Source organism: Symsagittifera roscoffensis, chromosome 6 (genome assembly GCF_963678635.1).
Source record: "Symsagittifera roscoffensis chromosome 6, txSymRosc1.1, whole genome shotgun sequence".
NCBI classification, from domain to species: Eukaryota; Metazoa; Xenacoelomorpha; order Acoela; family Convolutidae; genus Symsagittifera; species Symsagittifera roscoffensis.
The window spans coordinates 39,740,159-39,812,247 of record NC_087067.1 but is presented as its reverse complement, the minus strand read 5'-3'; the positions used below and the strand labels follow the sequence as shown (position 1 = coordinate 39,812,247).

Genomic DNA, 72,089 nt, shown 5'->3' with positions numbered 1-72,089 from the left:
TGAATTTCAAAAACAGCTTTAATTTTAAAATTAATATCATTTGCACCTCTGAAACATTTTGAACTTTCATTTTTCAAAATAACATGCTGCAAACACGCAGCAATTCTAGTTCAAAATTAGCCAATAGGATTCATTCAATCCGTCACCTTCTATAACTCTAACACAAACCAATTAGACGAAAGATATTAAACTCCAGGCATATCTATAACTATAACTTTACAACCTCCAGGTCAAAAATAAGCAAACCACTCAAACTTGACAACTAAAATAAATACCACCATAATATCATAACCCTCCTTTATCTAGTAACGCAAAGATCAACAATATTTTCCCAACTCAGACCTCAAAAACCCCCCAAAAATAATGTTAATTTAGCCTAAAATAAAAATACGACCATATTAATTTAGCCTTAAGTACAAAAACCTCAAAAATACCCCAGATCACCTGACAAATAAAAATAAAGCAAAGAAGACCTCCCAAACACCATAAAATTTGCCCCCAACAACTTTTCACAAAACTCAACCCACTTGTCAAAAAATCAATAAATAATTCGACCACACTTGAAAATTGCCCCAAACAACAAAAAATGTTCAACCAAGAAGCCATTTCTTAAATGCTCTTCTCTCGATCAGTCAACACAATTTTCAACATTTTCATAAACTTTTTAACAATACTTAAACTTTTATTCATATTTCTCTTTGATACTTTTGAAGCTTTTATAATAATTTTAATCATTTTTTGCAATATTTTTTAAATTTTCTACTCCCTATTTGAAATATATCTCCAACTTTCCCAAGTCATTGACCATATTCACAGGTACCAAAACCCAAAATTTATTTAAATGATACGAACCATTTTTAGTAGAACAGATATTTTTTTATTTTTTGTAATTTTTATAACATTTTTATCATCCCTAATATTGACAATATGCAAATGTATAAAGAAGGAAATCATAACATTCGCCTTAGCAACAATCCTTTTAATTCTTTTTCTTGAAGAATACTACAATAAACATAAATTTTTTCACTTCAGAAAGAAATCAATCAAAAAACCCTCAAAAATTGCTAACCAACAATCACACAGTCAGTATTCACCGACAACATCCCAAGAAAACCCGACAATACCTACAACTACCCAAAACCCCCAAACATCTACACGAGTTTTTTTCCATGATAACCCATATATTTTTGAAGAACGACACGCCCGCTTATCTGAACCATTAGAACCAGTTCAGCGACAGGCACCTCTAAGTGAACCAACATATAACTTGTACCCAACACTACCACAAGAATTAAGTAGAATAAGAAATATTAGTCACAACCAAAATACAGTTGAAATAAATAGACAAATTATACATCCACGATGAAATAGAAATTTTCAAACCCCCCGAGTTAATTTTAATATACCCCAATCCCCATCACCAATTACTCCAGAAAACCCAATTAGCATATTACCGGAAACCCCTACACTTCTTTCACAACGTAGCACTTCAAGTATACCCTCAGATTACTTAGGTTCAACACCAACATCTGAACAAATACGTGAAAATCCCTTTAAACCCCCAAACCAAACATCACGACTACCATATTGGACAACACAATCATTCACACAAGGTGAACCAAATTTAATAAATGACCCAAGAGATATTTCTACGGATACAACAACATCATCATCACTACCAGAAACATTATCACTACCGTCAACACCATCAATAAGCCAAATTTCACCGACGCCTTTCCCCCTAAATTTTCCAAATAACCTCGACGCTAGATATCGAGAACAATCATCAACAAATATCCCTTTAAGATTAGATTGGAACACGTTCACAGCACCCCCAACATTATTTGGACAACACCCGGAAAGTAACCGACTCCACAACTGGGCACTCCATAGACTAGAGTATAGACAAGACATCCACGAAGACATTCGTGACCATAACATCCAAATACTCCAACAAAATAGTCTACAATTAAAATTTGAAATCATGGTTAAACTAAACAACATTGCTCAACATCCTTACCCATTAAACCCACCAAATATAACAGCTCATCCGCTACCACCACCATTTATAACAACTGAAGTAATATATAAATACGACAGATATACCAAAAAGAGAATTGGTTACATCACATTTTATAACCCGTACTCAGGATTATCATTCTCCAACTCCTTTTTCTAATAATCTCCGATCAGAACATAAATCCTTCCCCCGCACAGGACCCCAAGACTTATTAGTAACACACTACGATTGTGAAGAAAATGAACAAAAAACACTACACAAATATGCAATAAATCAAGTATCACAATGCGAAACGGAACCACAAGCTATAGAAACTACAAATGTAATAGCGACACTATATTCAAAAGCCCGACCAACAACAGTCATAGGATATAAATTTACAGCGAACTTTTCCGAAAAGAAAGTACATTGTTCACAAGTTTCAAACGGAAATAAAAACCGACTTGACCACGAATCATTCTACCAAAGTAATATAGAACGACTTCTACATCTAAGTCCCGATGATTGTAAAAACGAGCTACTCAGATTAAACATCACAAGAAATAAAAACACTGACAGAAAAATAGTACATTTTCAAGTCCTTGCCGATTCTGTACATCAAGCAGAACTTGAAAGATATCAAGGACATATAAAACTAGATGAAAAAAACCCATACAACGGCGCACACGGAAGATTAACTTATGACATACACGATAAGCACTGGATACCACACATTGGTATAAATAATCCATCGAACTGCAAAGCAGACACAAAAACTAAAGGATATCAAGAAATAATGTTTTTCGATTGGAAAATACAACTCGAAAAAAAAACAACTCACACGAGATTTATCTGACAACACGATGATCTATCAAGGAATTAGACTACCTTGTAAAAACGATCAAGGTTACTGTGATCCTACAACACGGACACAAGCAACAATTGTTTGGTTTCCCGAAGATACATGTACAACATTTCAAGAGGCAAAAATACACGCTCGAATGATAAAATTTCACGAAAAATATTTTATACAATCAATTCCATATGAACAAGTCCATCCATCACGAAAACAATGTACTGATTTTCAAAATATCCATAATATAGAAAATAAATTAACACGTTTTCAAATATATCAAGAAACAGAAATCGCAAGCAAATACAGAAACCCACTTCACAAAACACAATATTCTGAAATATTAGTTGAATACGAAAAAGGTTTCGACATGACCACTGGAAAAATAAAAATTGATCCTTATGCCACAGGTCATCTTCTACACGAAGGAACATCATATATACCAGTTAACTTTCAAAAAAGTAATGGTCAACCTGGTGGACATTTAAAGCCACATGACACTAGAAGCACACGTTTACAAGAACTATCACTAATGAATAATACTTATTATGGTAAGATCCACTATGATATCCACTTAGATATGAAGTTAGACTACACGATTAGTCGAATTTTTCAAGAAATGTCACTCTCCGAATTAGAAACACTTCACCAACTATGCGAATTAGAAAGGACACAAATCCTACAATCACTTGCACTAGCAGTGTTAAAAATACCCTACGCAGGATATTTACTATCAGGAAATAGATCAAATTTTCTAGACTACGAAGAAAACATTTTATGGTTTTATATTTGCACCAAAAAAGTATCACCACTATATGTTTTTGAAGATAAAAGATGCTATAAAAGAATCCCTATCTTTTATAAAAATAAAGTACATTTTGTTGACACACTTTCAAGACGAACATATTTTTGGGATACCGCAGTCCCATGTGGATCAGAAAATAGCCACAATGTCGTAGAATTGAACCCTGATGAAGATAAATATTATCTTCCTACCCCATACCCCACGTTAATGCAATCACTCAAAAAATTTTCACCCGAAAGCATCAGAGCTATTGCTCGTAACCCAAATATTGATTTACAATCAATTGGAATATATTCAAAATCCGATATCCAACACCACATTAGAACACAACAATTCCAGGAATTATTAACACAAATGGACACTATACAAAGACAGTCAATTGACCAAAACTTACGCAAACTTGCCGAAACCGCAGGATTTGCAGATATCTATACACAATTTTATAGCGGATATTTTAAAGACATTAAAGACTATATATATCTAAACGGTGAAAAATACAGACCACAAGATATTTCACCTATAAATATTTTTAGCTTTGTTACACTAAAAAATGAAATTCTCGATTTTCTAGGATGGCCCTATTACATCTTAGAAAAACTAACTCAAAATCCCATCGAACCAACCTCAACACTCCAATCACAATAACCCCACTTTTTGCTTTCCCGCCACCCGATTGTCCAACTATTAATATATCATCAAGCATGAATTCGGATACTAATTCAGATATTTCAGTTTTATACTCCATTTCACAACTTAATAACCCTAATATAGAAACCCCTGACAAATTTGCAGACTCCGAACCATCTCCATCCAATAATTTTCAAACCAACTCAGTTTTTTCAAAGCCCCCTTTTCAACCGATCCCACTAAATAATCCACTCCCGTCCGTTTCTACTCCCTCTTATGCTTCACGAGTAACCCCAACCTATTCTCCATTTCATTCCGACCGATCATCTAATTCTCCCGATACTCCCCAAATCTCCCAAGAACTCGATAATTTTATCACCCTACAACAACAGCTAATACACCCTAACACCCTCACTATAAATCAAAATTCATCCACAATAGAATCCTCAAACCCACCTACTCCTACACTTTCCTCAGCCTATACTGCATCGTTAGCACAATCATCCACATCCACCGAATCATCACATAGCAATCACCGAGCTTATCGCACTTTTAAAAAAAAATTCCCAAACCATCCATTCCCGACCAAACCAGGAACAGCCTGCGAGTATATTAATCATCCACACCACACCAACACGAAAGATTTTCTAGCGATCCCCTTACCTTCATTCCCACAATATACTTTAAACACACCTAACGACACTAACGACACACGTAGTTTTGTAGATGAACAGGTTTTTATGCCTACACTTCATTGGACAACATATTACCATTTTACTAATCCCCTTTGCCTGCCATTATCTAATACTCATAACGATATAGAAAATAATAAAGATATGCTGTATCGACTCACCACACCACTAACACATAGACAATTTACTTATATGGGATATAAAAATCACTAAAAACATTCACTGCACCCCGAGCTAACGAATTTACAATAGAATATTACGACCATAATATCATCCGAACTAATCAAGACCAATTTTTAGGTGACGACCGCTTCGCTAACCCACAACTAACAGAAAAATTTTTCATCAAAACATCATATGTATTCACACTCAATATTTTTGATAGTAAATATGATCACATCATTTCTGAAGCACTAACTGATATGCAAGCTTACGAAAGTTTTAAAGAAAAATTTCAATTATTTTCACTAACCTTTCACTTCCTTGCACCACATGAACGCAATTTGCACTGTTCACACGACATTATGTTACGCACTAAACAGACTCACACATATACATACTATCGCTTCATAAAAAATCATTTTGATCTACATACTCCATCAAGACAACCACACCATCGTTTTCAGTTTCTTAACTCGAAGTACACTTCACCATTTTTTCTAAATTTCACCTATTGCATCAAAGATACTAACCTCCACGGCATCCTCCGCAATTATGACCCAATAACACAAATGTATATATTTTGTCCCATCACGAAGACCTTTAATGCCGAAGAATCCAGACCCTTCCTTATCCCACATGAATTTATCCAACCTATAAAAATCCCTATATTAGAATTTATTCACAATACTAAATACAATCACAAAATATATAACCTAATTCAAAACACACCTTATGAGTTTGCAGTAGGCACCGAAGAACTAAAAACTATTAAAGCACTTCAATTGCTTTGGCCACTGCTCCAAACTAAAAACATCATTCGCATACTAGCAAAATTACTAACAAACTCAGACGTAATACGCGACATCTTTCCCCACGGCTTTTTCCCCGACGATTAACAGGTAAGTATATTTCACAATTATTCTTCACTAATAAATTTAAATTAATACTAACCGTTCTTTACTCATGTTTCTTTTAGATTTTTAGTCTTCATACCACGATCATCTGCAAAAAACAGAAAAGAAAAATAAAAAATAAACTTGTTAAAATTATTCTATACTTCTTTAATATTTACACAAGATAATCAGATAAAAATCATACCAAATGTAGTAAATTAATTTATAAATTATTCCCCCATAAAGCAGTAAATTTAAATATGATAAAAATTATAACTTTAAATTTCCCCCAAAAAAAACTAGCAGTAAAATTGAAATTCTATGTAATAAATTGATAAATTGAAAATGCAGTACTAACCTTTTGATATTTTCATTCATTCGCACAGGAATTCTATCCAAACTCGCACAGCTCGCCCACGAAGAATTGTTTAAATAATGAATTTCAGTTTCAAGTTTTCACACTCAACAACTCTAACACACGATAACAAGTTTCAAACTTTCCTTTCACCCGGTTGGAAAGGAATTATATACTAAACCAAACTAACCAACGCAGCTTACTAAACACCACAAATCATAAAATAACAGCATGACTAAGAAAAGAAAACCAACGGTACCCAAACCGGATTAACCCTGTTTAAAACTGGATAATTTATTCTTTTGAAGACTATTATAAAGTCTAAGAAAGAAATAATAAAACACAAAAAAGTCGAAAGACAAACCCATAACAAAAACAGTTTGATTTTTGAGAAAGGACACAACCAAAGAAACATAAGAAAGACCAACATAAACCCAACATAAAACGTTATCACATAACAGGACTTCTCAAAGAAACCACACAAAATCATACTCCCACTCCTGGCCTAACCCACCAGAGAGGACGTCCTGAGCATGCTCTATAGCCGGCCTAACCCACCGCGCTACATCCACGCTTTGTGACCACACTTCCATTTTTAATAAGAGGTACTCAAGGGTGAGTAACTCTTCAAAATAACCGAACTAAAACAAAATGCTTTTGTGAAAACAACTAACTAAATTCATAATTAAAAAACTGAACTAAAAAAAATTTGCAGTATATAGATCAACACACAACAACAAAGACGAACATCCAAAGACAAAATGACCCCACTACACTCGAACAAGAATGGCTAACCACAACCGATATGCCGTCCACAATCACAACTCAAAGGATTTAGAGTACGACTTGACTTCGCAGAAAAGGACTTCATTGAACTAGACCAATGACAACTTCGATGTTCAAGTATACGTACAGATCCGAGTTACAAGGCATCCCCTCCACGCACAATCTCCACGTCATTCCCAGACTTGTAATTTCAGCACCAGAGAGATTTGAATTCAATTTAGAAATTAGTTGTCTCTCCAAGAGAACTTCAGCAGCCGCAACAAACCAGTATACCTTAGATCTATTGAGCCTAGCAGAGACTAGTTAAACACCCTGAGACTAGAAAGTATGAGAGTAAGATTAGGAGCGGTATTAGACTAAGAAGTTGCATGAATCTATCCGGCCGAAAATAAGATAGCGTGACGAGCAGACGGTGTACCCTATCCGAAATTATTCTATGAGTTAACCACATCGGACACACAATCCGCCCCTAAATCCGCCCATGGCAAGATGATTGTTTGAGCACAGAATTGATTTTGTGGCAGAAAATTACAAGTTGTTAGAACGAAAAAATGATATTCTAGCTTTTATAAATTTTCTTTTTTTCTCAAAAATTTGGTATAGTCATACAACTGCCATAGAAAAGGAATCGTATGAAAAAGCTTTATGAAAAACTTTTTTTTTCGGAAATAATGACTATCAGTTTTGGTGGGTGGCGATTAACTTGTCTGGGCGTATAAGGAAGAAATAATGATCAAAGTTAGTTAGAAACTTAGAATAGATAATACAACTGTAAACAAGAATAGATCAATTTAACTCCGTAAAAAGTATGCACTGATGAAAAGCAAGCAACAATAAAGCAAAGCAAAGCAAAGCAGCATGTGGAGTTAAATTCAACTCCACGTGCAGGCGTGCGTTGCCTTGTTGCTTGCTCTGGTCAGTAAATATTTTGTTCAGACGTTCCAAGAAAACGGAATATTCATGCTTGGGCGGTTTTTTCTTCAGCCAGTTTTTGGCGGTTGAAATATTAGGTTTTAACAAAAAAAATTATGTCCCATTGAATAAGATATCAACTCTCTGAAAAAAATGTTAAAAAAAAATTTTTTACATCCGATCATTCTTTGCAATTTATTAAGAGTTTAAAAATTGCCAATTTGGCTATTCACTGGGCAAATTTAAGCGCATTTTGGAAAAAGTAACGCGAGTTATTGTTCCGACTTTCGATACGAAAGTAACGGAATTTTTGTGCTCGGGTGGGTTTTTTTTTCTTCAGACAAATTTCGACTTTTTAACTAGCCATTTTTGACGGAATTTTTTATATCTTTCAAAAGGTATTGTTGTCCTGAGCTTAAATTTGAAAAGATATTTCACCTGTGATCATTTTTCGTAAAGTTATGAGGGTTTAAAGATTTCCATTTTGGCCATTTTGACCTATTTGGGACAATGAACGCGCGATATATTTCGGGCTATTGAGTTAGAACCGATGTGGTTAACTCATAGAGTAATTTCGGATAGGGTACACCGTCTGCTCGTCACGCTATCTTATTTTCGGCCGGATAGATTCGTGCAACTTCTTAGTCTAATACCGATCCTAATCTTACTCTTATACTTTCTAGTCTCAGTGTGTTTAACTAGTCTCTGCTAGGCTCAATAGATCTAGGGTATACTGGTTTGTTGCGGCTGCTGAAGTTCTCTTGGAGAGACAACTAATTTCTAAGTTAAATTCAAATCTCTCTGGTGCTGAAATTACAAGTAATTTCAGCACTTGCAAATAAGTGGGTTGTTAGTTAGATGGATCATGATTGGTTAATATTAAATACTTTACAGCGGTAAAATATCTAAGTTATCCAATCATAAAATATAGTTTAGACCATCCGGGTTTTACAGAGTTTTTTAGAATTATCTTTCTGCAATTCAAAGGATGGATGATGAACGTTGGTATTTGGCGAACATCATATTCTTGTCCGGTTCCTCTTGTTAGAGAAGTTCCAGGACGCTGGAGTTAGGGACATCAATCGTTTTGTCGTCTTGTGACAACGACTGTGTTTCCCAATGAAATCAATCTGATTTCAAAAATGGTTTGCTATGACGGGTTTTTCTGTATTATGTAGAGAACTTGTTTTGTGTTCAACCTCGTCTGGGAATGGCGTGGAGATTGTGTGTGGAAGGGATGCCTTGTAACTCGGATCTGTACGCATACTTGAACATCGAGGTGGTCATTGGTCTAGTTCAATGAAGTTCTTTTCTGCGAAGTCAAGTCGTACTCTAAATCCTTTGAGTTGTGATTGTGGACGGCATATCAGTTGTGGTTAGCCATTCTTGTTCGAGTGTAATGGGATCATCTAGTCTTTGGATGTTCGTCTTTGTTGTTATGTATGATCTATATACTGCAAAGTATGATTTACATCCTATAAATTTATGTTAATTTAGTTTTTTAATCATGAACTTAGTTAGTCGTTTTCACAAAAGCGTTTTGTTTTAGTTCAGTTATTTGGAAGAGTTACTCACCCTTGAGTACCTCTTATTAGAAAGTGAAGTGTGGTCACAAAGCGTGGGTCTAGCGCGGTGGTTTAAGCCGGCTATAAGCATGCTCAGGACGTCCTTCTCTGGTGGGTTAGGCCAGGAGTGGGAGTATGATTGCATGCTGTTTCTTTGAGAGGTCCTGTTATGTGATAACGTTTTATGTTGTGTTTATGTTGGTCTTTCTTCTGTTTCTTTGGTTGTGTCCTTTTTTCAAAAATCAAACTGTTTTTGTTATGGGTTTGTCTTTCGACTTTTTTGTGTTTTATTATTTCTTTCTTAGACTTTATAATAGCCTTCAAAAGAATAAATTATCCAGTTTTAAACAGGGTTAATCCGGTTTGGGTACCGTTGGTTTTCTTTTCTTAGTCATGCTGTTATTTTATGATTTGTGGTGTTTAGTAAGCTGCGTTGGTTAGTTTGGTTTAGTATATAATTCCTTTCCAACCGGGTGAAAGGAAAGTTTGAAACTTGTTATCGTGTGTTAGAGTTGTTGAGTGTGAAAACTTGAAACTGAAATTCATTATTTAAACAATTCTTCGTGGGCGAGCTGTGCGAGTTTGGATAGAATTCCTGTGCGAGTGAATGAAAATATCAAAAAGTTAGTACTGCATTTTCATTTTATCTATTTATTACATAGAATTTCAGTTTTACTGCTAGTTTTGGGGGAAATTTAAAGTTATAAATTTTCATCATAATTAAATTTACTGCTTTATGGGGGAATAATTTATAAATTAATTTACTACATTTGGTATGAATTTTATCAGATTATCTTGTGTAAAATATTAATGAAGTTGAGAAGAATTTTAACAAGTTTATTTTTTATTTTTATTTTCTGTTTTTTGCAAATGATCGTGGTATGAAGACTAAAAATGTAAAAGAAACATGAGTAAAGAATGGTTAGTACTAATTTAAATTTATTAGTTAAGAATTTTTTTAAATAATATTTACCTGTTAATCGTCTGGGAAAAAGCCGTGGGGAAAGATTTTTTGTATTATATCCGAATTTGTTAGTAATTTTGCTAGTATGCGAATGATGTTTTCAGTTTGGAGCAGTGGCCAAAGCAATTGAAGTGCTTTAATGGTTTTTAGTTCTTCGGTGCCTACTGCAAAATCATAAGGTGTGTTTTGAATGAGGTTATATATTTTGTGATTGAATTTAGTATTGTCAATAAATTCTAATATTGGGATTTCTATAGGTTGGATAAATTCATGTGGGATAAGGAAGGGTGTGGATTCTTCGGCATTAAAGGTCTTCGTGATGGGACAAAAAATATACATTTGTGTTACTGGGTCATAATTGCGGAGGATGCCGTGGAGGTTAGTATCCTTGATGCAACGGGTGAAATTAAGAAAAAATGGTGAAGTGTACTTCGAGTTAAGAAACTGAAAACGATGGTGTGGTTGTCTTAATGGAGTATGTAAATCAAAATGATTTTGTATGAAGCGATAGTATGTATATGTATGAGTCTGTTTAGTGCGTAACATAATGTCGTGTGAACAGTGCAAATCGCGTTCATGTGGTGCAAGGAAGTGAAAAGTTAGTGAAAATAACTGAAATTTTTCAATAAAACTTTCGTAAGTTTGAATATCAGCTAGTGCTTCAGAAATGATGTGATCATATTTTCTATCAAAAATATTAAGTGTGAATACATATGACGTTTTGATGAAGAATTTTTCTGTTACATGTGGGTTAGCGAAGCGGTCGTCATCTAGAAATTGGTCTTGATTAGTTCGGATGATATTATAGTCGTAATATTCTATTGTAAATTCGTTAGCTCGGGGTGCAGTGAATGTTTTTAGTGATTTTTTATATCCTATATAAGTAAATTGTCTAGGTGTTAGTGTTGCGGTGAGTCGATAAATCATATCTTTATTCTTTTCTATATCGTTATGAGTATTAGATAGTGGCAGGCAAAGGGGATTAGTAAAATGGTAATATGCTGTCCAGTGAAGTGTCGGCATTAAAACATGTTCATCTACAAAACTACGTGTGTCGTTAGTGTCGTTAGGTGTGTTTAAAGTATATTGTGGGAATGAAGGTAAGGGGATCGCTAGAAAATCTTTCGTGTTGGTGTGGTCGCAGGCTGTTTCCTGGTTTGGTCGGGAATGGATGGTTCGGGAATTTTCTTTTAAAAGTGCGATAAGCTCGGTGATTGCTATGTGATGATTCGGTGGATGTGGATGATTGTGCTAACGATGCAGTATAGGCTGAGGAAAGTGTAGGAGTAGGTGGGTTTGAGGATTCTATTGTGGATGAATTTTGATTTATAGTGAGGGTGTTAGGGTGTATTAGCTGTTGTTGTAGGGTGATAAAATTATCGAGTTCCTGGGAGATTTGGGGGGTATCTGGAGAATTATTAGATGATCGGTCGGAATGAAATGGAGAATATGTTGGGGTTACTCGTGAAGCATAAGAGGGAGTAGAAACGGACGGGAGTGGATTATTTAGTGGGATCGGTTGAAAAGGGGGCTTTGAAAAAACTGAGGAGTTGGTTTGAAAATTATTGGATGGAGATGGTTCGGAGTCTGCAAATTTGTCAGGGGTTTCTATATTAGGGTTATTAAGTTGTGAAATGGAGTATAAAACTGAAATATCTGAATTAGTATCCGAATTCATGCTTGATGATATATTAATAGTTGGAAAATCGGGTGGCGGGAAAGCAAAAAGTGGGGTTATTGTGATTGGAGTGTTGAGGTTGGTTGGATGGGATTTTGAGCGGTGTAGGGATCCAAGTTGTCGGCTCATCGTGGGCTAAAAAAATGATTATTTTGAGACTGAAAAGCGGTGGTATGGGGTTGTTCTATAATTTGTTCATATGTATTATCATCTTGTGAGTGGTGTGTCATTATATGTTGTATGGGACTTTGCGATATGTTTGGTCTAAAATTTGGGTTATGTGTTATTGCTAGGTTTCGGAAATTACGTGGGACTAAGGATAATGGATGTATTTGTGGTAGGGGTGGCAACTGTGGTGCTGTAGGCGTTACTTCTATGTTATTATGTTCTTCGTTTTATGTGTTCTGTGTTGTCGCTATTTTTGTATTATACTCTTTGATTTGTGCGTCTAGAAGAATTTAGTTAATTGATGATGAAAAAATTCCAAAAAATCCTGCAAATAGTATGCGTGCTACACTTGCTTGTCTATTTACTTGTGTGTGTATAGCGCATGTGTTATAGATTCCTTTTAAAAGTGAAAAAAGAAATCCTATAAAGTTAAACATTGCGTATAGGATAGTTAGTTTTTTAAGATGTAATAGGGCCATCCTAGAAAATCGAGAATTTCATTTTTTAGTGTAACAAAGCTAAAAATATTTATAGGTGAAATATCTTGTGGTCTGTATTTTTCACCGTTTAGATATATATAGTCTTTAATGTCTTCAAAATATCCGCTATAAAATTGTGTATAGATATCAGCAAATCCTGCGGTTTCGGCAAGTTTGCGTAAGTTTTGGTCAATTGATTGTCTTTGTATAGTGTCCATTTGTGTTAATAATTCCTGGAATTGTTGTGTTCTAATGTGGTGTTGGATATCGGATTTTGAATATATTCCAATTGATTGTAAATCATTATTTGGGTTACGAGCAATAGCTCTGATGCTTTCGGGTGAAAATTTTTTGAGTGATTGCATTAACGTGGGGTATGGGGTAAGAAGATAACATTTATCTTCATCAGGGTTCAATTGTACGACATTGTGGCTATTTTCTGATCCACATGGGACTGGGGTATCCCAAAAATATGTTCGTCTTGAAAGTGTGTCAACAAAATATACCTTATTTTTATAAAAGATAGGGATTCTTTTATAGCAGCGTTTATCTTCAACAACATATAGTGGTGATACTTTTTTGGTACAAGTATAAAACCATAAAATGTTTCCTTCGTAGTCTATTTGATCTATTTCCTGATAATAAAAATCCTGCGTAGGGTATTTTTAACACTGCTAGTGCGAGTGATTGTAGGATTTGTGTCCTTTCTAATTCGCATAGTTGGTGAAGTGTTTCTAACTCGGAGAGTGACATTTCTTGAAAAATTCGACTAATCGTGTAGTCTAACTTCAAATCTAAGTAGATATCATAGTGGATATTACCAAAATAAGTATTATTCATTAGTGATAGTTCTTGTAAACGTGTGCTTCTGGTGTCATGTGGCTTTTGTTTTCCACCAGGTTGACCATTAATTTTTTGAAAGTTAACTGGTGTATATGATGTTCCTTCGTGTAGAGGGTGACCTGTGGCATAAGGGTCAATTTTTATTTTTCCAGTGGTCATGTCGAAACCTTTTTCGTATTCAACTAATATTTCAGAATATTGTGTTTTGTGAAGTGGGTTTCTGTATTTGCATGCGATTTCTGTTTCTTGATATATTTGGAAACGTGTTAATTTATTTTCTATATTATGGAGATTTTGAGAATCAGTACTTTGTTTTCGTGATGGATGGACTTGCTCATATGGAATTGATTGTATAAAATGTTTTTCGTGAAATTTTATCATTCGAGCGTGTATTTTTGCTACTTGAAATGTTGAGTATGTATCTTCGGGAAACCAAACAATTGTTGCTTGTGTCCATGTTGTAGGATCACAATAACCTTGATCGTTTTGACAAGGTAATCTAATTCCTTGATAGATCATTGTGTTGTCGGATAAATCTCGTGTGAGTTGTATTTTTTCGCGTTGTATTTTCCAATCGAAAAACATTATTTCTTGATATCCTTTAGTTTTTGTGTCTGCTTTGCAGTTTGATGGATTATTTATACCAATGTGTGGTATTCAGTGCTTATCGTGTATGTCATAAGTTAATCTTCCGTGTGCGCCGTTGTATGGGTTTTTTTCATCTAGTTTTATATGTCCTTGATATCTTTCAAGTTCTGCTTGATGTACAGAATCGGCAAAGACTTGAAAATATACTAGTTTTCTGTCGGTATTTCTATTTCTTGTGATATTTAATCTGAGTAGCTCGTTTTTACAATCATCGGGATTTAGATCTAGAAGTCGTTCTATATTACTTTGGTAGAATGATTCGTGGTCAAGTCGGTTTTTATTTCCGGTTGAAAATTGTGAACAATGTACTTTCTTTTCGGAAAATGTTGCTGTAAATTTATATCCTGCGACTGTTGCTGCTCGGGCTTTTGAATACAGTGTCGCTATTACATTTGTAGTTTCTATAGCTTGTGGTTCCGTTTCGCAATGTGATACTTGATTTATTGCATATTTGTGTAGTGTTTTTTGTTCATTTTCTTCACAATCGTAGTGTGTTACTAATAAGTCCTGGGGTCCTGTGCGGGGAGAAGGATTTGTGTTCTGATCGGAAAATGTTAGAAAAGGATTTGTTGAAGTATCAATATTTTTAGAATATACATATGTATGATAATCCTGAGTATGGGTTATAAAATGTGATGTAACCAATTGTCTTTTTGGTATATCTGTCGTATTTATATATTACTTCAGTTGTTATAAATGGCGGTGGTAGCGATTGAGCTGTTATATTGGGTCGGTTTAATGGGTAAGGATGTTGAGCAATGTTGTTAAGTTTAACCGTGATTTCAAAATTTAATTGTAGACTATTTTGTTGGAGTATTTGGATGTTATGGTCACGAATGTCTTCGTGGATGTCTTGTCTATATTGTATTCTATGGAGTGCCCAATTGTGGAGTCGGTTACTTTCTGGATGTTGTCCAAATAATGGTGGGGATGCTGTGAACGTGTTCCAATCTAATCTTAAAGGGATATTTGTTGATGATTGTTCTCGATATCTAGCGTCGAGGTTATTTGGAAAATTTAGGGGGAAAGGCGTCGGTGAAATCTGGCTTATTGATGGTGTTGATGGTAGTGATAATGTTTCTGGTAGTGATGATGATGTTGTTGTATCCATAGAAATATCTATTGGGTCATTAATTAAATTTGGTTCACCTTGTGTGAATGAGTGTGTTGTCCAATATGGTGGTCGTGATGTTTGGTTGGGGGGTTAAAGTGATTGTCACGTATTTGTTCAGATGTTTGTGTTGAACCTAAGTAATCTGAGGGCATACTTGAGGTGCTACGTTGTGAAAGAAGTGTAGGGGTTTCCGTTAGTATGCTAATTGGGTTTTCTGGAGTACATGGTGATGGGGATTGGAGTATATCAAAATGAACTCAGGGGTTTGAAAATTTCTATTTCGTCGTGGATGTATAATTTGTCTGTTTATTTCAACTGTATTTTGGTTTTGACTAATATTTCTTATTCTACTTAATTCTTGTGGTAATGTTGGGTACAAGTTATATGTTGGTTCACTTAGGGATGCCTGTCGCTGAACTGGTTCTAATGGTTCAGATAAGCCAGCGTGTCGTTCTTCAAAAGTGTATGGGTTATCTTGGAAAGAAATTCGTGTGGATGTTTGGGAGTTTTGGGTAGTTGTAGGTATTGTCGGGTTTTCTTGGGATGATGTCGGTGAAGACTGACTGTGTGATTGTTGGTTAGCAATTTTTGAAGGTTGTCTGATTGATTTTTCTTAGTGAAAAAATTTATGTTTATTGTAGTATTCTTCAAGGAAAAGAATTAAAAGGATTGTTGCTAAGGCGAATGTTATGATTGCCTTTTTTATACATTTGCATATTGTCAATATTAGGGATGATAAAAATGTTATAAAAATTACAAATAGTAAAAAAATAGCTGTTCTACTAAAAATGGCTCGTATCATTGAAATAAACTTTGGTTTATCGTACCTGTGAATATGGTCAATAATTTGGGAAAGCTGGAGATATATTTCAAATAGGAAGTAGAAAATTTTAAAAAAATTGCAAAAAATGATTAAAATTATTATAAAAGCTTCAAAAGTATCAAAGAGAAATATGAATAAAAGTTTAAGTATGGTTAAAAAGTTTATGAAAATGTTGAAAATTGTATTGACTGATCGAGAGAAGAGCATTTATGAAATGGCTTCTTGGTCGAATATTTTTTGTTGTTTGGGGCGATTTTCAAATGTGGTCGAAATATTTATTGATTTTTTGACAAGTGGGTTGAGTTTTGTGAAAAATTGTTGGGGGCGAGTTTTATGGTAATCGGGAGGTTTTCTTTGCTTTATTTTTATTTTTCAGGTGATCTGGGGTATTTTTGAGATTTTTGTACTTTAGGCTAAATTAATATGGTCGTATTTTTACTTTAGGCTAAATTATCATTTTTGGTTGGGGAGTTTTTGAGGTCTAAGTTGGGAAAATATTGTTGATCTTTGCGTTATTAGATAAGGGAGGGTTATGATATTATGGTGGTATTTATTTTAGTTGTCAAGTTTGAGTGGTTTGCTTATTTTTGACCTGGAGGTTGTAAAGTTATAGTTATAGATATGCCTGGAGTTTAATATCTTTCGTCTAATTGGTTTGTGTTATCCTGTTGGCTAATTTTGAACTAGAATTGTTGCGTGTTTGTCAGCATGTTATTTTGAAAAATGAAAGTTCAAAATGATTCAGAGGTGCAAAGATGATTAATTTTAAAATTAAAGCTGTTTTTGAAATTCAACTTTCTTTAATATTTTAGATTGTGGGATGAATGTTTTGTAGTTTTTACGTGGTTGATTTCTAAGTCGTGATGACTCTCTATGTTCTGATTTCTCGACTTGTTCTTGTGGTATAATTTTTTCTATCATTTTTTTTCCTTTCTTTTTGAGGTATTTTTTAATCTAGTTTTTTTGTATTGTTTTGGGTTGTAGTTGGTTTTTTATTTTGTTTTTCAAGGTGAATGTCGTTTTGTTCATTTATTTCATTTTCCAGATGTGGGTGATTTTGAATAACTTTTAAACCTGTGAAAGAATATAATTGAGTTAATTCGCGTAGTGCGTATTCTTTTGGGTAGTAAGGCAATAGATTGTTCCGATGTTGAAAAATTTCTTTTTGGTCTGAATCGGTGATTTTATATGTTACGTCAATGGGTTTGGCAATTATTTGGTATGGTCCTTTGCGAAGGGGTTGTAATTTTTTAGAAATTCTTTTTTGTGTATTAAAATTTGGTCTTAAGACAAATGTTCCAATTTTTAAATCTGAGGCTGGTGTAAAGCGTGAATTAATTTGTTCGTTAATGTTTTGCCTTTGTAACAATTTTTTTTGTTATTCTTTGGTAAATTTCATTGTGTTTTTTATCTCTATTTAGAATCCATTCGGTGTGTGTACTGGAGGCTAATTTAAGGATTTGTGGGTGATGAAAATGATCTTCATCATGCGTGTGTAAAGGTAGGTTATAACAAACTGAGTCTTTATTTGGTTGGCAATGACCTTAAGCATTTTTATGAGAGTTTGCTGTAAGCATAATTGGTTTACGTGGCTTTTGATTAAAAACCATTTCGTATGGTGACATTCCTAGAGTTGTCGTAATTTGTGAATTATATGCTAAGGGAAACAATTTTACATTTGCTGACCATTCTGTGTATCTTGTATCATTTCCGTTTGTGATACATCTAAGATATTCTTGTAGTGAACGGCTCATACCTTCGACTAAACCGTTTGTCCAAGGTGCATGAGATGTACGCGGTTTGTGTTTGATGTTATATAAGTGACATAGTGTGATGATTTCATTATTTTTGAATTCTGTTCCGTTGTCTGTAACTAAGATTTCGGGTAATCCGAATTTAGCTATCCAGTGTTCATAAAGTGTTGTGTAAGCGTAATAAGCGTTACAATGTGGTACTGGGTTAAGTGCTACATAATGTGTAAATGCGTCAACAATTACCATAATGTAGGAGTTTCCTTCAGAGGATGGTGAAATTGGTCCTTTTGTATCGAGTGAAATACGATGGTTAAAATATAAACTTTGTTCTTTAAAATCTTGTTTTTGTGCTATTTGTTTTTGATTTGGATAAGGTTTATTTAGCTGACATACTATACAATCATTGCATAGTACTTTTATCCAAATTGGTGCATTTGGGAAATAAAAATTTGTGTAAAATTTGAATATGTTTTCTCTGATCCAGAGTGTCTTTTAGTGTTTTGTGTGAGTGAAAAGTTAAAAGCTATTAGAATCATACTTAAAGGGAGACAGGGAACTGTAGAATTATTTAATTGATATTCTAGAAGGTCTGTGTTTTCATTAATTGTTGTATTATTAAATTTTCGGAAATATCGGAGGAGTGTTTTATTTCCTAAAATTGTGGTATCTGCCTTTACGGGCATAGTTTTGTAATTGTGCCATGATTTTAGTTGTCTAATTACTGGGTCAAGATTTTGATATTGTTTCAAGATTTCAATTGTAATTTTATCTGTCGGAGAGAGAAAAATATTTTCAATTTCTAATTTAGATAGGGGAATTGTGTCAAGTGGGTCATGGAGGTCAAAGACTTGATTTATTGTGTATTTTGAATCATTTGTTTGTGACCCTGATAAATTTATTTTATCAGTTAAATTTTCTTTTTCAATTAAAGGAAAAACGTCTTTTTTATGCGAGTGGTGTTTTATTCTTTTTTGTTGGGTGTTATTTTTTATCCATTGTGAGTATGGAATTGGTTTGAAAGATGATGTTCCTAGTGGATCAACTTCGTAGTGATTATTTTGGCAATCTAAGTAAAGTGGGAAATGTTGTAGGTTATTTATTTGTGATTGTTCAATGTCAGTTTTGACTGCATATTTGCATTCTAGTCGGGGTGAAGTTTCGTCTTTTGCAAGATAAAATTTTATATGTTTGGGTATTTCAACTGTAGTTTTTCGTGTAAGTAATTCAGGTGGTGTATTTCGACTTAATGTATCTGGTAATGCAAGATTCTTTCCTGCTGTCCAAACTATATGTAAGTTTGGAAATTTCATTAGAATTAATTGAAATCTATAAACTCGGTGATTGGGATTTGACTTTTGGGTAAAATGAAAAAATGATTGGTTTATGATCTGTGAATAGAACTGTTGGATGTTTTGATCCAAGTATCAGAAATTCATATTCTGTAAGTGTATAAATTATAGCTGTACATTCTCTCATTAGAGTTGAGAGTCGTAGCTCTGCTTGAGTGAATAATCGGGAATTTGCTGATATAAGGTTCATTTTATTTGCACCACTATGTGATTGTAGTAATGCTGCGCCGATGCCAAAATTTGAAGCATCGCACATTGCATAGAATGGTTGATTTGGATCTGGAATTGTGTTTGAAATTTGTTCAGTTAAAAGTTTTTTAATTTCTTCAAATCGTGTTTGATGTTCAGTGGTCTATTCAAAATTATTTTGTTGTCTGACGATATTATAGAACGGTCTTAAATATAATTGCATTTTATAAACGTACTTGCTTAAGAAATTTAACATTCCAAGGAATTCTTGGATTTTCTTTTTGTTTGTTGGTGGTTGAAGTTTTTGAATAGCATCAATGCGTGATTTTAATGGAGTGATTGTGTTTCTTTCTATATTATGTCCTAAAAATTTGACTCGTGTTAAAAAGAAGTGTGATTTATCGGGGGCGGCCCTCAGATTTTTGTTCTGAAGTATTTTATGATAGTGTTCTAAAACTGTAAACATTTCTTCTTTTGTCTGTGATTGCATAAAAACATCGTCTAAATAGGTGATTGCGTTTTTCTTGAGTATTAGTGGTCTAAAAATTTTGCTCATAAAAGCTGAAAATGCTGCTGGTCCTATGAAAATTCCATAGAATAGGCGGTTGAATTCATATTGTTGATTTCCAATAACAAATTGTGTTAAACGTCGTGATTGTTCATCTAGTGGCATTTGATTGTATGCACTGTTCATATCTGCGGTTGTAAAGTATTTTCCGTTTATTTTTGATAAAATAACTTGTATTGGTTCAATAGGCCAATTGCATTTTGATTCGTCTATTAGTGAATTGAGATATCTAGCGTCTAAAACTATTTTTAATGATTCTCCTTTTGCTAGAATTATAACAGGGTTAAGAAATGTGTTACCTTTTGGTTGTTCTTCTTTGTTTACTGGTGGGATAATTTTGTATTGTTCTAAAATATCTAGTAATCTAATTACTTTATCGTGTAAATGAATTGGTGCTTTACTTGCTCTTTGTTTTTTGAAAACTGCGTCAGGTTTTAACGGGAGATGTAGTGATGAACTGATTTTCCCAACATCAAATTTTGATGTTGCGTAGACTGTTGAATATTTTAACAGTTGTTTTGCTAGTTTGTCAAATTCGATTTGTGTGATTTGCGAGTGTTCAAAGTTAAACATTGTTAAAAATTGTTGTTGTTCTTTTGTGTAATTTGTTATATTGAATTTTGGTTTAAAATATGGTGTTTTTGTGAAATAATCTGTGTTTCTCTTTTCATTGCTTATTATGTTATTTATGGATAATTCTTCGTTAAGAATTGTGGATTGGCAAATATCTAATAATTGGAGTATATTATTTACGCGGTATGCTATTTCATGTATGGGTGAAATTGTAGCGTTTGTTTTGCAATATCCTAAAAGTCTTAAGGGTAATGTTACTTGATACGTTGTATTGTTATACACTTGTAGCAAAATGATGTCGGAATTCGTGTTTTTCAAATATTTTATAGATGAAATCGTGATTTTGATAAACTTGTGAATAGGTTTAAATTTAAAGTCTGACATAAAAAATTGTTGTTTATTTTGACTTTTATCATACTGGTGAACTTGTTTTAGTGAAAAGTTATTTATATTTCTTGATAGTGGTTTCAGATGTTTCCGTTGTTGGTTATAAATTGGATAAAATTTTGAGAAGAATGGTGGTTGTTTATTTAATCTTTGAAAAAATGTTAGAGCTTTATTTTTTGTTTTTGTGTAATTATCTTTGATCAGTATTTTACTATTCAAGATGTTGATTGTTGGTATATATTTTGATATAAATGGTATGCCAATGATATTGTGTTTAATATCAGTAATATGAAATATTTGTTTAAATGGTTTGCTTAGAGTTTTATTTTGCTCCATTGTTCTTGTGGGGAGAAGGAATAATTGGATTTTTCCATAATTTACTAATGTTGATCCTTGTGCTGTTGCTAGTTTAATAGAGGTTGCAAGAGGCGTTAATTTTGGATGTAATATTTTGATTTCATTCCATGTGGGAATATTCATTATGTTTGATTCTGCTCCTGAATCAATTAAAAAATCAATTTCAAGATCTGGTGGTTGAAATTCTTTGTTTCTTGGACTTTCTAAGAAAAACTGTATTGTCCAAATTTTTTCTCTGGGTTGTTCTTTTTGTATATTTTGATAAATATGATTTGTGTTTAAACATTTTGTTTTGTCTTTTCCATCGGGTTTATTTACCGTGTTAATTTCGTTTATTTTTTGTGCAGTTTGTGTAGTATTGATGGGTTCAATATAATAATTTTGAAGGAGCTCCAATTGATTTTCATATATATGTGATGTAAAGGGTTGTTCATAAATGATAGGTTCGTTTTCGACTGTATCATATTTACGGAGATGGTATTTTCTGTATCACTTTCTGTATCTGATGATCCACAGTTTATTTGATTTAGTTGTAGTTCGTTACTTCCTGTTGTGTCATCAATACCTGGGGGGTCTGATGTTGTTTCTTCATTTGACTGTACTTGATTAATATGTCTTTGATGTTTTGGTGTACTACTTCTGTATCGATGTTTAGAATTATTATAATGGTTATTATTCCTATGTGGTGACTGGGAATAATTTCTATATTGATTATTTCTTGAATTTCGATTTTGTGAATTATTCCGTGATGTGTTTTGATAATTGTCATTTGATCTGTGATAGTTTGATCTATTATATGAGTTATTTCTTGATCGATTGTTCGGGTAATTCTGATTTCGATTGTTCGAATAACTTCTATTTCTATTATGTGAATAGTTTCTATTTCTGTTGTATGATGAGTTTCGTGATTGATTGTTTGGATAATTTTTATTTCTTGGGTTTGATTGGGAATTGGATCTAGAAACAAATTGTGTTGTATTTGAATTTGATCTCGTATAGTTATTTGGACTATTTGATCGATTATAATGATTTTGTGAAGAATTCTGTGTATTTCTTCGTTCTGGTGATCTTCCTCTATAACTTGAGTTTAATGGTGATTGATTCCTTGTGTAATTAGTATTGTTCGGAAGTGTTTTTCCTGAACTGTTGTTGCTGTATACATTTTTGTTTGGTAGATTTTGATCTTTCTTCATATATTGATAGAATGATTTATTTGGTTCTTTATACTTTTGAGGTTTGTTCTGGTTATCTTGTTGTTTTTGTCTACATTCAGAAATACTATGTCCGTATCGTCGGCAATAATTACACAATTTTTTGAAAGATGGTTTGCCTTTAAAATTTGGGTGTTTTTCATAAATATTTAGTATTTCAGTGATTTTTTCAAATAGGTCTGTATCTGATTCCTGTATGTTATTGATATGTGTAGTGTTTGTTTCGATTCGATTAACATATTGTAGTTTTAGATTTTCTGTTTCTTCAAGTTTCATTGTGATTTCCGCTTGCTCTAGTTTGTCTACTAGTTTTCGAAAATCTAAATCGGGTTCTCGAATTGAGGAAGGATGAGATGCTCTCTTTTTTATTGCTATTTTTCTTAATTGAGGTGTTAAGGTCATCATTAAAATTTCTGACATTTTTGTGTTTTTATAGTCATGTGTATTTAATGAAAATGCTTTTCGAACTAGTGTTTCAATACCTACTGCTAATTGTTTGATGGTTTCATTTGGTAATGTGCGAATTTCATTACATAAAACTCTTTGGTGTTGTTTATTTCTTTCGGAGTCAAACATTTTTGAAAATTCTTGTGTAAATCTTTTCCAGTCTGATTTCATTTCTATAGGTAATACTGAAAACCATTTTTGAGATGCGCCATCTAAGGTTGTTTGTATCAATGCTGTGCGTCTATGTATCCAATTTTGATGTAATGGCGTATTAATTGGTTCAGGTCCTATATTTAAAATTAAATTTGCTGTTACTGCATTCAAATAATCTTCTACAGAATATTCAAGATCTGTTCCTGTAAATACCATCAGTGGTTTATTTGATGTTATTGATGATCCACCCATGAGGTATGGATTCATTGTCATCTGTAGTGATTCTGCGGCATTTGGCATTTGCGAAAAATTTGAAAGTTGATTTTTTGTTATTTCTTGTTGCTGAAGGTAATATGGAAGTGGTATTTCATTTTGCATTTGAGTTGGTTGATACGAGTGCATAGTCATTGGGTTTTGTGGTTGAATTGGTTGAAAAGATTGTGTATTAGTTGGATTAGGCATATGTATTGGTTGCTGATTTCTTGTATCTGTTGGGTTTGGAGAAAAAATTCTATTATATGTATGAGGTCGTCGCGATCCTTGTGTGCGATATTCTTGGGTATATTATGCAAAAATGTCTGGCTGTAAATAATCATCATCAGATGATAAATAATCCGTATGATGAAGTGCTTGCTTTTTATTTTTATTTTGTTGAAAGAATGGGTAATTTTCACTATCATCCTGTGGAGGATGTGAATTAGTTCGAAAATTTACTGAGTTGGTTGTTGTCATTGGGTTATCCCAATAGTGAGCACATACATGATTATTATTAGTTTTTCGTGGGGGGTAGTTTGTTTTTGACGAATGAGCATAATTATAATTGTGTTCTACAAAAGTGTTTCTTGTGAACGTTTTTCGTGGTTTTGATGGTACTGTCATGGGTCTATATGTTTGATAATCCATATGTGAATATTTTGGAGCAACCGAAGGTTTAACGGTTGATTGTAAGGTTACTTGTGCCAGTGAAGTATTTGTATTTCTTGGTTTTGTTAAATTTGGATGTATTGGTGAAATACTTTGTTGTGTAATTGTTGTTGTTTGGACAATTTCTTCATTTATGAAGTGTGATGGTGTTTGAATATCTTGTTGTGTAAGATTTCTAGTTCCATTAAGGTTTTCATTGTGTATGACGGTCGAATTTAAACTGTTATTTTGTGTATCAGGTAAAAATGTATTGTAGTTTAATCGTGTTGCATCAATGGTTATTGGTACTACTTTTACATAATCTCTGTGGTAAGATATTGTACTTTTTGCTTGACTTGAGATAGATTGTGGGATATTTATAAATGTAGGATGAGACCATTCAGGGTCCCAAACGTAGTCTGATTGTTCTGTAATGGCAGTATCATCATTTGGATTTCGAGGTCTGAAATTTTTTCTTGCTTGTGAAATTAAGTCTGAATTATGTGTGAAATAATCTTTTATAAACCATGCCAAAATTTTTGTAAGTCATGTTTTGTGTGTTGTGAAACATCGCCTTTAGTGAAATTTTCTTTGATTATATGTAAAAAAGTTGAAAATAATGTGATTTCATGTCGTACTTTTGTATGTTTGGATGTTTCAGTTGGTGAGATACTTTGAAATTCTGTTTTTTCTAATATAGAAATATAGGTATATATTATTGCAAAAACTTCGTTAGTGAATATAGAGTTTGCTCTTTGTGAATTATGATATTGTATGCTTTTGATATATTCTAGGAATACTTTTGAAAATTCTAATTCAAGATCATCTGTTTGAATTACATATTTACGATGATTCGTATTTGGTGTGCTGAATTCTATGGTGTAGATTCCATATTGTTGTGTTAAGTTACATATATCTTTCAAATAATGTTCAATAATTTGTCTTTTGATTTTTACATCTGGGAATTCTGCTTTGCATGGACTGATTCCGGGTTCAAACAAATTTACGAGTAAATTCTTGCAAAAATCATGTTGCCCTCTATTATCGGGTGCATCTATGAGGAAGGGGTAAACATCTTCGTCATCTGGACTATCGTCACTTTGAGTGTGGCTCATTTTTTTGTTTGATGACTGTTAATATATAACTATCGATGTGTCTACTTGGTTGATTCCAATTATACAAGTGTACTGGTTTGTGTTTGTATTGCTTTTTTATTCTTCTTTTTCCTCTTTTTGATGATTTTGAAGTTGTTTCTGAATCGGAAAATTAGAATTGATTGTGAATGGGGCAATTTTTATCAATTGATTTTTTTTAATTTGTAGAGTTCATCTAAATTGCTGGCTTCTGATTCTGAAAATGCGTTTCTATTTTTTGAAAATCTTTTTCGTGTGATTTCTCTTTGTTTGTTTATAATTTTTCTTTTTATTGTTTGTCGTTTTGTTCTAATGTATCCAACTGCTTGTGTATGAGGTGTGATGACAAGATCGTATTTTTTGTTATCTATCTCACAGTTGTGTAAAACGATTGTTTGTTTATTTCCTAGAATTTTGAATGAGATAAGGTTTAGGATGAGGGATGCAAAGAGTTGTTAGGTATTTCTATTTTCATAGACTGTTAGTCCTTACGATTTTTTGGTTAGCTTAACCTGGGTCTTTTTATTTAGGGTTGGGGAGAAAAGTATGTCGATTCCAAGGAATGATTTTTTACTTTCTCGTGGCTAGTCTAAGCTAAGGTGTTAACTTACTTAATCTTACTTAGGGGTAGTGATTGTGTTCAAGGGTTGGAGAATAGTTAATCGATCCACAAGGTTCAGGTATAATTAGAACGCAAGTAGTTTGTTGATACTATTTTAAGCTTACTAAGTCTAAAATCTATCCTGGGTCTGGTAAGAGGAGGGTTCAAGTGAAGGATGAATAACCGAAGTTTTTCACTGTTTATCCTAATTTGAATGGTTAGTTTTATTTAAAAATTTCTATTAGTCTTGGGTCTTTTGGAAGGGTTGGATAGTGAATTGACGTTTGAGGTCGTTAGACACTTGTTAAGTGGGTGGGGGAGAACAAAATTGTCCTTTTTGATCCAAGGATAGGCCTTGATGATCAGGTTTTAAATTTAGTGAAATAGAAAATTTATTGAGATCCAAGGATAAGCCTTGATGATCTAATTTTAAAATTAAGTGAATTTAAGTTTAATTTGGTTTAAATTTATTTAAGAAAAAGATTTAGTTTTTTAAAGATATTAGTGAGTTTATGAATGCTGTTATGTTTAGGTGATGAAGCTGGGACAACAGATGATTTTATGATTACTAATAATTTATTGTCATGCTACTAATTTTTAATTTCATTTTTAATAAATATTTTTCAAACATGTTTTATATAAGACTGCAGAAATTAAGAAAACGATCTGAGATCTTTTTATCAATCGTTATTTTATATTAATAATTTTGTTTAGCGCCTGAAATGATCATGAAGATTGACTTCAAAATTTTATGTTTGCAGATGAAAAACTAAATTCATTGCTAATAAGATTCTAAAAATAAAAGTTTGTGTTAGCTTGCCGTACAATCATAAATCTCTTTGGTAAGTTTCTACTTTGCGGTATGTCGTCTCTTATTCGAGGTCTTCTTCCAATTCCGGGTAGTTCTATTATTGTTCGGAATATCGGCTCTGATCTATTGAGTCGTAGAGACATTTCGATTAAATTATTATCGTATAACAATTTGAAAATGTTTTGTCTAAATTCTAATCTATTTTTGGTTAATTCTAAGCTATTAAGGTCTTATTCGAGACTTATGGTCGCACCAGATGAGTTAGGACCGATGTGGTTAACTCATAGAGTAATTTCGGATAGGGTACACCGTCTGCTCGTCACGCTATCTTATTTTCGGCCGGATAGATCTGTGCAACTTCTTAGTCTAATACCGATCCTAATCTTACTCTTATACTTTCTAGTCTCAGGGTGTTTAACTAGTCTCTGCTAGGCTCAATAGATCTAGGGTATACTGGTTTGTTGCGGCTGCTGAAGTTCTCTTGGAAAGACAACTAATTTCTAAGTTAAATTCAAATCTCTCTGGTGCTGAAATTACAAGTAATTTCAGCACTTACAAATAAGTGGGTTGTTAGTTAGATGGATCATGATTGGTTAATATTAAATACTTTACAGTGGTAAAATATCTAATTTATCCAATCAGAAAATATAGTTTAGATCAGGTTCCACTATTAACGCGTAAGCAGAGATTTAATCCGTCTTATAAATCGTTCCAAATTGGATGAACGAAGCTCATTTTCATAATTGATTTGTTACAAGCAACGAAATCTATCTTTTTGTACTTTATATGGCGTGTGGGGGATGATTTTCATAAAAAAATTCTAATTTTAGAAGAAAAAAAATTTCATTTTATTTTATTTCATTTAATTTTTTTTAAGTATTATTGCTGCTCAATAAATCTTAAAAGGCAGTCGGAACATTCAGGCTTCGCCCTGACACGAGCAGTCTTGTTTATGCTTGCTGGCGACTTCTCCCGCACAACAAAATTGTTCCAAATTGAATTGAAACATTCATGACCTATAATTTTCTCGAGGGGTTGATCAGCTGAAAATGGATGTCATAAAATAATACCAAAAGGGGGTCCTTTGGTTGGTGACGGTCAAATACCTGAGGGAAGGCAGCGTCCGCCCCTGCACTTGATTCAAATGCCGCTTTTTTCCTTTGTAAAAAACAGTTTATAGGAAAATACTTGAAGTTGCCTGGATAATAATCTAGCTAAACTGTTTTTAGTGGCCCTTTGCAACTACTGCATCTGAAAAGTTGGCCCACGCGGGAAAATAATAATTTTTGATTTAAGGGCTGTAGTCACATCCAGCGACCCGTGATCCAATTCATTTTTTCAAAAAAAAAATCTTTGAATTTATGTTTAATATTAAATTATATCCTTTCAATTTTTTTTCAGTACAGTAGGCAATCTCTTCAGGAACATTTATGCCTCCGACGACTATCGAAGCGGCTTTAAATACTGCAAGCTTCAAAAAACAATTCTTAAAATAAGGGAGTTCATTAAAGTGATTTAGAAACAGCAATCATCGAATTTTTTCACAATGCACTCGAAACAAAGTGCATTCAACCAACAATTTCAACGGAGGGTAGGGAAATTAGCTGCTCCGCAGCAATTTGCAGAAATTTTGATGAACTTGAAGCTATTCATGGTTTTCCATTTTTTTTCATCAATTATTAAGTTATAAAGTCATTTTACAAAATTAGTGTCATATGGGGATGTTAGTTTAATGCCGTGCTATTTTTTTTCACGCAGCCATCGCCTCCCCCCCTTCGCCGAACATAACAGACAATGAGCTTGAAGTAGGGCACAAAATCTAAAACCCGATAGCACCGAATAAGGAGGGACTAAAAAAAGTTAAGTTCATAATTTTATACGAAAGCGTATTTAATGAAAAATCGAAACAAAAGACTTTTATACGACTTCTTTTCAGTAGATCTTTGTTTTTCCGTTTACTGAAGGAAACCAGGTCAAACACGCGTCTCTTATTACTCCAAGTTCTACTTTCTAAGACTTGTTTGTGTATTCTAATGTTTCTCTTCAATCATATTCCGAAAGAAATCACTGGAATTTTGCAAAAAAAAGTGCATGCGCATCGCAGCTGTATTGTAGCTGAAAATACTTTTGCATCTTGTGAAACTACAAACTAAACCTTATCAATCCAAATAAAGTTATTTTGCAGGAGCTTGCAAGAACCTTGCTAAATCATTCAAACAAGGATGATTCTCCATGAAGGATCCGGCAAAACTTTGCAAAATTACCCACTTTCAAAATAGCAGTCTAGTAGGGCCTTTTTTGCGGATTTGGCCTTTTTTTCGGATTTTAATAAAACAAATTTTTGTCATTCTGCTTGTTTTTTCAACCATGTTCAGGTTTGAAAAAAATTATTCACGGTATCTGAGTTTTATCAATCAAATGAGAACCTTACAACATGTCGAAAATTCTGGAAGAAATTCAATCGTAAAGATTGATTTTGGCCAATTTGGGACAATTCACGCGCGATATATTTCGCGCTATTAACGCGTACGCGGAGAGTTAATCCGTCTTAGAAATTGTTCCAAATTGGTTAAAAGAAGCTTTTTTGCCATAATTGGTTTGTTACATGGAGCGAAATCTATCCTTTTGTACTTTATATGGCGTGTGGGGGGATATTTTTTATTTAAAAATTTCACATTTAAGAAAAAAAAATTTCTTTTGTTTTATTTCATTGAATTTTTAAATGTTATTACTGCTCCATAAACCTTAAAAGGCAGTCGGAACATTCAGGGCTTCGCCCTGATACGAGCAGTCTTGTTGTTTTTCTGATTAATCAAAATTTTATCTGGAGGGACACGTCAACACCAAATACTGCCGATATTGGGACAGTGGAAACGCCGGAACATTTTTTTCATGAAACAGCGTTTCGCAAAATTAAAATTGGGGTTTGAGTAAAATGGAAATCGCATTAAACAAAAATTTTTACTACAGCAGAAAGCGTTGTATAACAATTTGTTTAATTACATTTATATTATTTAAGTTCCAGTTTTTGTTTTCATCTTTGTTTGTGCAATTCGTTCCGACAATTGAAAATTAATTTGAACGTTGTGTTTGGGTGTGTTTTATAAATAATAATCATCATAATAATCATAATAATCATAATAATCATAATAATAATCATAATTATAATAAAAAAAATCATTATAAAAACAAGACTGCTCGTATCAGGGCGAAGCCCTGAATGTTCCGATTGCCTTATAAGGTTTATTGAGCAGCAGTAATTCATAAAAAAAATTAAATTAAATAAAATATAATGAAAATTTTTTTTCTAAAATTTGAATTTTTTAAATGAAAATCATCCCCCCACACGCCATATAAAGTACAAAAAGATAGACTTCATTCCTTGTAACAAATCAATTATGGCAAATAAGCTTCGTTCAACCAATTTGAGCACAAATATTCCGTTACTTTCGTATCGAAATTCGGAACAATTATAATCATGATAAGATTGAATCAAACCCGAATTTAGTTAAGTGCGATCAAAATATCATAGGAAAGTTACAATTGCTGACAAAATTAGGTTCTAAGAATATTACAAGATAATAAAGGGAGTTTTTATAAGGAAGTTGCATGTTTCTTTTTAAATTTTTGCATGTTTTAAAAAAATTTATAACCAATTTAAATGATCTCCACTGTTGCAGAGTAACATTACGTAAGACCAAAACAGTTCGTTGCGCCACATGAGTTTACTAAAAAACCCACTTACTCTTTAGAGTCAGTTTTCTGCTGAGAATTAGAAATTTTGTCGATAAATAGCTGAATCTCGCTGAAGAAACCTATCCGCAGCTATGATTGTGCCATGATTCGTCAAAATTGATTATTCAATGTCTCCAAACTATTTTCGAACCGCTAACTACGTATCACTAGAAAATTCGTCGAAAAAAAAATCATTTTTTTTCAGGACCTCGAGTTTAAAATGCATACATTACATTACAATCACTGTCTACAAAAGTTTTACACGCTAAGAACTACAAAAACGAAAACTTTCCAGAATTGACTTTTATTTGTTATTACGGTATAGAAATACATTCAAAATATTGTTTTTTGGCGATTTTTTTTTGAGTTTTGGGAACAATTTGGGTGCTATTTTGTTTTTTTTATGTGAAAATAGAGAAATTTTGTGTGATGGTCAGTCAACCTTAACAAAATACAGCCAACAGACTGTTAACTATTTCAGGAAAGCCAAAAAACACTCTCAAATTTTATCAAAAAATTAAATCCTTGTTGAGCTTTCACCGTAAACCTCTCCTTTCTTAAAAATTAAACCGAATTCAATGAAATGCAATCGTAACATTTATAATAAGCTGGAAAATTTGTCTTTTAAATCTTTTTTTAAAAGTAATTTAACCTTTAATTTAAAATCAACCCTAATTTTAAAAAGTCCAATATCAACTTTCAGCTCTACGCTTTTGGAAATTTCTGCTTTCAAATAGCGCAAAATCTTGTTTTTTAGGGAATCCCGCACCGGAGTTCCATGGATAATAATCGATTATATTGAATTTTCGTGGTCTGTCTCAATAAATTTCGATAATAATCGATTATAATCGATTAAAAATGGATTATAATGATACTATTTTTCTAAGCAACATAATCCCAATATAATCGATTATAATCGATTATAATGGATTATAATCGATTATTTTTGAAAGAGAATATAATTTGTTTTTAAAGCAAAATAATCCATTTTTAATCGATTATAATCCATTATAATTGATTATAATGGCAAATTTCTTCTTTCAAATTTTCAGGGAAACTGTTACCAATGTCAGGTGCTTAGTATGGAATAAATTAAATTCAATATATATTTTCCTAATTTTTTTTTCACAATTTTTTTTTTGAAATTTTCGAAAAAAAAGTTTTGAAATTGTGCGACCTCAAATTGACTTTAAAACGCAATTAGACCTAAACATGACAAAATATGACTAATTATTATATTTATATTATTTCAACATGCCCTGGAACGTTTAAATTACCCATTACCCAGACCTGGAACGGTTATATTAAACCCAGAACTTTACCCTGGGACGTTAATCAAAAAATTGTTACTAGAATTTTTTGGTCGGGGCTGGCAGCTATTATGGTAAATGGTGTTCGCAAACAAAGAAGACTTGTTATAATCATAAGATTTGAATTCTACTTTACTGGGGGGATTGAATTATGCATCCTGTAAAACTTTTAAAAAGTCTTTTTTGTTTGTTGAAACCATTTACCATTTTTTCTGCCCATCCCGACCAAGATGTTTTCAGCTGCATACCAAATTGTAGAGCGGAATTTTCTAAATCTAATGGGATATGAAAAAATTTTTGAAACGGAAAATTCCGCTAGATTCCGGAGATTCAAATTATTTTTTTTAAAAATTTTTTTTCACTATGAAATTGCAAAGAATGACATTCCCTCACCCTCCGCCACCCCACCTGCGATCATTTGCTTGGCTCACAATGACCGGTTATGATATGATTAAATGCAGTAGCGGATTTAAGGGGGGGGGGGGTTAAACGGACGCCAAGCAGTACACCCCCCCCCCCCCTCAGGGATTCGACCCCCAGCCGACCCTTTGGCCTCAATTTATACTATGCGCTGTTTATATTTATACGCTGTTTTTGGTCTTTTTTAACGAGCTCAGAAAATCAATTTGGTCAACCTATAAAAAGGTCGAGTCGGAGAGGTCGTGAGCTCAGTGGGTGTCGGGTAAGAGAGGCAGTGACCTCAGTGGCTGTCGGGTAAGAGAGGCAGTGACCTCAGTGGGGCTCGGGTAAGAGAGGCAGTGACCTCAGTGGGCGTCGGTTACGTCATTCTGTATAGTGTTTTTCAAAGTTCAGGTATTTCCAATTTCAGATATTGGTTGAAATTTGATATCCAGAAAAACAAAAAGGAGCCAAACAGTTTCCGAAGAAGTAGTTGAAAGTACATTTGAAAGGTTGAAAGAGTTGAAAGTACATTTGAAGGTGAGTTTGCTAATTTTCAATTAGAATTATGGAAAATTATTTTTGTCTCTAATTTAAATTTTCTTCAGGAAAACAACAATTCGAGTTGGAATTAGATATTAACACGGTCCACGAGGTCCAATAAAATTTTCGTCAATGTAAGTTTCCTTTAAATTTGTCCAGCTTCAAATGTGTCCGGTTTCTGCTTAACTACTCTACCCCCACCCTTTCTTGAAAAAAGGGGCGGGGGGGTGGTGGTTAAGTAGATCCTTTTTGTTCTTAACCTGTCTTATAACAAGCTGATTAGAGGGGTGAAGATTCTTTGGTAGATAACATTGGGGGGGGGGGGGGTATGGGTTGGGTGGAGCAAAATTTTATATTTGAAGTTACTGTTCACTTTGTCCGATAGTCTGCTGTTGCAGATCTGGCAGTGGAAGCGATAGTTTTGATAAATGCATCGAACTGTGGCGACACTAATATACCTTGGTAGAGAGTGTTCCGCATTTGCGTTGAGGGATGAAAAATTACGTCGAATACACTGCAAATAATCTCGCTTCTAGCCCCATTTTTGTTTAATTTTGTTATTTAATGTTTATGATTGGTGTGGCTTCTTTTAACTCTTTCAAATTCCGGGTCTTTCCCATAAAACCCCCCGCCTAGTAACAAAAAAATTATAGCCCCCTAAGCCCGTCATCGATATAAATCAGCTGAATATCATAATTGACATGTTTCAATTGAAACAAATTTCAGTATATATTGTAGTACAAATCAGGGCTCTTTTTCCTTCCCCCCCCCACCTCACTCAATCATGAATTTTATGGTCTAACGATTGGTTTTACAAGGTTAATTATGAAGACCAAATATGTTTCTCATAACCTAGTTAGTCTGCATGTCAAATTTCATGACAAACTAGGTTATGAGAAACATATTTGGTCTTCATAGTTAACCTTGTAAAACCACTCGTTAGACCATAAAATTCATGTTTAAGAGAGGTGGGGGGGGGGGGGGGGGGAGGAGGTTTGGGGAAGGAAAAAGAGCCAAAAATGGGGAGGAGCTTTGTATTCGGGCGTGTTTCATTTTTTTTGCTTTGTTTTCCATGCTAAATCAGGTACCAAAAATAATGATAGGACTGGGTTGAGTGATATTTCATATTAAAGCCGTTTCAGTAATGATTCGAATCACATTTTAAAAATTCCAAAAAAATTGTTAAGTGTTGAGAAAAACCGGCTAGAAATCCATTCTAATAGAACCAATGTTTGATACAATTCATTCATTTCAAGGCACCTACCTCTTTGATTGATACAATCTAACCGAAGTCTCAAAGTTTGGTACAATCCATTCCCTAATAGATAAGCTTTTGAAACTTGGGTCGGTTCATTCATCTATGCGTACACTTTCGAAGTTTGGTACAATCCATTCTAATAGAACCAATGTTTGATACAATTCATTCATTTCAAGGCAGCTACCTCTTTGATTGATACAATCTAACCGAAGTCTCAAAGTTTGGTACAATCCATTCCTTAATAGATAAGCTTTTGAAACTTGGGTCGGTTCATTCATCTATTCGTACACTTTCGAAGTTTGGTACAATCCATTCTGATAGAATCAATGTTTGATACAATTCATTAGTTTCAAGGCACCTACCTCTTTGATTGATACAATCTAACCGAAGTCTCAAAGTTTACCACAATCCATTCTGATAGAACCAATGTTTGATACAATTCATTCATTTCAAGGCACCTACCGTTTTGATTGATACAATCTAACCGAGGTCTCAAAGTTTGGTACAATCCATTCCTGAATAGATATGTTTTTGAAATTTGGGAATGTTCATTTATCTTTACGTACAACTTTGAAGTTTGGTACAATCCATTCTAATAGAACCAATGTTTGATACAATTCATTCATTTCAAGGCACCTACCTCTTTGATTGATACAATCTAACCGAAGTCTCAAAGTTTGGTACAATCCATTCCTTAATAGATAAGCTTTTGAAACTTGGGTCGGTTCATTCATCTATGTGTACACTTTCGAAGCTTGGTACATTCCATTCTAATAGAACTAATGTTTGATACAATTCATTCATTTCAAGGCACCTACCTCTTTGATTAATACAATCTAACCGAAGTCTCAAAGTTTGGTACAATCCATTCCTTAATAGATAAGCTTTTGAAACTTGGGCTGGTTCATTCATCTATGCGTACACTTTCGAAGTTTGGTACAATCCATTCTAATAGAACCAATGTTTGATACAATTCATTCATTTCAAGGCAGCTACCTCTTTGATTGATACAATCTAACCGAAGTCTCCAAGTTTGGTACAATCCATTCCTTAATAGATAAGCTTTTGAAACTTGGGTCGGTTCATTCATCTATACGTACACTTTCGAAGTTTGGTACAATCCATTCTGATAGAACCAATGTTTGATACAATTCATTCATTTCAAGGCACCTACCTCTTTGATTGATACAATCTAACCGAAGTCTCAAAGTTTGGTACAATCCATTCCTGAATAGATGTGTTTTCGGAATTTGGGTATGTTCTTTTATCTTTACGTACAACTTTGAAGTTTGGTACAATCTATTCTAATAGAACCAATGTTTGATACAAATCATCCATTTCAAGGCAGCTGCGTGACTTTAAATACAATCCAATTATTAGACCCAGTTTTTACTACAATCCATACCTTAATAGGTGATTTTTTTTAAATAAAGAGTCAATTCCCATTAAACCACAAATCATTCATTTATAGGTCCTTGTTTAATGTTTGCTACAATCTGCTCAACTAAAGGTATCTTTAGGAAATTTTGCACAATCCATTATCATATATTTTTTTGATTTTGTCTGCAACTCAGGCAAGGCCGGGGAAAGTAAGGAAATGCAGTAGCAAGGGAAGGCCGGAAAGAGCAAGAGAAAGCAAGGCAGGGGAGAACTAGGCGAGGTTTGTTAGGTTGAGGCAAGGCAGAAGGTAAGGCAAGGTAGGTTATGGCAAGACATGAGGGCAAGTCAAGGCAGGGTGGTGTAAGGCAAGGCAGTTGGCGTAAAGCAAGGCAGTTGGTGTAAGGCAAGGCAGGACAGGGCCAGGCAAAGCAATTGAAGTCAAGACACTGAGGGCAGGGACAGGCATGGCAAGGCAAGTCAAGGCGAAGCATTGTAGAGCATGGCAAGGTAGGTGAGCGCAGTGCAAGGCAGGAGGGTGCAAGGGTAAAGCTTGCAGGAGAGGGCGAGGAAAGGCTACGCAAGTGACGGAAGGTAAAACCCAGGAGGGCAAGGCGTTATTTTCAGGTCAGTTGGGGAAAATCAGGTCAGTTGGGGGAAAAACAGGTCAGTTAAGAGAAAATCACGCCAGTTGAGAGAAGACCAGGCCAGGTGAGGGCATGGAAAACTAAGGCAAGCGAGGGGAGGGCAAGGTAAACGAGACAGGTTAAGACAAGGCAGCGGAGGTCAAGCATTAGCTAGGGCGATGCAAGGCATTGCAAGCAAGGTAGGGCAAGGCAAAAGGATAAGGTGAGGCAAAGCATGAGGGCAAAACAGGGTAGTACAAAGTAAGGAAGAGTAAGAGAAGGCACGAAGGAGCAAGGAAAGGCAAGGTAGGGGTAAGCTTGACACGGCAAGGAAAGCAAGGCCTGGGAAAGACTAGCCGAGGCAGGGGAGCGCGAAGCAATGCAGGTGAGGGCAGTGCAGGGAAGGTCAGGAGTAAAGGCATGGTAGCGCGAACTGAAACTGAGATCTTGAGTTAAGTACATCGCATTGACCCGTAAATACAGTTCAATACAAGCTAAACAGTCATCAGTAGTTTGATACGAACAGAAGTGAATTACCAGTACTATTACAAGTAATCTGCCAGTTTATATTTTGCTGCTTTTTAATAGATGTCAAGTACTCGTCACGGAAACCGGGTAGTGAACAACCAAATCAGGGAGCTTGAAATGGCTGTAAAACAGCATCTCCAAAATACTTGGATACTTGTGTATTACTTTGCAGACAGAAGACCTGGGCCGATACATGCCCTTGCTGACCAAATACAGGATCATATTGATATTCGTCAAACCTACCAGGTTTCAATTCATAGAGCTTCGATTTTTGTTCTTTTTTCTCAGGTTTGCTTTCATTTTTTTTTATAGACGGGTAGAACAATCTGTATTCAGTATGGTAAGGATATGTTCTCAGCGAGAATAGACGCGATCGGTCCAAAGCCATACATTGACGAATGTTTGAAGAAAAGTTCCATTATATGCCGCAATGCAGACGATAACGAACATCCTGTGATAGAATTTGATCCGCCAAATGCTGCACCAGCAGTGACCATGTCACCTTTGGCCTTCTCTCAGCCGCCTCCAAATGTGTACACCGTATTACATCCGTCTCCTCAACTGCAAAGATCCTCGAGTGTTCAAGCTTCAGCTGTTGAAATATCTCCGTTCATGCCGACCTTCAGTGATATTCAAACCCAAATGGTAGGACTACCACAAACTCTTTTGGAACCACCGGTAATCATAGTTTTTGGCTCTGATTATGAATAAACCAACTGTTTTCTCCATTTTTTCAAATTTCCTAGGCTTCAAACTTCAATCCCACAAGTCAGTTTGACAGTTTCATTCCTCAGGAGATAAATCAGGCTAGTGAGGACACAAATGCTAGGACTGTCAATCCAGCTTCAAAAAGGAGGAGAAATTTGTTCCATCCGACAGATATAAACGTGGATTCGGATCAAAATCATCAAAGTGGTCACCATTTGACTACTCCAATGCATTTGAATACCAGTTCACCCACAACTGTCACGATTGAACTTTCATCGGTTTTTTTTTGTGTTTTTTTATCCTAAAAACCCTGATTACTTAAAGATCATTTATTATAGGAGTTTAAGGACTTTGTTAACTCGAGTCTGGATCGGTTTGATGGCATTGCTCAAAAGTTTGATAGGGGAACTTCGATGCTCACTGAGGGAGTAGGCGCCATGATCAAGACGCATGTTGATCAAACAGTCCGTATAGAGAAATCCTTGAAATCCCTTGTAAGTTTCATTTCTTTTAAGACAATTGTGGGTTTTCTGTTGTTGCATAGCTTTTGTTATTTTTGCGAGGTGGTAAGAAGCGAGGCAGCGTCTGGGAAACCTGTTGCAACAACCAGTGCAGCTGAAAAAGTTGAATGGCAGGGTATCAACCTGGTGGAAATATCTGCGTCTTCTGTAGTTTCGAAATTTTGTTCAGGTCGTGCGATCGAACCAGACAATGTGGCTACCCGTAAACCAACTGAAAAAACTTGCACTTTTGGAAAATAAAACTGAGAAATGGCTGGCATTCGTGCCAAAGTTCATTGATCATAAGTAAAAAAATTAAGTTGTTGATATTTATTTTTTGCGAGTCCCCCCATTTGCTATGCTTGAATTTGGAGAACTATTTGTAAAATATTTTAGCAGCTTCCCTCTATTTGTATCTCACCAGTCGCGATCCAGAAGATCTTCAGTTGTGATATGACTTATACTGTTTCGATAAAAGTTGCTAGGCTAGTTGTCTGAAATTTTGAAAGTTGATTTTAATTCTGGTTTCATTAGATAAGTTTTTTAGATGAAAAAAATCTTATTCATTGGAGATTCTAATTTGAGGAGATCAATCTCCTATATTGATAACCCTGCTATCAATAAATTCAAGTTAGTATACAGTCCTCAGTTTTGCTCGATTTTTGTAAAAAAAATGTAGCATGATTTCTTGACTGATTATTTTTCTATCATTGTTACAGCCGGGAAATTGATGCAGAAGGTGGGCGCACTACCATGAAGCTGCGCTTCTTGGTCGAAAAGGCAAACAGTTTTGACTGTGTCGTAGTTATAGTCGGCAACAACGATTTGAACAGCAAAACTGATCAGCAAATAATTCATAATTTGAAACAATTTGAAGGGGCGTTGAAGCATCACATTAAACTTAAAATTTGCGGCTTCCTACCGAGGCGTGATCACCCATGGGAGTATAATGCAGAAAAAAGATTATGGGAAAATCCCGTAACCAGGATCAACAACAAACTACGTTCGGCTTTCCCAAAAAGTTATGCATCGCCGGGAAAGTTCAAATTTGAAGATTTTAAAACTGATGATAAATGCCACCTAAATGATCTGGGCCAAAAGCACATGGCGCACTTTGTTTATAAGTGGTGCAAGCTGTTAATGCGCTGATTGTACATAATTCATCGGTTCTCGTTTCCGTTTTTGGAATTGATTCTGTGCTCCATTTTTTTCTTCAACTTTTTACTAGAAAACATTCAGAAGGCTATTTTTCTCTTCAATTGTTTGGTACAAGCCATTCAGAAGACAACAGTTAGAATAATGTGATTTAATCTATTATGAATTCAAATGCGGGATTCACTATCTCGCATTGTTTAAGCATAGTATTTTTCAAGGTATCAGTTTTGCATGTTTAACAAAAGAGTTTTCCAAGTATAAGCTATATCATAATTTGCAATGGTTAAGTTTTCAACAATTTTTCAGTTTGATTTTAGTGTTCATTTAAACCAGTCAACAGAAATTTGGGATGTTCTCAGGTCTTCCCCAGGTTTTGCGATTTTGGCCTTCATTTATGAATAACCAGGTTTTTAAAACAATTAAAAAACTTAAATTTGAATAACTTCACAAAAAATGAGTTTCTCAACCCTGTAGTTCTATGCTGCCGGGGTCACTCTTAAGGGTTGCGAATTTTGACTCGAAACCTCACTCTCAAATCCTTGTAATTTTTGAGATATGACGTTTCTGATAATTTTTTCGAGAAACTTCACAAAACTTAGATTTAAAAAACTGAAAGTTTTGAAATCTCAATTATGTACTTGTAAGCTGTGAGGGTACTCTTAGTATCTGGAAATCTTTCCTCTAAATGTGACTGCCCAAAGCCTTGTAGTTTTCGAAATATGACGTGTTTTATGAGTTCTTTTTAGTTTTTCAGAAAACTTAAAATTTAGAGTTCAAAAGATTTGAAACTCTGTAATTTTTAAATGGTTTGTAAATTCTGATGTTTTTTAAGGTACTCTCAAAGTTTCATTTTCGAACTTTGCGTTCTCGAATGCTTTCACTTTCCGAGATGGGATGTTTGTGATGTCTTTTTTTCAAATGTTCAGAAAACCTATATATAAAAACTTTCTGAATAATAGAAGTTTCTTTCTCTTTAGTGATGCTCTGTCAGGGCACTTCTAAGAGTTGCGAGTTTTCCTTTCAAAGTTTTTCTTGCTTAAACTTTTGCAAAATTTGGAATTCCTAACCCTGATTTTGGGCGCTATCGGAGTACAATCAAAGTATGTAAATATCGTTTCCAATATTTGCAGTTTTTATTAGTTCTCACAAATCCGAAGCACCGGAGGTGCGATACACGCTAGTTTAATATAATGTTAATACAATTTATCATAGTCCAAATAACAAAAGTCTTTTTTCCAAGATCAAATTTCTTTGCAAGTGACCTAAATGAAAGAGTTGCCAATAAAGTAGTTGCAATGCTATATTTTGCTGATATATTTTGTTTTGTACTTCTATTGAAATCTTTCTGTTCGTCTTTGACGTGATTTGTGTAATTTGCCTGCTGCTTGAAGTTTTAGTTATAACTATCTAACTCCTAATCAAACTAAATGTTGAAGTTAGAAACTGGTGTTTCGAGACGACAGATACCTTAATTTTGCGATCAAGTACTCTCCGTTGGTCTGTTGGCTCTGGACATCTCGTGTTAGCTGTATTTGCAATCTGGAACCCATTGCACTAGCCTAAGTAATTTAGTTTGTCTGTGTTTGTCATTATTTGTGTTTGTGTTCCCAATGTGTCTCTTTATAAGCCCCTGTATCCCTATGTTTCCCTATGTGTGTCTGTAAAGGTGCCCCTGTGTGTGTCTGTATGTGTGCCGCTGTGTGTCTCTCTGTGCCCCCATGTGTGTCTGTGTGTGTGCCCCTATGTTTGTCTGTACATGTGACCCTATGTGTGTCGGCATGTGTGCCCCTACGTGTCGGCATGTGTACCCCCACGTGTCTTTGTCCGCCCTTACGTGTGTCTGTACATGTGCCATTATGTGCGTCTGTATGTGTGCCTCTATGGATGTCTGTATGTGGCCCCCATGTGTGTCTGTATGTGTGCCCCTACCTGTGTCTGTTTATGTGCATCTAAATGTGTGTAAAATGTGCCCCTATGTGTGTCTGTACATGTGCTCCTATGTGTGTCTGTATGTGTGTCCCTATGGATGTCTGAAAATGTGCCCCTACGTGTGTCTGTCTGGGTGCCCCTACGTGTATCTATATATGTGTTCCTACGCGTGTCTGTATGTGTGTCTGTATGTTGCCCACAGGTGTTTCTGTATGTGTGCCCCTACGTGTGTCTGTCTGGGTGCCCCTATGTGTATCTATATATGTGTTCCTACGCGTGTCTGTATGTGTGTCTGTATGTTGCCCACAGGTGTTTCTGAATGTGTGCTACTACGTGTGTCTGTGTGGGTGCCCCTACCTGTATCTGTATGTGCCCCTACGTGTGTCTGTACGTGTGCCCCTATGTGTGTCTGTGTGTGTTCCCCTATGTGTATGTATGCGGTCCCCATGTGTGTCTGTATGTGGCCTCGTGTGTGTCGTTATGTGTACCCCTATATGTGTCTGCATGTGCACCCCTACCTTCGTCTGTATGTGTGCCCCAATGTGTGTCTGTTCATGTGCCCATATGTGTCTGTTTGTGTGCCCCTATGAAGTCTGAATGTGTACCCCTATGTGTGTCTTCATGTGTGCCCCTACGTGTTTCTGTACATGTGCCCTTATGTGTGTCTGAATTTGTGCCCCTATGGATGTCTGTATGTGGCCCCATGTGTTTCTTATTGTGCCCCTACCTCTGTCTGGTTGTGTACCCCTAAGTGTGTCTTTATGTGTGCCCCTACGTGTGTCTGTACATGTGCCCTTATGTGTGTCTGAATGTGTGCCCCTATGAATGTCTGTTTGTGGCCCCATGTGTGTATGTCTGCCACTACCTGTGTCTGTATGTGTACTCCTAAGTGTGTCTGTATGTGTGCCCTTTGTGTGCGTTTGTGTGCCCCTATGGATGTCTAAATGTATGTCTCTACGTGTCTGTTTGTGTGCCCTACCTGTATCTGTATGTGTACCCCTAAGTGTGTCTGTATGTGTGCCCCTATGTGTGTTTGTGTGCCCCTATGAATGTCTGAATGTGTTTCTCTACGTATGTCTGTTTGTGTGCCCCTATGGATATCTGAATTTGTGACCCTACGTGTGTCTGTATTTGTGCCTCCACGTGTGTCTGTATCTGTGACCCTGTATGTGTCAGTACATGTGCCCCAATGTGTGTGTCTGTACATGTGCCCCTGTGTGTGTCTGCATGTGTGCCCCTGTGTGTGTCTGCATGGGTGCCCCTGTGTGTCTGTATGGGTGCCCCTACGTGTATCTGTATATGTGCCTCTACCTTTGTCTGTATGTGTGCCCGTGTGTGTGTCTGTATGTGTGCCCCTACGTGTGTCTGCATGTGTGTCTCTACTTGTGCTCCTATGGATGTCTGAATGTGTGCTCCTATGTGTGTTTGTTTGTGTGCCCCTATTGATGCCTGAATGTACGTGTGTCTGTATATGTGCCGCTACGTGTGTCTATATCTGTGACCCTATGTGTGTATGTATTTGACCACCATATGTGTCAATGCATGTGCCCCTATGTTTGTCTATACCCCTATGTGCGTCTGCATGTGCCCCTGTGTGTCTATCGGTGCCCCTATGTGTATCTGTATATGTGCCTCTACGTTTGTCCGTATGTGTGCCCCTATGCGTCTGTATGTGTGCCCCTACGTGTGTCTGTATGTGTGCCCCTACGTGTGTCTGTATGTGTACCCCTACCTGTGTCTGTATGTGTGCCCCTATGTGTGTCTGTACATGTGCCCATATGCGTGTCTGTTTGTGTGTTACTATGCGTGTCTTTATATATGCCCCTACGTGTGTCTGTATGTGTACCCCTATGTGTGTCTTTGTGTGCCCTAAGGATGTCTCTGTGTGCCCCTTTGTGTGTTACTACTTGTGCCTCTATGGATGGCGGGATGTGTGCCCCTATGTGTGTGTTTGTGTGCCCCTATGGATGTCTGATTGTGTGTCCCTACGTGTGTCTGTTTGTGTGCACCTATGGATGTCTGAATGTGTGCTACTACGTGTCTGTTTATATGCCCCTACGTGTGTCTGTATCTGTGAACCTATGTGTGTATGTAAGTGGCCCCCATACGTGTCAGTACATGTGCCCCTATGTGTGTCTGTACATGTACCCCTGTGTGTGACTGCATGTGTGCCCCCGTGTATCTGTATATGTGCCTCTACGTGTGCCCATATGTAAGTCTGTATGTGTGCCTCTACGTGTGTCTGTATGTGTGCGCCTATGTGTGTCTGTATGTGTACCCCTACCTGTGTCTGTAGGTGTGCCCATATGTTTGTCTGTACTTGTGCCCATGTGTGTGTCTGTTTGTAAGCCCCTGGATGTCTGAATGTGTACCCCTATGTGTGTCTGTACATTTACCTCTCTGTGTGTGTGCATGTGTGCCCCTACGTGTGTCTCTACTTTTGCCCCTTGGGATGTCTGATTGTGTGCCCCTATGTATGTCTGTTTGTGTACCCCTATGTGTATCTCTGTGTGCCCCGTACGTGTGTCTGCATGTGTGCCCATACGTGTGTCTCTACTTGTGCTCCCATGGATGTCTGAATAAGTGCCCCTATGTGTGTCTATTTGTGTGTCCCTATGGATGCCTGAATGTGTGACCCTACGTGTGTCTGTTTATGTGCCCCTACATGTGTCTGTATCTGTAAACCTATGTGTGTTTCTATTTGGCCACCATATGTGTCAGTACATGTGCCCCATTGTGTGTCTGTACATGTACCCCTGTGTGTGACTGCATGTGTGCCCCTGTGTATCTGTATATGTGCCTCTACGTGTGCCCATATGTAAGTCTGTATGTGTACCTCTACGTGTGTCTGTATGTGTGCGCCTATGTGTCTGTATGTGTACCCCTACCTGTGTCTGTAGGTGTGCCCATATGTGTGTCTGTACTTGTGCCCATATGCGTGTCTGTTTGTAAGCCCCTGGATGTCTGAATGTGTGCCCCTATGCGTGTCTGTATATGTGTCCCCATGTGTGTCTGTACACGTGCCCTTATGTGTGTCTGTATGTGTGCCCATATGCATGTCTGTTTGTGTGCCCCTATGGATGTCTGAATGTGTGCCTCTATGTGTGCCTGTATATATGCCCCTACGTGTGTCTGTATGTGTTTCCCTATATGTGTCTTTATGTGTGCCCCTAAGGATGTTTGTATGTGTGCCCCTACGTGTGTCTGCTTGTGCCCCTAAGGATGTCAGAATGTGTGCCTCTATGTGTGTCTGTTTGTGTACCCCTATCGATGCCTGATTGTGTGCCCCTACATGTGTCTGTCCATGTGCCCCTACGTGTGTCTGTCTCTTTGACCCTATGTGTGTAAGTATTTGGCCATCATATATGTCAGTACATGTGCCCCTATGTGTGTTTGTACATATGCCCCTGTGTGTGTCTGTATGGGTGCCCCTACGTGTATCTGTATATGTGCCTCTTCGTGTGTCAGTATGTGTGCCCCTATGTGTGTCTGTATGTGTGCCCCTACGTGTGTCTATATGTGAACCCCTACCTGTGTCTGTATAAGTGCCCCTATGTTTGTCTGTAGATGTGCCCATATGCGTGTCTGTTTGTGTGCCCCTATGGATGTCTGAATGTGTGCCCCTATGCCTGTCTGTATATGTGCCCCTACGTACGTCTGTATTTGTACCCCTATGTGTGTCTTTTTGTGTGCCCCTACGTGTGTCTGTACATGTGCCCTTATGTGTGTCTGTATGTGTACCCCTATCGATGCCTGATTGTGTGCCCCTACATGTGTCTGTCCATGTGCCCCTACGTGTGTCTGTCTCTTTGACCCTATGTGTGTATGTATTTGGCCATCATATATGTCAGTACATGTGCCCCTATGTGTGTTTGTACATATGCCCCTGTGTGTGTCTGTATGGGTGCCCCTACGTGTATCTGTATATGTGCCTCTACCTGTGTCTATATGTGTACCCCTAAGTGTGTCTGTATGCGCCCATATCTGTGTCTGTATGTGTGCCTCTTTGTGTGTCACTACTTGTGCCCCTAAAGATAACTGAATATGTGCCCCTATGTGTCTGTTTGTGTGCCCCTATGGATGTCTGAATGTGAGTCCCTACGTTTATCTGTATATGTGCACTTGCGTGTGTGTAGTTTTGCCCCTATGGATGTCTGAATGTGTGCCCCTATATGTGTCTATTTGTGTGCCCCTATGGATGTATGAATGTGTGCCCCTGCGTCTGTCTGTATATGTGCCCCTACGTGTGTGTGTATCTGTGCCCCCATGTGTGTATGTATGTGGCCCCCATGTGTGTCGGTACATGTGCCCCTATGTGTGTCTGTACATGTTCCGCTGTTGGTCTGTATGGGTGCCCCTACGTGTATCTGTATATGTGCCTCTACGTGTGTCTGTATGTGTGCCCCTACGTGTGTTTACGTCTGCTCTACGTGTCTGTATGTGTACCCTACGTGTGTCTGTATATGTGCCCCTACGTGTGTCTGTACCTGTGCCTCTATGTGTGTATGTATATGGCCCCCACGTGTGTCAGTACCGGTGCCTCACTGTGGGTCTGTACATGTGCCGCTGTGTATCTGTATATGTGCCTCTACGTGTGTCTGTATGTGGCCCCCATGTGTGTCTGTATGTGGCCCCCATGTGTGTCTGTATGTGTGGCCCTACCTGTGTCTGTATGTGTGTCCCTATGGATGTCTGAATGTGTGCCCCTATGTGTGTTTGTTCGTGTGCCGCTGTCTGTGTCTGTATGTCTGCCTCTTATGTGTGTCTGTATGTGTGCCCCCATGTGTGTCTCTACATGTGCCCGTATGTGTGTCGGTACTTGTGCCCCTGTGTGTGTCTGTATGTGTGCCCCTCAGTGTGTCTGTATGAGGCCAACATGTGTGCCCCTACGAGTGTTTGTGTGTCTGCCCCTAGATGTGAATGCATGTGGCCCCCATGAGTGTCAGTACATGTGCCCCTATGTTTATCTGCTTATGTTCCTCTACGTTACGTGTGTCTGTATGTGTGCCCTATGTGTGTCTGTATGTAGTCCCCACGTGTGTCTGTATGTGGCCCCCATGTGTGTCTGTATGTGTGGCACTACATGTGTCTGATTTGTACGCCTCAATGTGTCTCTATGTGTGCCCCTATGGATGTCTGTATGGGTGCCCCTACTTGTATCTGTATATGTTCCTCTACGTGTGTCTGTATGTGTGCCCTATGTTTGTCTGTATGTAGACCCCATAGGTGTCTGTCTGTATGTGTGGCACTACATGTGTCTGATTTGTAACCCTCAATGTGGCTGTATGTATGCCCCTATGGATGTCTGAATGTGTGCCCCTATGTGTGTCGGTACATATGCCCCTGTTTGTGTCTGTATGTGTGCCCCACAGTGTGTCTCTACATGTGCCAGTATGTGTGTCTGTATGTGTGCCCCTATGTGTGTCTGTATATGGACACCATGTGTGTCTGTATGTGTGCCCCTGCGTGCGTCTGTATGTCTGCCCCTGTGTGTGTCTGTTTGTGTGCCCCTGTGTGTGTCTGTATGTGTGCCCCTATGTGTGTCTGTATATGGACACCATGTGTGTCTGTATGTGTGCCCCTGCGTGCGTCTGTATGTCTGCCCCTATGTGTGTCTGTTTGTGTGCCCCTGTGTGTGTCTGTTTGTGCGCCCCTACGTGTGTCTGTATGTGTGCCCCTGCGTGTGTCTGTATGTCTGCCCCTGTGTGTGTCTGTTTGTGTGCCCCTGTGTGTCTGTGTATGTGTGCCCCTATGTGTGTCTGTATATGGACACCATGTGTGTCTGTATGTGTGCCCCTGCGTGCGTCTGTATGTCTGCCCCTATGTGTGTCTGTTTGTGTGCCCCTGTGTGTGTCTGTTTGTGCGCCCCTACGTGTGTCTGTATGTGTGCCCCTGCGTGCGTCTGTATGTCTGCCCCTATGTGTCAGTTTTTTCTTTTTCCCTGATTGTTTAATCATTCGCAGGTTGGAACAGAGTTGCCCTCACTGGATCTCCTACCCGATGCCCGCTGAGGTCACTGGTTCTCCTTCCCGATGCCCGCTGAGGTCACTGGTTCTTCTATCCGATGCCCGCTGAGGACACTGGTACTCCTACCCGATGCACGCTGAGGTCACTGGTTCTCCTGCCCGCTGAGGTCACTGGCTCTCCTATCCGATGCCCGCTGAGGTCACTGGTTCTCCTACCCGATGCCCGCTGAGGTAACTGGGCCTCCTACCTGATGCCCGCTGAGGTCACTGGTTCTCCTACCCCATGCCCGCTGAGGTCACTGGTTCTCCTACCTGATGCCCGCTGAGGTCACTGGTTCTCCTACCCCATGACCGCTGAGGTCACTGGTTCTCCTACCCGATGCCCGCTGAGGTCACTGGTTCTCCTACCCCATGCCCGCTGAGGAAATAAGACAAATAAGTTAAAACAAATATGGTTTTTCAACCGTACAATTAGTTGAAGCGTGCATATTTCTTAATTAAAAAGCCCCCCCCCCCCACCTCACTCAAACATAGATTTTTTGAGTGTCTAATGAGTGTTTTACAAGGTTAAATATAAGACCAAATATGCTTATTATGGCCTAATTAGTCTGCATGTCAATTTTTACGAAAATCGGACAAAAAGAACAGTAATTTCAAATATAAAAATCTGCAAGTGGGGGAAAAAGGAAAAAGAGCCAATATAAATACTGTAGTGATTACACTTTTTATGAAGTTTCTGAATCATTATTTTTCGCGCAATTTTTGAAATGAATATTTTATACACAAACTAGTTTTATAATTAAAACATGCGAAATGCATGCGGGACCTGCCTATCATCGTTGCTTTTTCGAGGGACCACTCTATCATAGTAAGACTCTGATTCATGTATAATTCAGAGTTTGTTGCATAGATAAAGCTGCGATTTTTCATAGTTATTTCAGCAATGATTCCGTCGAAGATTCGCAGGTTGGAACAGAGTTGCCCTCACTGGATCTCCTACCCGATGCCCGCAGAGGTCACTGGGCCTCCTACCCGATGCCCGCAGAGGTCACTGGGCCTCCTACCCGATGCCCGCAGAGGTCACTGGGCCTCGTACCCGATGCCTGCAGAGGTCACTGGGCCTCCTACCCGATGCCCGCAGAGGTCACTGGTTCTGGAGAAGTTTAGGAGAACATGAATATGAACAAATGGGAGAACATTAAGATGAACACATTTAACCTGTTTTTCTGATTCGTTTTAAATGTATGATTCTATGTCTTAAATGATTCTTTGCTTTAACTGCATGATTTTAGAAAAATTTTGGAATTTTACATTTTTAAACTTGCTTTTTCTTCCAGACATAGAAAGAACTAAAAATAGAATAGCCTTAATTAACGAATTAAAATGGATTATAATGGATTTTCTTGACAAAATAATCGATTATATTGAAGAAAAAAATGGATTATAATGGATTATAATGGATTTTTATTTTTCAAAAAAATCGATTATAATGACCACATAATCGATTACGTGGTCTAAATTTGCCACAATAATGGATTATAATGGATTATAATGGATTATAATGACAACATTTCAGACAACATTTTTCCAATATAATCGATTATTATCCATGGAACTCCGGTGCGGGATCGTTTTGAAATAAAACATTCTAATGAAAATTTATTTCAGAAACTCTTAATTCGAGGAAACGCATTGAATCAATTGGGATGATAGCAAAGCATGACACACCAGCTAAAATAAATAAGTCAAATATGAATACTACGAATAAAGTTATACAAAACTTTAAAAAAAACAGATGTATCAAAAATTTAGTATTTCGATTTGCCGACAAAGAAATATTTTTCAATGAAATTTGTTCAACACTATTGTATAGAAAATAAAAATTATGCCGACAAAACCTAATTAGACAATCATGCAGCGAAAAACGAGTTTCAGCACCTTCAGCCAAAGTTTTGGCTCATAGAGAAACACAGAACGACGGCAAATGCTTTTGCTTAGTTTGTTCAATATATTTTTTGAAGGATGATTAATCAAAATAATCTTGAATTCGCTAGTACAATAAAGATGTTCCTATAGTCTAGTTTTTCAAAAATTGAAAAAATAAATACATCTGCAATTTTCGATTTTAACTTTAAAATAAATTGAAAATGAACTCTGGAAATCAACTATCAGTACCATAATCGTGACCAATCAATACAGAATTTTTTCGATTGAAAACTAAAGCAAGAGCAGTTTAGCAATAGTTTTTTTTTAAATCCTGAATAGGAAACAAAGCTTTTCTAATCAGGGCTTCGCTGAAATGAATTTTGGAAATAACTGAAAAGAGTTTAGATGAAAAACTGGTCTGTAACATTACGCACCCTTTGCTTAGCACCCTTTGCAAAGCGTGAACATCAACATGGCAGATTATAACAAGTCAAACAAAATGAAAACCATTAGGTCGAAACGATATTCGAAAAAATCAGACTAACAAAAAACTGCACAATAACACAAGTAAAAAAAAATATATATAATAGGCATTGAAATAATTTGGCTGCATAAAATAAAATCCTTCTCTGTTCAAGTCATTCGATCTCTTTAGGTCTAAATTCAGGAGGGCTCTCCCGTTGTTTACATGGTGATCATAAAAAAAAATTTTATGCACAAAAAAGTCATTTTATCTGATTAAAATCGATTCTAATTTGTTTTACTTTGCCAATTTTGACTTCTGAGTTTCCATCTGAGCAGCGTTTTTGCTTTCTTTTCGTAGATGGGAAAATTTGAGGCTTATGTGAAAAATTGAAAAAAAAAGTTTTCAAATCAATTCAATTATATACTTCATTTCTTCAAAATTTCATTGTAAGTTTGTTGATGATGCTTTTTTTTCTATGCCACCGAAATATGAGTTTGCTTTGGTTTGATGATTATTTTGGCAAAGGTTGTTTTAATTTGATGCGTCAATTTTTCAGCTGATTTGAAGGGATCTCTATAAAAGTTTAGTCTCGTGGTAAAACTTTGTGTTCAGATGAACCAAAAGGTGACGAGACATCTCACTTCAAAAGATTTTTGTTAGTGACCGAAAAATTAATTAGAACCCATAAAATATATTTTAATTATACTTTTGGTTTCACAAAATAAGAGATTATGTCTGGGTATAGTTAATTATAATTTAAAAAGTTTTTCTGTAAAAACTACAATCAATTTTAATGTTTTAATGGAGTGTAAGAGATTATAAGTTTTTTGAATAGTCATTTAAAATTCCTTTGAACAATTTTTTTGGTTGTTATAACCAAATATAATTGTCATAAGACTGACGTAACGAGCCGTTGTAATCGATTACTTAAGCCTAAATTTGGATGCGGGTTGTTATTTGTTATTTGGTCTGACAACAATTGGGAGTTTTTGATTGGATATAAATATGAGAGTCGATTTTAACCAAAAAAAAACAAAGAAATGAAAAACTTCGTGTTTGAAAACAAATAATCAGAACACAATAAATCTAAAGCTTGGATTTCTGATTGCCAAAATCTAGGTAAGACAGAACAAAAATGGCGAACGTAGTCGCATAAACAGAGTTATTTTTCTTAAAAAATTGCAGGCTTGGACCCAAATGAAAATCCAATTGCTTTTCTTAAAATAGTAGAGGCAGAGAACATTTTTTCCCTGAGCCCTCAAACAGTTGACCCAGTTGGCAATCAAAACGCATCCTGTTTTAGACGAAGAGCATTATTTGGTTCAATAAAAAGAGATCCAGCTGTTCATCCAGCAGCAGGTTAAACTTGGAACGATATAATTGATCAGTTTATAAATAGATTCACTGATGATAAGAACTAATTTAGGAGACAACTAGAAACAGAAAACATGAAAAAACAACCTGCTGAAATTTTCAAAAGTTATAAACATTGATTAAGCACTGCAGTAGACCAGCGATGGTCAAATCCACCTTTCAATGCTGATGAAAGAACAACAAGCAAAATGGCAATCTTTGTGCAAAGCTTAAGACTGACGAGATTAAAACAAAAAAGACAGCCAAAAAATCATGTACCTACCAAAGACTTAAATTTTGCACTAAGCAGTGAATTTTTTGAAGAACAGCAAGTAGTGTCGATAAAAAGTTGGAACCAGAAGAATTAAAGATCGACTTGGAAAAAAAATTAGGGCTAAGAAAGGATCATAACAGAAACGCAGCTTTTAATCTGAATGAGTCTCCAACAAACAAAACAATCCAAAGTTTTGCATATGGTGTTTCGTGTCAGGCCATAAAAAAGACCTTTGTTCAAATGTAAAGATCACATGGAGCACAGTAATGCATCTTCTCAATTAAGAGAAAATGCAAAATAAAATTATCATATCTGTTGCATTAGGTCAAGAGAAGACAGAAACTTTGTTACTAGAAATCCCCAGCAAGAGGTCAGGCATATGTTAAGATACAATGAAGGATCTCAATACGTGACAGGCGACCATTAGCCAGATTTTCAACCAAAAAAAAACGACTATCATTCTAAATAGCCGACCATTCTGTATAGCCTACCAGCTCCTCAATACTAGTGATAATGACATTCAAGGAGACTGTAGCAATGAGTAAAGTGATTATTTTAATTTGAAACAGATCAGCCTCCATCTGAACCAAAGATACATGTGTATTTTATTTTATATTAACATCTCGTTGGGGAAAAAAATTACCGGTCTGCAAACCCAACTCTTAATAGACACTGGAACAATTATAGTTTTGTCAGTTTTGAACATGGTTATACGAAACAGCCTCTACAGCTCAATAACACTAGATCAATACTTGATGTCAACTTGATGTCAACGGAGAAAAATTTAAACTTATAGACTATGCATTTTTTGACGCTAATTTTGGTAGTAACAGTGATTCTTCGGTGAAACCTAAAACACTATAATGATGTTCTAACAGTATTGGTACTAACAGTATAATAATGTTCAAAACCATCGAGAGCAGGTTTGCAGCCAAGGACGGATGCAACCTAAATAAATTATGATTTGATTTCATTGCCCAGAAGATAAAAACATTAAATTTTAAATGTTCAATGTTTGTCCTGGGAACAGTAAGTCCTCGGAACAATAAGGCCGTTAAACGTATACCGTTTATTCTAGAGATGATAAAAAGACAATCCTTGTCGTGCTCAAAAATTGCAGAAAACTGAAAAATTAAAATTAAAGTTTCAATAGGTCAAACATTTGAAATTACAGAAGAAAAATTACACGGACTAATGAGAACCGAAGCGACAGGTTAAGTTAACTACGTTATGATCAGGATGAAACTGAGCAGTAGTCTTAAAATTTTTTCAAGAGTGTTTTTCATTTTTATTCGATGCGACTAAGCAATATTTTTTCGCCTGCTTTTCGTGGTTTCTTTTTCGAAGCAATTACGAGAAGCCTGAAAAATTTAAAGAAATTTTTTTTCACTTAAAAAAAATAAATCACTTGATGTACTAAAAAGAATGACGGTTCTATCTAACGCTCTATAGGATATGCTAAAAAAATGCGTGGAAAACATGTTGAACCTACTTTGAACTGGAAACTCTCAGTTGAACTACTAAAAATCCCAATCAGAATAAGAAGAAGCTTGCAGGGTTCCACTACAAGTTTGACCATCGAGAGCAGTACAAGCAGAGCCAAATCTATCAATTTTCAGGACGTTTGCAGTTTGGGTTTGATGATGATGATGAGTACTACCAAAATGAAGACAGCGAAAAACTTTTGAATGAAATCGTCTTTTTTATTAATGACAAAAAGAATGAACAAAAAAATCTAGAGAAAAAAAAGAAAAAAAACTGAATAAACGATTGAATCCAAATTTTTCTTTTCTTTTTTCTTACAGTTTGATCTCATTTCTAAAAAATATGTCTTTCATAATATATAACCAAAAACTATCATGATTTATAAACAAAATTTGATAACGTATCAAACAACTGTCGATTCAATAAAATGGATGAGTTGTAGTATTGCAAATACTACACGGAACAAAAGTACTATATGGTTTTAATTATTTACTTAAAATTATAGTGGACTCCATTCCATTTTAAATTCAAAAACTTTTTAAAAACCTAAAAGTAAGGTTTGCTTTTTTCAATCATTTGTTCAAGATGGGATTATTTTAAAATTCTCATTTTTTTTACAAACAGTTTTTGTCTGATATCAAAGAACAGACAAAAAGTAATAAACACCGGGTGTTTCTGCTTGCCAACAATGAAAACAAAAAAAGAACACCAGCAAAACAACAAGAGAACGAATAAAAGCTATTTTTTTTTCAAAAAAAACACAAAAACTAGATTACTGCAAACTTCGCAAAGATTGGAAGTTAACAAAGATCTCCGGTGAAACAAAGCATATGAAGAATAGAATTTGACAAAGAATTTTGAAGAACTCTTCTTTTAAGAATAAACCTATTTGAAATTGTCCTTTTTTCCCCGTTGTCAATTTCACTTACTCAGTCGAGCTACTGAAAAACATTTTTCCTTAATTTTTTTTCTAAATAAATTTCTTAAGATAACATCTTAGAACTTTTAACCAGTTCCGGAAATTGAAAGCAGCATCACGGATCTAGAAGAAACGATGACCCAAAAGTCTAAGACTTAAGAATGGATCAATAAATCAGCAGCCTAGACGCCGACCACAGTCAAATGAACTAGATTTTGACCTCATCCCTATTGGAACGTAAGACAGTTCTTCATTACTTTTCGACATCATTTATATTTAATTTTCCCTTGTACAAATCCACAGTTTTTTCTAACTAATTTTTTAACTATATGTTTTTTCAGGAAATTTGACGATCTAAGGTGAGATTAAATAAGTTGCTAGGTTGCTAAAAAAATTCATAGGCAAGGTTACTTAGATATCAGCCAGCACTGCGCGGTTAGTAAAGAATATTGATAGTGTTTTAATTAAATTTGGTTTGCACCGTATATAACGTCGAAAATTTTATGTTGAAGGCTGTAACCTTGAATTTAAACTTAAGTCAATTTATAACATGAGCTCAACGTTACTCGTTTACAAGGATAAAAAACAAGAACAATTCTCTATAAAAACATATATGTTTTTTGGCAGAATTTTTTTCATGAAAGCAGTATAAATTTTCAAAGGTACAGTCTAAATTTGCAATACAGTCTACTTGCAAAGGCCTTGTTTCGACATAAGCTTCTCTCTTCTTAACAACAAGAAGATGATTACATTATTTGCAGTTTTTCGAAGTTGTTCGTTTTTCAGAGATCATTCGAAGCTTACATAATGAGAAAACTTCTTAAAGAGTTGGAGAGTTCTGAATGTGAACATTGATTTAAAATTTTGAAAATCCGCTGATTGGTGAGCCTTAAAGCAAAAAAAAACTAAAAGCTGTCTTCGTACCAATTTCACTGAAGCTTTAAACAGTAATACAGAACGAGTTAAAGTATGGAAAGATCATGGTCAAATTTCCTGTTTTCTTGCAATGGGTTTGCTATACACAGGGCAGCTTTTATCTTGATTTACTTTCAAGTTTCGATGGATCATGAATAGAAGATGATTACAACAATTATTTGGAACGTTTCATGTCTTCATTATCTGTACGAAATGATTTATTACGGTGTTTTGAACACCTGCTGAATTTTGATCATTTAAGAAAAAACAAGGAGCGCAGTTTGTGATCCTCTGAGCAAAAACCAGTTACATTTTTGGTCGTACTTTAACTCGTTTGCTGTTGCACTGTTTCCCGTTTCCCATTTGTTAAAAAAACGCACTGGTTTCTTCGACCACAATATCTTAGAGCAATTAAAATTCTGAAACAACCTTGATTGAGAAAAAAAAAGATCGCGGCAAGAAGGAATTTAACTACTATATAATCTGCGTGCGTGAATGAGGTCGATTGCATTTTGTATTTTTCTTGATCTAATTTTTTCTGGATTCGTTTAATCTTTTGTTAGGTTTGTCTTTAATTCAAACAATCACTTAAAAGTAATGCAATCTTTTCCGGCCTTCACAAACGTTTGAAATGCTTTAGAACTTTATAAAACACAGACAAATTTTTCTCGACACTGATACAGCTTTGAGCTTCAGTCCGATAGAGTTTGTGATGAACAGAGACATTTTACTTAAGACAATTAAAATGAAGCATAAAAGTTTTTTTTGGGATACCTAAAACTGGGCAAAAAAAAATCTGCTTTAGTTTGTTCCCACTTGTTTTAGGAGTTTTGTGGTCGAGATAACTGATGCAAAATTTATAAATTGCAATAAAAGATTTGTTTAAAAAAGGCTGCGTTTAAAGGCTTAATTTTTGTCCTACCGAAAGTGTCTTCTTTCAAAGAGCTTTAAAAGCAATTCTCTGAATTGCTCTCTCTCTCTAGCTTTTTCCAAACCTACTGAATGAATTGTGTAATCATTGGTCATAAGTATAAGTTATGAAGAATGTGAATCATAGCGTTAATGATCTTTAAAATCAAATTCTGCTAAATTCTCGCAACAACGTCTGCAATCTTGCAAAATTTTACTTGTTATTAAAAAAAGTTGAGCTTTACAAGTTGCATTCCGTTTGCAAGAAGTTAGAAAATTTTTACTTTTCACTGATCGTTTTTTTACTTGCCGTTTATTTTTTGCTGTTTGCGCGTATTTAATTCTTGGATTTATGATTACGTAGAATTATTTAGCAAAACTTTCTACCGGACGTTGCTGAAATATGTATTCTCTGTGTAATGAGTGGCCTATGTAATCAAGACTTTGATGAGCATTTTTAAAAAAAACCTAAACATTTGAATTGGACTGCTAGTTTTAAAGAAGGATTGTGCAATAAAGTATTTTTTATCCCAAGTTAATCGGATTATATTTGAGCAATTGAGAAAAAACTTTCGAAACAGCCCTTATTCTAATTATTTGATGGACACTCATAAACTTGAATCAGTTGATTTTATGCAAAGGAAAAGAAAAGCAACATTTTGCCATTATTTGCAAGAATCATGCAAGTTTGCATTGCAATCGGCATGTAAGAAGATTTTAAAACCCTGCAATGAGCTTTTGCTGGAATCTCGCAAGTTTTTTTCCCATGTGCAGTCTGGAAGTCTCCTGGTCCTAAAAAATCTGAGATATTTGTATAATTTTGCAAAAATTCTACGAGATTTAATTTACAAATACAAAAAATAGAGAATGCTATCAGTATTTGATAACAGAAAAGACTTCATTGACGGATCTTGTGAAGCGTTTGCGCGTGATTTAAGCAACCCAAACTCCTCTTCCTACCCAACATCCTCCCTATGAAAATCCTCCTTATGAATATCCTCCCTATGAATAGAAGCTGATTACAACAATTATTTGGACCATTTCATGACCTCATTATCTGTATGAATTGATATCTTGTGGTGTTTTGAGTACCTGCTGAGCTTTGATCTTTTAACAAACAACAAAGAGCGCAGTTTGTGATCCTCTTAACTAAAAATCAATTATATTTTTCGTCGTACCCTAACTCGTTTGTTATTGCACTGTTTGATGTTTCCCACTCGTTAAAAAACAGCACTGATTTTTCGACCACAGAATCCTACAGCAACTAAAACTCCAAAAAAAACAAGATTCGGAAAGAAAGGGTGGTGACAAGAAAAATTTAATTACTATATAATCTGCGTGCGCGAATGATGTCGATTGCATTTTGCATTTCTTTTGATTCAATTTTTTCTGGATTTGCCTAATTTTTTGTTAGGTTTGTCTTTATTTTCAGCAATCACTTGAGAGTCATGCAGGTTTCCGGCCTTTAAACTTTTATACCTCTTCATGGATATAAACTATGAAAAATGTTCATTGAATTTTAAAAACAAATCTTGCTGCCTTCTCGCAAAAATTTCTGCGAATGAATAAGAGGATCCTGTACTTTTCTTGCAAAATATTTTTTGTTCCGACCATTGAAAATGGAGAGGAATTTGTATTCGGTTGTGTTTTAGTTTTTTCTTTTTTTTCCACGCAGAATCAGGTACAAGAAGTATTGATCGGAATAATTCGATGGGTATATGAAATTAAAGCCGTTTCAGTCGTAATTTGAATCACATTAACAAAATTCTAAAAGTTTCCTCAGTGTCGAGAATAATTGGTTTGAATTTTTTTGGTCTCATTTCGAACTGATATGGTGTGAGCGTGTATGTTTACAATAGCTTATCTAAGCTATTTTTAAGCCGTGAAAACTTAGTTGTAATCAGTTACAAGTAGTTTTTGGACACTTTTAGCGCCATCTTCTAAGCAAAGGTTGAAAAATTCTTCAAAAAAAATTGAATTTTTTTTTCAAATTTTTTTAAGTTTTTTCTTTAATTTTTTTCGTATTTCTAGTCAATTTTCTTCGAAAACTGTTTCCCGAATGGTTTTTTTTTATGACTGTCCAATTTGCCAAAAATTTTTTTTTACTGGACACTTTTTAATCACACCATGGGGAAAAATGACACTAATTTAAAGAAAAAATTGTTTTTGTATTTTTTCTGAGCCTGTCGTTGGAACATTTTGTGCTACTTGCAACCGGTTTTCCTTGTGGTTATTATAATTAGTTGTTTTTACAGGTTGCATACCTTTTGCAAGAAGTAAGGAAAACTTTGCTTTTCAATGTTGTTTTTTTGCGGTTTGTTTTTTTTTTGCTGTTAGCGTGTAGTTAATTCTTGGATTTATGACTACGAAAAAGTATTCAGCAAAATGTTCCACCGGACGTTGCTGAAACATGTTTCCTTCATGTAATGAGTGGCATAAGTAATCAAGATTTTGATAAACATTTTAAAGAAGAAACCAAAACTTTCGGATTGGACTTCTAGTTTTAAAGAAATGATTGTGCAAAAAATAATTTTTTTTATCCCGAGTTAATCGGATTATATTTGAGCATTTGAGATAAAAAATAACATAGCAATCTAGATGATCAACGTTCATGCATTTTAATCAGCTGATTTTAGGCAGAGTTTATGGAAAAGCAAAGTTTTGCAAATGTGTCCCAAAAATCATCCAAGATTTGCATTGAAATCGGCATATAGGAAGCATTCAAAATTCTTATTTTTTACTTGAATCAAATTTTTTGAATTTTTCTTTAATTTTTTTTTTCGTATTGAGGAAGCATTCAAAATCTTGCAACAACTTTTTACTTGACTCTCGCAAGTTTTTGTATTCCCATGTGCAGTTCGGAAGTCTCCTAGTCTTAAATATTCTTGCGGTAATTCTATAGTTTGGCAAAAGTTTAATTAGACATACTTTCCCATTATTACAGTGAAATGGGATTCCAATCAGAACTCTAGCAGTATTTTATCATCAAAAAAACAGTTTTCGTTGACAGATCTTGCGAAGCAACCGCGGATGGATTGAACACAACAATCCAAATTCCTCCACCTACCCACCCCCCCCCCTCACACAGACACAGACACACACACACACACCCTCCCCCACCCCCCACATAAAAGATAACCGAATAACCCCTCAACATATTTTTTAAATTAAAATTATGATCAAAAATAAAAAGTCATCAATTTACAAATACTTTTCTAGCAATCAAATTTTGTTAAAACACTGCGAATTTTAGAAGTTACACGTCCTAAAATTCAAAATGTGAATGGTCAAACAAAGTCTCTGCAACTCCAAACTGGCTCATAATAAGTTATGTTTTAAATTTGTTATATCATTTACTATAAAAGTTTTTAGAAATAGTTCTCGTCACAAAAAATTAGAAAATCCTCAGTTAACCAACACAAAAAAGACAACAAAACTTTCAAAAACATTTCACAAATCCGCCCCTGGAAAAAATTCTAGATCCGTGTTGTTTTTTTTTCAGTTTTTTTTTATACAGAAAAACTTACACTTAAATTATACATAAATACACTCATTGAACCTGTTGAAATAGGTCGGCTTAGCGCTTCATTCATTTTCATAATAAGCTAGGTTGGATCCCGAAATGAATTGGTTTGGAGGAATATCATGTTGTTTGGGGGTCAATGACCTCTTCCGGGTGGCACTGGTCCCGCCTTGTTTCTGTATCCTTCTTTCCCAACCACTCGTTTTACGTTTGCGAGGGCTGTTGGTGGGGGTACTAAAACATGTGATTAATCTTATTGTTTTTATTCGCTACCCCGATTTCAGGCACTCAACTTATGATTTGACGTTAAAAGTCGATAGCGCGCATTATCGGCTGAAAATCCGCGGCCGAGAAGTTTTTCTGAGACGATCGCCATTCAAAACAACTACTCAGCTTTGGCGAGAGCTAAAACATAGGTCAAGCACAGGCTAAATTTACAAAAAAAAACTGACCGAGAGAAAGGAGAAGCATTACGAACACAGTCGAAACTTAAGTAGGGAGCATTTGAAACCTACTAAGAGCACTACCTAACTTCAATCCTCTGCTTTAATCATTACGAGGCCAAACTGTGCACTGGATAGTTTGGCACTAGATTTCTGGATTCCATAGACAAACCTTTAAACTTGTTCCAAAATGTCTGTGGATTTCACATTCAACAATTCCGTGGCTTCCGCGTACAAATACCTGTAACGTAAATTTTGTCGGTACATTTGTTGTGCCGCGGATTCCGCAACAAGCGAATATAGCTAGTTGTTCTGGCTTCCGCAACTGTAAGTGGATTCCACAAAATATAAGTGGAATCCGCAAATGTACGTGTAATCTGCAAGTTTTGTAAGCGGATTCCGCATATGTAAGCGGATTCCGCAAACTGTAAGTGGATTCAGATTTTTGTTTATTAATGAACTTGCATATGAACAATTAAAAGCTAGAGCAGGAATTCTTATCTATAGCAATGCCGAAATTAAAGGCAAAGACTTAATCATTGTCAGCGGAATCCACGAACAAATCGCAAAACATTTGTTAACTAAATCGGTGGATGTCACCTTTTAGTATTTTGGAAACACAACACCGAAAAATTTCAATATTTGGAGTCATTGGGTTGAGAGTGTATGGAAATACAACACACAGCATACTGCCAAAATAGGTCAGTATTTGGGATTGCGTCAATCCCAAATACTGATTTTGGAAGCTTAACGCCGAATAAATTCAATATTTGTAGTCATTAGCTTGAGAGTGTTTGGAAACACAACGCTCAGCATATCACCGAAATAGGTCAGTATTTGGGATTGCATCACCATTTGGGATAAAGGTTCAAACAGAAGTAGGTCAGGATTTGGAATCAAAAGGTCAGTATTTGGGATGGCATCAGTATTTGTGATCGAGGTTCAGATTGAAGTATGTCAGAATTCAGAATTTGGGATCGGAGCTCAAAAGGTCAGTATTTGGGCCGAAGTTAGTTTGACAAAAAATGAGACCAAACGTTTGGTATTTCAACTGGTAGTTGATCAATGTAGTAATTGAGATTGATTTTTCCGGTGACCAGTAATTAAAAGATATAATTTGATTTACTATAATACACATACACATTTATGTAAACGGAATCCGCAAACAAAATGCGGATTCCATTTACAGTTTGCGGATTCCATTTCCAATTTGCGGATTCCGCTTAAAGTTGCGGAATCCGCAACAGCTCAGTTTATTTATACAAATGTCTTATTATTTGTTTGTGGATTCCACAAACTGTTCTGGATTTCGCAAGTACGGTTGCGGATTCCGCAGAATCGCCTATTTTTTGAGCGATTTTGAGCAGTACAATGATTTACGTATTTGTTTGTGGAGTCCAAAACAGCATAGAAGATCAAAGAAAAGTAGCAATGTTGCGGATTCCGCGACAAATCTGATTTTGGCCTGTTGCGGATTCCGCTTACAATGCACAGAACGCATAGTTTAGCCTCGTAATGATAAAAATTATTGTTTCGACTTTCGCAACGAAATTAACGGAATTGAATTTTTGTTTCTGCAGACTAAACTCGAATTTTTAACTGGCCATTTTTGACGGCTTTTTTATTACTTTCAAAAGGTATTGTTGCCTTGAGCTTAAACTTGAAAAGATATTTCCCTGTGATCATTTTTAGTAAGTTTATGTGGGTTCGAGGGCTTCCATTCTGGTCAATTCGGGACCATTAGCGCGTGATATTTTTCGCGCTATTCACGCGTGAGCGAATATTTATTCCGTTCTAGAAACCGTTCCAAGCTGGTTGAAGGGAGCTCATTTGCCGTAAATGATTTGTTACTAGGAGCGAAATCTATCACTTCGTACTTTATATAGTGCGTGGCGGGATGATTTCACAAAAAATCTCAAATTAAAAAAAAATTGTTTCATTCTATTACAATTATTTTTTGTACCGACTTTCAAAAAAAAACTGAGTAATTATGCAGTCGGATCAATCAGGGCTGTGCCCTGATATGAGCAGTCTTATTGTTCCGACTTTCGTAGAAAACGGAATATTTATGCTCGGTGTGGTTTTATTTTTTTTTCAGTCAATTTTCGCCGATCGAAACCATAGCTTACAGGGAAAAATTTTTATACCCCAATGAAGAGATCGACTTCCTGACTCAAATGTAAAAAGTTATTTCACCTCCGATTATTTTTGTAAAACATTGGGGGTTTGAGATTTGCCAAATTAATAGGGCCATTTTCTGGACTAAATTATGCGCATATTGAAGAGTTTATTCATGATGCTGAGAACGTAACGCGAATTGTTTTTGCGTGTCGAATTATCCCGCACACCAAACTGAAATTGTTCAAATTAGATAACTGAGGCAAGCTAATTGATCGACTCAAAACTTCGCACTTCGATTTTGTCCAAAACTTATAGGTTTTCATAATTTCTTTTCGCAAAAACTATTCGATTTGAATCAAAGGACAGTTGGAACCTTCGGGGCTTTGCCCTGATTTACGAGCAGTTTTGTTGTATGTTATTACTGTTTCCATTTCAAACTGTTTTACTTTCAACAAATTTGAGGAGAAAACCTTGTCTTACGTTAGAGAGAACTAGGCAAAACACAGTCGAAACCTAAGTAGGAAGCATTTGAAACCTATTCAGAGCACTACCTTATTTCAATCCTCTGTTTTAATAAAAATTATTGTTTTGACTTTCGCAATTAAGTTAACGGAATATGTGCACGGGTTTAACTTTTGTTTCTGCAGATGGGGGAACTTCTAACTTTTAAATAGCCATTTTTGACAGAATTTTTTATTACATTCAAAAGGTATTAATGTCTTGAGCTTAAACTTGAAAAGATATTTCACCTGTGATAATTTTTTGTAAATTTATGGGGGTTTGAGGACTGCCATTCTGGTCAATTCGGGACTATTAGCGCGTGATATATTTCGCGCTACTAACGCGTAAGCGAAGATTTATTCCGTCCTAGAAACCGTTCCAAATTGGTTAAAGGAAGCTTATTTGCCGTAATTGGTTTGTTACTAGGAGCGAAATCTATCACTTCGTACTTAATATGGCGCGTGGTCAGATGATTTCGCAAAAAAATCTCAAACTAAAAAGAAAATTGTTTCATACTATTACAATTATTTTTTGTTCCGACTTTCGAAGAAAACGGAATTTTTATGGTCGGTGTGGTTTTTTTATTATAAATAATAGGTTTTGACAAAAACTTTTTATACCCCCTTGAGGATTTTGACTCCTTGAGTTCAAATGTAAAAAGATAGTTTGCCTCCGATTTTTTTTTTGAAAACTTTTGGGGTTTGAAAATTGCCAGATTGGCCATGTTCTGGACTACATTATGCGCGCTTTGAAGAGTTTATTCATATTGCTGATAGCTAACGCGACTTATTTGTGCGTGGCAGTTTATCCCGAAAAACATAATCGTTCCAAATTGGATTGAGGCTAGCTAATCAGATCGGTCGTTTTAATTTCGTACGACTCAAAATTTCACACTTTGATCTTGTCCAAAAATTATAGGTTTTCATGTTTTCGTATCACAAAAACTGTTCGATTTGAATTAAGGGATAGTCGGAACATTCAGGGCTTTCTTTTTCTCTCACATTAATTCTCTCTCTTGAATAGGTTCCAAAGAACTAAATTAAAAAAAAATCCAATTCTTTGGATTCTTCAACACCTCTCAGAAAGCTTAATGTAAAACCAGTGAAATTCAAAGTAGCTGTGTAGATACCAAATTTACCTTTTATTTTAACTTTTGATAAACCAACGGCTTTTTCCTTGCAATTTGAATGTATGTTGAACTAAGTCGAAGTTTTTTACTCTCCTCTTTTTTCAATTATGTTGAATCAAAATCGTGGATTTTTTACCACTATCTTTAACTAGTTTTTCTTTCCATGCCACAAATTTTAAAGCATGCCACAATTTTTAAAATATTTTTTAATAGGCACATAATGAAGATCCGTGGACATAAAACTCTCGAGACTTTGCAGACTTTATAATCAGACTTTGAAGACTTTATGTTCAGATTTTGCAGGCCAATGTTCGGAATAAGTAGACTTATATTCAGACTTTGCAGATTTATGTTTAGACTTTGCAGACTTTGTTCGCGTTGCGACTACAAATTTTTGGTCCCAACGCGGATCAATTCCAACAAGTCTGAACAAAAGACCACGACCTCGTCTCGGATGACTATCGATATTCTCAGTGTGCCTTCTTCCCAATAAACTTTTTTTGCTTAATTCATTTTTCGAATAATTTGTCATTTTTAAATCGTCTAGAGCCTTCCTTTTATCCTCAATCTTGGTGAGTGTTTATAACTGCTTTTCGTTATCATTGGTGAAAGATGTAAAAATCGTTGCGCTTTGAAAGGTATATATATGTTAAAACTTGGTCGAAAGTTAAACGCGAACAAAACTGCGTCGCAGTTAATTTCGAAAGTATAAAGACCCAACTGAGAAGAAATATTCAACTTTTTAAGTCGGCTTGAGAATAAAATTCGAGCCAGGTTTTTTGAACTCCTAATCCAAAAAATGGCGCTTTCTCAGAGAAAGCCGGGGACTCTAAGCTTTCCGCAAAATCCTGAGAAAATCTCCCAAAATTTAAGGACTCATTTTCTTCGACTTTTTTTTAAATATACCGCCTCCTAGGGTTCATGACATAATTGAATAAATTTTCAGACAATTGTTTTGTTTGGTGAAGTTAAGCGAATTTCTCGGGGGAAAAACATATGGTAAGTTTAGCTTTATCATGTTTCTACCTGTTGGACTGACCAACTTGTGGCGTGAAATCTCTTCTGGGCTGCGGTAGTATATAGCTCGGACCCGTGATGATTGCAGGGATGACAGGGACTTGTTGTCCCTCTACAGGAAATCTGGCTTGAGTACCCATTGACTCCATCTCTAACGGGTCCAAATCTACCGGCAACGCAACTGTGAAGATTCCAGAGGTCTGAAACAATCTAGCTACTAGTCACCAATATTTTTGCTAAAAGTTCTTTTTGTTCTGCACAAAAATAACCCGATTTGAAGAGTTTGTCCTTTTAAAGAGATTGGACTGGTAAAACCCGAGCTGAAGAGTTTGTGTTATTGAGACCAAAAGTGGGTTTGCTTAGATTTCGATCTCAATCAAACTTAGTTCTGGGAAAACCATTAGATTTTTAGTTTTCAACCTAACACGGCATCGTTTTAACTTTGAATTCAGCTCAACCGGAAAGCAATAATTGTTCAGACGGCATTTTAGTGGAAGGGGCATTATTGTAAGTTTGTAGTCTGATGATCACGTGCTATATCATCTGCTACTCAACCTTGCGCGAAAATCCAACCGAGCCGTTTAAGGTATCTCTTCGATTTGAGACACTTAGCATTGTGGTAAGGCGTTCACTCTAAGAGCGTCTGTTCGTGGAATCGATCCCCTGCCATGGCAATGATAGTGTGTGAGGACGAGCTCTCACTTGACCTCTAGCTTCTGGTCTACCACAGCCTGCCCGATTATGGCTGCAATAGTGGTACCACGTGAAAGCTCTAGACGCAAAAAAACGGCCTTGAGTCGCAAAAAAGAGCTTCAGGCAACAAATTAACTCAGTCTGGAATGTGGGAAAATAAGAGAAACTGACTATGCTTAAACAGGCGCGATAGCCTTTCATAGATCATCTGCGAATCGCAAAACCACAATATGAATTCTTGTTAGCAAAAGCTAGTTTTAGTGAACATATCGGCTCTTTTCCTGTTTCTGAGTTCCCCCGTGGTTTTTTCTCAAAATCATTTTATGAACACTCAGATGAAAATTGAATTCTGATAATCTAAACTGTGAAAAAAACATGTCAGCCTGAACAAGTGAACAATAAATTTATACATTATTTCCGAACACTTTTCAAACATTTTTATGTTGTTATCTTACGAGGGGGCGTTTAACTAGAAAAGAGCCAGCAGATAAATTACAAATGCATTCACTGACGTTTACTTTTAGCAGCGCTAGCAAAACTTACTGTTCCAGTGACGAGGATATAAAATATATGAAGAGTCTCCAAAAGAAATCATCAAACCTTTCACAAACGAGTGTCTCAAATTCTATGAGCTTCACGCATGACTTTATAAATTCAATGTTTTGTTTATTTCCATCGTTCAATTTCTGAGATCCGGCTTTCGATTCATCGGCAACCCAACAGGACATTCCTACTAATAAAAGAATTTTTTTTCATGCACACGCTGGCAAAAACAACATGAAAAGCGTTTTAATTTGTGACAAGCACAGATACTAATTAAACTAAAATGGCTAAAAAGTTCAATTTAATTTCGATATCAGTCAAGTAAAAAGACAATTGGAAATACCTTAGTCCATTTGTTCAAAAACTCACCATGCTGGGCCGTCAATAAACTTGAAAAAATCAATCTGAGTTCAATGCTCAGTGTATTGTATTTGACATAAAATATTTCAATCAACAAAATGGAACAAAATTATTTGCGTACCTTCACATGATGAAACTCCGCAAATTGCCCATCAGAGCATCAATGGCTCAATACAATCTTAGTTATTGTTTCGATTTCGTAACGAAAATAACGGAAGTTTTTTGTGCTCGGGGTGAATTTTTTTCTTCAGACAAGTTTTGACTTTTTAACTAGCCATTTTTTCGCACTATTAACACTTAACACGTAAGCGGATATGTAATCCCTCATATAAATCGTTCCAATTGGTTGAAACAGGCTATTTGTCGTAAATTTTACGTTACTAGGGGCAAAATCTATCTTTTTGTACTTTCATATGGCGTGTGGGGTGATGATTTAAATAAACTCGAAAATTTTGGATTTCTTCCTTTTTTCCGAAAAATGCATAATTTTTTAAAAAGCAAACACTGCATCATGTACATTAAAAGACAGTCAGAACATTCGGGGCTTTGTCCTGATACGAGCAGTCTTGTTGTTTCGACTTTTGGAACGAAAGTAACGGAATCTTTGTGCTCGGAGTGGTTTTTCTTTCTTCAGACAAATTTCGACTTTTTAACTAGCCTTTTTTGACGGAAAACTTTTATATCTTTTTGAAATTTCTGTTGTTTTGAGCTTAAACTTGAAAAGATATTCATTTTTATAAAGTTAAGGGAGTTCAAAGATTGGCATTTTGGCCAAGTTGGGACAATTAACGCACGATATATATCGCGCTATTAACGCGTAAGCGGAGATTTATTCCATTGTAGAAATCGTTCCAATCGTTGCCAGAATTAATTTGTTTCTTGGAGCAAAATTTATCACTTTGTGTTTTATATGGCATATGGGAGATAGATTTCACAAAAAATCTAAAATTTTAAAATAGAAGTTTTTAATTTTATTTTTATCACCTTTGATTTTTTTTTCTTTTTATCATTACTCCATAGGCCTCAAAACGCAGTCGAAACATTCAGCGCTTCACCCTATGACGAGCTTTTTTGTTTATCTTGTTTGCTAAACACATAGATGTCATGCTGAGCAAATTTCAGCTTAGTCACTATTTGAAAATACACTAACAATTTAGCTCCGCAAAAATTCCATTGAAAAGCAGCGATTGAAGGAAGCTTCTGATATCAATTAGTCTTATAAATTCATATTTGTTGACCCTGAATGCAAACAATTTTGATAAATGAAAGCCGAAGACCCATTAATTGATAGTTTTCAAAACATCAGTTTAATGATTTACAAACTAACAGGAAGTAATTTAAAACTTTAATCGCTGCATTCAATGGTTCTTGTAATACTTACCACTTCTTTCCCCGTGTTAAATCTAAATGCGAGAAGGAAAAATTTTGGGCATTATTTTTGATACAGAAAAAAAATGATTCTGTTACTTACTTGAACAATCAACTTGCAATTGAACAAAACTGCTTGTATCACGTCAACATTTGTTTGTAACTACTGTTTCTTTTTTCAGGTCTCAGGTAAATTTATAGGGCAAACTTTTATCATGATATCAAACAGAGTTTTCCCTAATTTTTTTCCAACGTCCAACATTAACAAAAAGTGATATTTTTGGATATAATTTCGCTCAACTTGGGTTAAAGTCCGGGGTTGCTTTTCATAGAGTAATTTCGTAGGACAGGGTACACAGTATTTTCGTATCTAATTTCGCTATCTAATTTTAGGTCGGATAATTCGTGCAACTTCTTAGTCTTATACCGATCCTAATCTTACTCTTGTATTTCCTAGTCTCAATAGATCTAGTATATTGGTATTCTTGCGAGGTTAGAGGAGAGGAAGAGCAACTGCTTTCTAAATTGAATTTAATCTTCTCTGGCTGAAACAATAAACAGTTTTAGCTTTACAAAAGATCGTAAGTTTTAGTAATGGATGATGATTAATTAGTTCAAAGTGTTTTACAGTGATAGTTATCAAGAATATAATTGGAATATAATATAAATACTTGGAATATAATATAATTGGAATATAATATAATTGGAATATAATATATTATCAAGAATATAATATAAAATACTGGTTTTGAACTGGTTCCAAACTTGTAGCATTTAGGTAGAAGTATTTTTTGGCTAAAGTATTTGCTGCAACTGATTGACGTCAACAAACAAATCGAGAATTTGCAATACCTCATGATCTTAAACAAGCGAAGTTGACTAGTATCATTTTGGAAGGTTTAAAATGGTTGTTTTTAATGCCGAAATTGCTCTGATTCATAAAAACTGCCCAAGGCAAAAACCCCCAGGATGATTCATAAAAACTCCCTAGGCAAACTCCTAGGATGATTCTTAAAATTTCTCTCGGATTTTAATCGATTGAATCGATTTATCATGAATTTATTTGATTAATTTTAGTGCCGAATAAATCAATTTAAAAATTAAAAGATTTAAAGATTGTTACAGATTTTGAACTAAAGCTTGTTTTCAAGAAAAGTTTCTGTCGAAGTAACTATGAGCATCAGGTAATTTGAAAAGATTTATTGAAGTTTGGGTATAAAAAGAAGAGAAAAATAGTTAATTTTTTCTTTTTTTGGTTGTTTCATCTTTTTTAGGCAAAAACTTTTATTCAGCTTTGAAGGGCAGGTCGGAACATTCATTGTTTTGCCATGATATACAAGCAGCCTTCTTTCAGCATGGTATTGAAAATAGATTTGCTAATTTTGCTCTAAATTATTTTTTTCTTCCGGTTGATTCTGAATAAAACGCAGCAAAGTTGTCTATTTGTTATGGAATGAAAATCATGGAATATTAGTTTTGGAAAAAGCAACTTATTTTTGTTTTTCGTCTTTTTGTTTTTTATAGCAAGAGTTGCATTCCATTTTGAAGAAGCAAGCAAGATTTTGCATTCAGCATATTATACTCTCTGCTTACATTTTTGCTTGAGTGTTCTTCCCTAAAAAAGAAAGGATTTTAAAACTGGAATCTTTAAACAGGCAAGTAATTAAATCGGGAAACAGGCAGTCTAACCTTTGGAGTTCTGTATGGGTTGATAGTGGGAAGTGTCAACTGGTATGTAGCAGTCCAGAACTGAGCCACGTTGTACAGAGCAGACGTCTTGGCCGCCATGTTACTCAAAAGCCACCAGAATCGTCCTGAACATAGGAAAAAACGAAAAGTGTTTTTTTTTAAATTAGTTCACATGGGAAAATACTGGTATGAGTCATAGATGCTTATGAAACTTCCAAGAATTTTAAGTAAAGAATACTTTGAAACAGGGGCGGATCTAGGATTTTCTCGAGGGGGGGGGGCGGATTTTCAAAAAAAATTCGAAAATTTTGACGACCTTATTTTTTTTAGGTCGACCAAATAGATTTTTTGAGCTCTCCCAAAGCACTGATTTGCCCCTATTTTGGCAAAATTTTCTGCGCCGCATGCAAATTTTTGGAAAAACAGTCAAAAAGCCGTTTTTGGGCACTTTTTGAAAAATTTTGACAAAAAAATCGCGTTTTTTTTTGGCGCGCGCTCCCCCTCAAAGTTAGTATATATTGGCGCCGAAGGCGCCTTTAGAAAAATTTTAGGGTCGGTCGGCCAAAAATGGATTTCTGAAAAAGTATCAAAGGGGGGACCCTTTGGGTCGGCAGGGGGTCGAATCCCTGAGGAGGAAAGAGGCGTCCGCCCCCCCCGCCCCCCCCTAAATCCGCCCCTGCTAATAAATATAACCGGTATAATATATATATAACCAACGTAAAATCATCTGAATTAAATTACAATTAGAAGCTCTTGCAATTGTATCGAGTAGACAAGACAGCCGGAAGAGCAATACACAAAAGGGGCAAGCAACAGAGAGCAATACAGGATTTTAGCCACCAAATCAACCCTTTCGGGATTGTAGAAAGTAGTGAATCTCGGTCGCCCCGCTGAGTTCACTGCCAAAGGGACAGCTTGCGAAGGAATCCCCTAATTCTACATTTCCGGCGAATAATTTTTCATTGAAAATTAAAAGAAAATTAGAAGCAAGTAAACGTTTTTCTTCTGTATGTCACTAGCGTGTGCGCAGAAAACTTTGTCGACTTTTGATATTCTGACAAAACCTTGAATGAACGAAATTGGTTTGGTTACAAATTAAGATAAAAATGTCAATTTTGTGTATTTTTGGAAAGCTTTGCCAGACAATTGCTTTTTCGGCGTTGGCGCCCTTATTTAAAAATTTAGGAGTGTATTCAGCCAAAGAAATGTTTAGCCAAAGGAATGTGCGGCGGGGTCACTATGATGAATTATGTTCTGCTGATAAAACTGGGTTCCAAATAGGGATTTGTTCGCAGTCGCATCATCATCGTGATCAACAACAACATCAATTTTACACCAACTTCGTGAAATCGACAGTGACTTTCTTTTTTTTAGCCTAATTATTTGCGAATTGCCCCCGAGTGATGCTGATGGCTTAGTGGTTTCCACCGAAAGTATAAAAATTTATTACTTTTTCCGGTTCCATGTGAAAGGTTTTTTGAGGCTTTCATCCATCAAAAATTTTAAACATTTAATTGATGGTCAGGCGCGGATCTGGGAATTTCTCGAGGGGGGGGGGGGGGTGTTTCCAAAAAAAATTGAAAATTTCGTCGACTTTTTTCAGAGTCGACCAAACTGATTTTCTGAGCTCTCCCAAACCACTATTAAGCTCGTTTTTAGGCACTTTTGGGAAAATTTCGACCAAAAAATAGCGTTTTTTCGGCGCGCACTCCCCCCTCAAAGTTAATATACATTGGCATCTTTAGAAACATTTTAAGGTCAGTCAGCCAAAAATGGATATCTCAAAATAGTACAAAAGGGGGGACCCTTTGGAACGGCAGGGGGTCGAATTCCTGAAGGAAAAAGGTTTCCCCCACCCCCTAAATCTTCTACTGTTGATGGTTGAGATCTGGACGAAGCTTGATGCAGGAAACTTCAAATATAAACTTTTTTAATTTATGGCAAAATTGTCAAAAAAACTGACAGAAACAAACAATTTTGTCCTGGTCGAGGTGGGGGTTCAAGTGCGCTGACTGTGCCAGCACTTTGGTATCTAACTGTACACAAAAAGAGTGTGCTGTCTACCTGGGTCGACGGAGGTGACGAGGTGAAGCATGCCACAGATGGTGTAGGGAGTCCAGGCCAACACGAACCCGAGCGAGGAGAAAAAACAGAACAGATTCACTTTGCGAGTCCTGAAATCAGACGAGGATCTAAAACTTATACAAGCAGGGTGGATCATTGTACCATAAATATTTCCAAAATTTATAATCGAATTAGAATTAGTATTACCGAATTGTTTAGTGGACTTTCCATAAACGCTAAAATGGGAACTTCTCAAAGAAAATAAAAACAATCTTCTCCGAAAACTATTTTGGAGTAAACAATCTCCCCATGGATAGAATATTGACAAAAGTTACTCATTCGAAAATCAAAAAGCTCTTTAAAATGTCTCATGTTATCCCAGGACCACCGTAATAAGTCATAAGCTAAGTTCCTTTCTGATTTCAGTATTTGAGATGAGAGAATTTGAAAATAGGTAAGAAAACACTTCTGTTTGCAGTCTGCGAATTATGCCCGGGCTTTTTAAATCGAGGACAATATCATTCTGAGGCCAGAAGTTCAAAGTTTGGTCAGATTAGGATTCCATTTTCGTGGGCAATGTTTGCACATGATCGCAAACTTTGTGCTGAAAACAGTGATAGTCTGAAAATTGGTCGCAATTTGTAGATATGAAACCCCGAGTTCGCTCCGGGAGACCCAAACGTTATGCCAGCCTTCACTTTATCGGCTGTTATCGTTCAGCCCCCCCCCCCCCCCGTGGTACTAACAATTTGTAATTTCTTCCAATATCAATATTTAAAACAACAATTACGCATATACGAATATTGAATATTGTACGGTGTAACAAATAACTTATGTCATAAAGTGTTCTAACCTGCGACGCATCTCGCTGGAAACAGCGGTGGTGCTTCGGGTAGTGTTGTGGCGTCTGATTACCCACACGTAGCACGCCATGATCACAGAACCCGGAAGTAGGTAGCCGAAGAAACACACCCCCGCGATACATATAAATCCTGCAAAGGGACTTCTTAGTATAAACATGATTGGTGAAGTTCGTTATCAAATCGGAATATAGACTTTTTTCGTTATCAAACTGGAAGCGTTATCAAATCGTTGTCAAATCGGAATCAAATAGCGTTATCAAATCGTTATCAAATCGTCATCAAATCAGAATCGTTATCAAATTATTATCAAATCGGAAGCATTATCAAATCATTATCAAATCGGAATCAAAAACAAATCATTATCAAATCGGTTATCAAATCCCAGGATTGACCGCCATAGACAAAATATGATAGTCATACAGTTCCATACAATTTCTCTGTGAAAAAATGCTAGTCATACAGTTCCATACAATTTCTCTGTGAAAAAATGCTAGTCATACAGTTCCCATACTATGGGAACTGTATGAATAGCATTGTTTTAAAACAAAAAATAATAGAAGAAAGTTTTTCAAAAGATAAACGAATTGATACAGTTCGATAATCATTGATACAGTTCGATAATTGATACATCTTTGAAACTGATAATCATCAAAAAAATTTTAAAAAAACTCAATTTTCGTTCAAACTCAATT

General features: G+C 35.7%; 1 protein-coding gene and 1 long non-coding RNA gene across 2 annotated transcripts; one reads left to right on the top strand and one right to left on the bottom strand.

Moving 5' to 3' along the window:
* The first annotated feature begins 32,680 nt into the window (after window positions 1–32,680).
* LOC134848270 (uncharacterized) lies at window positions 32,681–48,102 on the top strand. The gene is made up of 3 exons (XR_010162915.1): window positions 32,681–32,786; window positions 32,855–32,923; window positions 46,834–48,102. It is a non-coding gene; the product is annotated as an uncharacterized LOC134848270 (long non-coding RNA).
* Window positions 48,103–58,659: 10,557 nt separating this feature from the next.
* On the bottom strand, window positions 58,660–71,469 carry LOC134848498 (uncharacterized). Its single transcript, XM_063865971.1, has 5 exons — window positions 71,388–71,469; window positions 70,535–70,644; window positions 68,471–68,595; window positions 63,827–64,017; window positions 58,660–58,840 (listed from the first exon to the last, which is right to left on the bottom strand). Exons 1-5 carry the CDS (start codon window positions 71,465–71,467, stop codon window positions 58,669–58,671), a joined length of 678 nt encoding a protein of 225 aa, XP_063722041.1. The 5' UTR covers window positions 71,468–71,469; the 3' UTR covers window positions 58,660–58,668.
* Between the last annotated feature and the right edge of the window lie 620 nt (window positions 71,470–72,089).

Bases quoted from the DNA above. Each gene is read 5' to 3' on its own strand.
- LOC134848498 (XM_063865971.1), bottom strand. From the start codon at position 71,467: ATGGCGTGCTACGTGTGGGTAATCAGACGCCACAACACTACCCGAAGC. The intron at 70,645-71,387 runs GTTAGAACACTT...GTCTGATTTCAG, and splicing joins TCCAGCGAGATGCGTCGCAG to GACTCGCAAAGTGAATCTGT. The intron at 68,596-70,534 runs GTAGACAGCACA...TCCTATGTTCAG, and splicing joins CGTCACCTCCGTCGACCCAG to GACGATTCTGGTGGCTTTTG.